We start from the raw sequence: 72089 nt of genomic DNA, 5'->3' as shown, positions 1-72089 counted from the left end.
GAACAAAAAAAGAATCTGTGCAAAATTTCAGCTCAATATCTCTATTTTTGAAGACTGTAGCGTGATTTCAACAGACAGACGGACGGACATGTCTAGATCGTCTTAGATTTTTATGCTGATCAAGAATATATATACTTTATAGGGTCGGAAATGGAAATTTCGATGTGTTGCAAACGGAATGACAAAATGAATATACCCCCATCCTTCGGTGGTGGGTATAATAAAACTCGCAAAATGCATTGTGCAGGCGCAATAAATTTTATTGACCCGAGGGCCATATTAGATTTGAATATATCTCCCATATACACCGATCTCGCTATTTGACTTCTTGCGCAGGCGCAATTGTTTTCCGATTTGGCTGAAAATTTGCATGAAGTGTTCTGTTATGACTTCCAATAACTGCACCTAGTTTAGGTCCCATATAAACCGATCTCCCGATATGACTTCTTGAACCCCTGAAAGCCTCAATTTTCATCCGATTTGGCTGAAATTTTGTGCATAGAGTTCTGTTATGACTTTTAACAACTATGCCAATTATGGTATTGATCGATCTTTAACCTGATATAGCTCCCATATAAACCGATCTCCCGATTTCACTTCTTAAGCCCTTCCAAGCCGCGATTTTCATCCGATTTGGCTGAAATTTTGCACATAGTGTTCTGTTATGACTTTCAACAACTGTGTAAAGTTCGGTCCAAATCTGTCAAGAACATGATACAGCTCCCATATAAACCGATCTCCCGACTTGACTTCTTAAGCCCTTACAAGCCGCGATTTTTATTCGATTTGGATGAAATTTGGCATGTAGTGTTCTGTTGTGACTCTCAACAACTGTGCCAAGTATGGTCCAAATAGGTCTTGGGTTCCCAAGAATCGACCCGGCCGTACTTAGCATGATTTTACTTGTTCCTTCTGACATCCCCTTCATAAACAACCAGTAGTCATTTTCAGCAAACAACAGACATTAAGCCTTTTATACGGAAGCCGTTTACGCAGTAAGCCTTTTACACTGAAACCGCAGTACCACTGCTGTAATCGCAGAAGTACTGCTCCAATAGCAGCAAAATTAACTACTAATATTCAGCAGACAGTGATTGCAATTATCAGCAAACTTTTTTCTATGAGTGTATACTGACTTCCTTCTTACTTCTTTTCGGTAATAAAAAGGATTTTCATCGTCCTACCGACCGTATCGCTGAAAGTGTCGTATAAGGTATCCGATCGGAAACTTGTTGAATTCTTTCTAGGTCTCCTATCGTAGTCTCGATAATACAGCGATGGTGTGACCTCCCTACTTCCTCCTTGCATTGCACTTTTTCTCCAAAGCAGTTCAACAAACTACTGAGCAAAGTGTTGGCCAATGCACGCTTCTGTAGAGCACGTGGACAACACTCGGATTCAGGCCCCATTTTGAGTCAACGGCCCGTCTACAAGTGCCCAACATCTGTAAGGCATCTCAGTAAGCTCCTGAATGTGAAGCTTCCAATTCAGTTTCCTGTCTAAGACCACTTCAAAATATTTGATCTTGTCAGATATCGAATTCTTTTTAGGAAACGTGGTGCATCAAATTGACATTCAGATTTCAGTCTTCTTTAAATTAACATTGAGTGACTTAGGTCGTATGCCATCCCAAGACCCTTTCGAAACTTCTACATAGCCGATTCGGATCCTGATCCCTTGAAACTATTATAACATCGTTTTCGTAGCAGATTGGTTCAAAGTTGCAAAGTTTCAGCATCCACAAAAGTTTATTTATGGTAGTCGCCCATAGCAGTGGCGATAAAATACTCTGCCTGTTCCACTTTCTCTCTTATACGAGGGTTACCTTTTATATTTCGGGATTAGAGAACACAAAAAACCAAAATTAATCCTTGAAAATCGCTTCAATATTTTTCAAAATATTCCCCATTATTTTTGCAGCCAAATTCGCTGCTGAAGCTTCCACCGATGACATCTTATCTTATATATAAAAATCAATTTGTATTTGTTTGTTTGTTTGTATATTTATGTGTTCCTTATAGACTCAGAAACGGCTGAACCGATTTTCTTTAAATTTTCACAGATGGTGCATAATGACCCCGTGGTAAAAATAGGGTACTATTGTACATTTTTTGATATCTGAAGGGGGAACGGACCCTCCCCCTTACACTAATTTCAGAAACGCCAGATTTCGAAGACGGGTGGTGCGATCTAAGCGAAATTTCGTGTGATCTCCAATTGTTATCCAATTGTCGGGCCAAGTGCTAGGGGGGCCATCCCATATTTGCGAGTAGAATATGAATCTGATCTCTAAATGTGGGACCACGTTTCTGGGGGTCCACCCCTTCCCCAAAACACTCCCCGAACAGGACTTATTTACTGACCATGGGAATATGGGGCATAAATAAAAGGTATCTGAGTGTACAATTAGAATCTGATATCAAAATATGAGACCAAGTATTTGGGGGGCCGTCCCTCCCCAAAAACATCCCCCAAATGGGACACATTTACGACTATAGCCACATGGGGCTCAATTGAAAGGTCTTAAGGAGTAAAACTCATATCTGATATCAATATTAGGGAAAAATGTCTAAGGGGCCACCCCACCCAAACAACACCACGCAACCCCCAAAATACCCCTAAATCGGACATATTTTCCGATCATGGCAATATGGGACTCAAATGAAAGGCATTTGCGAGTAGAATACGAATCTGATATCCAAATGTGGGACCACGTTTCTGGCGGCCCACACCTTCCCCAAAACACCCCCAAACAGGACTTATTTACTGGCCATGGGAATATGGAGCTTAAATAAAATGTATTTAAGTGCAGAATTCGAATCTGATATCTAAATACGAGGGTTACCTTTTATATTTCGGGATTAGAGAACACAAAAAACCAAAATTAATCCTTGAAAATCGCTTCAATATTTTTCAAAATATTCCCCATTATTTTTGCAGCCAAATTCGCTGCTGAAGCTTCCACCGATGACATGTTATCTTATATATAAAAATCAATTTGTATTTGTTTGTTTGTTTGTATATTTATGTGTTCCTTATAGACTCAGAAACGGCTAGATATCTAAATATGGGACCAAGTGTTTTGGGGGCCGCCTCTCCATAAAAACACCCTCCAAGGGGACAAATTTACGACCATAGCAATATGGGCTCAAATGAAGTAAAGCACGGATCTGATATCAACATTCGGGAAAAGTGTCTATGGGGCCACCCCCCAAATAGGAAGTAGTTGCTGTCTATTGGAATATGAGGCTCAAATAAGAGGTGTTTTAGAGTAGAACACTGATCCGATATATATTTTAAAGGCCAACTCATTGAGTGGCCGCCCATCCCCCAAGCCGGTCATGTTTGCCGACTATTGTAATATGGGGCTCAAATGGAAGGTATTTGGGAGTAGACCACGTATCTGATATCAACATTAGGGGCCAACTGTAAAGGGGACGTCCCACCACCAAAACAACCCCCCATTGGACGTCTTCGCTCACCAAGACAATTTGGGTCTTAAAGAGAGTGGAACGTAATATTTAAAGTTTTTAGGCCAATATCATAGGCCAATACCATAATATGCTGACATTTGCAATGAGGAGTATAAATGGGATTAGAATTTAATATCTAATTTTGAGGTCAATGGCAATATGGGGTTCAAATAAATGATATATAGTTATATGAAATAGAGCCTATTTTCCGGGCTTAGTGTTTGGGCGACCACTCCAATCCCCAAAACACCCCTAAATCGGGCATATTTACCCACCATGTCAATGTGGAGCTTAAATAAAAGGTTAGGGAGGTAGAGCAAGAATTGATACCCACTTTCGGGACCAATTTTCTGGGGCTATAGCCCTTCCCAAAAACATCCCCCAAAGGGTAAACATTTATCGACCATACCAATATGTGGCACAAATAAAAGGTATTTGAGATTAGAAAACGAATTTGTTAACCTATTTTGGGGTCATGTGTTCGGGGGACCCCTCATCCTGTAAACTCCCCCTAAAAACCAATGGCAATATGGGGTTTAAATAAATGGTATTTGAAAGAAGAGCACGATGCTGATATTTTTCAGAACCAAGCATCTTGGGACAACCTCACCCCCGAAACATCCCTAATTTAGACAACTTGAGAATATCGGGCCGAAATACAGTATTTTAAGAATGGATTACACTTTTCATCCAAACTTAAATTCGTAGACCAATGAAGATCATATGGGATTCAGATAAAGGCACTTATATTGTTAAACTGTTAGTCAAGCGGTATACTATTTTCGTAGCATGGTATTTCACTAAAAACTCTTTAATTGTCGAAAATAAATATTTTAAAATTTTGCTCCATATAAAGTAAAAGAAGGCGCAGCGGAGCGGGCCCGGGTCAGCTAGTTTTATATAAAATCAAAGATTGACATTGATGTCTAATTGAGTTTTTACAAACTTAAGTACCATGAAAGGCGTAGCAAAGCTTCTTTCCGAATCATTGTTCTAGAAGACACATTTGAAGTCGTTATAAAACCTGATTTTTGGCCCGCTAAGGCATGTATCCGAGAGTATATCTTCAAGGATACGGCTCGATCTGATGTTTTTTACCTCCCAACTAATTCTTACTCTGAAATTATGCCAAAAAACTTAATTTATCATTTGCTGCTGATCACATATCTGTAGTATATCACAATTTTAGAGGGTTAAATACAAAACTTTCGTCTCTTCACTCAGATAGCTTTATATTCGATTATCATATCATCGCTTTTACTGAAACTTGGCTTCAGGATAAGTTATACGATTCTGAAATATTACATTCTAAATATCAAATATATAGGCGTGATCGGAACGATAAAATGAAAAAATCTGACGGTGGTGTGCTAATAGCGGTCTCCACGGCATTTCCTTCTGAAGAAATAATAGTGGAATTTTCCTTGGATATTGAATTTGTAGCCGTAAAAATATTTTTGAAAAATGTTTCAATATATATCTCATGTTCTTACGTCCCACCCTCTTCATGTGAGCATATTTATTTAAAACTCGTATCTGCAATCCAATCAGCATTTCAGTTATCTCAACCAAGAGACACATTAATTGCCCTTGGTGATTTTAATCTTCCTCAAATTAACTGGATTCATTCGTCGAGTCAAATGATTTAACACCCGTGATACCAAATGGCATTTCTAATGAATCCATCGGCATATTGTTAAATTTTGGTCTTTTTATACCCTCCACCATAAGATGGGGGGTATACTAATTTCGTCATTCTGTTTGTAACTACTCGAAATATTCGTCTGAGACCCCATAAGGTATACATATTCTTGATCGTCGTGACATTTTATGTCGATCTAGCCATGTCCGTCCGTCTGTCCGTCCGTCTGTCCGTCCGTCCGTCCGTCCGTCTGTCCGTCCGTCCGTCCGTCTGTCCGTCCGTCTGTCTGTCGAAAGCACGCTCACTTCCGAAGGAGAAAAGCTAGCCGCTTGAAATTTTGCACAAATACTTCTTATTAGTGTAGGTCGGTTGGTATTGTAAATGGGCCATATCGGTCCATGTTTTGATATAGCTGTCATATAAACCGATCTTGGGTCTTGACTTCTTGAGCCTTTAGAGGGCACAATTCTTATCCGATTTGAATGAATTTTTGCACGAAGTATTTCGTTATGATATCCAACAACTGTGCCAAGTATGGTTGAAATCGGTTCATAACCTGATATAGCTGTTATATAAACCGATCTTGGGTCTTGACTTCTAGAGCCTCTAGAGTGCGCAATTCTTATCCGATTGGAATGAAATTTCGCACGACGTGTTTTGTCATGATATCCAACAACTATGCCAAGAATGGTTCAAATCAGTCCATAACCTGATATAGGTGTCATATAAACCGATATTGGGTCTTGACTTCTTGAGCCTCTAGAGGGCGCAAATATTATCCGATTTAAATGAATTTTGGCACGACGTGTTTTGTTATAATATCCAACAACTGTACCAAGTATGGTTCAAATCGGTTCATAACCTGATATAGCTGTCATATAAACCGATTTGGGATCTTGACTTCTTGAGCCTCTAGAGGTCGTAATTATTATCCGATATGCCTGATATGGTCTGAATCGGTCTATAGCCCGATACAGCTCCCATATAAATCGATCTCTCTATTTTACTTCTTGAGCCCCCAAAGGGCGCAATTCTTATTCGAATTGGCTGACATTTTACACAGGCTTCCAACATATAATTTAATTGTGGTCCAAACCGGACCATATCTTGATATCGCTCTAATAGCAGAGGAAATCTTTTCTTATATCCTTTTTTCCCAAAGAAGAGATGCCCGGAAAAGAACTCAACAAATGCGATCCATGGTGGAGGGTATATAAGATTCGGCCCGGCCGAACTTAGCACGCTTTTACTTGTTCAATTTAATTACATAAACAATTCATTTTCTAAATTACTCGATCTTGTTTTCGTTAATCAACCATTTGAGTTATTTTTAAGTTCTAATGATCCGGTTGTAAGTCCTGAGGATATATATCATCCGACACTCAAATTATTTATACCCTATCCCACTCTTAAAGTTAACAGAGATTTAGCAATTGAAAAAGTGTTTTGTTTTGCTTAAACTTATTACATCAAACCGAATTCACTACTCTCATCTGTTGACTGGAATGAAAATTTCAGATCTAAATATATCGATGAAATGATTTCAACTTTTTATGCTGTGCTACTTGACTTTTTTTCTCAATCTGTCCCTAAAACTCCTTTTTGCAACGCATCTGGTCCTCCATGGAATACAAGCAATCTTTTTAGGCTGAAGGACAAGAAGAATAAATTATACAAAAGGTTTAAACGCTCAGGGTCAACGTCTGACTTTTCGATGTATTCTTTATCTAAGATGCGAATATAATAAAGAAAACAAATTGGCATATGGTAGTTATTTGAATAAAATTAGAAATCAATTGAAATCAAATCCTAAATCCTGCTAAAAATTTGTGAATTCAGAACGTCGTTGTAATAGTTTACCGAACTTTCTTAGATATAAAGCTAAAGTAGCTGATAACGATTCAGGCATTGCCGACATCTTTGCAGACTTTTTTAGCACTATTTTCTCAGATAATTATTATGATTTATGTGAAACTTATCCATACACAGTCAACAATTCAGCTTTTATAGACGTGTCTGGGATTGGCGAAAACGTTGTACTTGAAAATTTAAGGTTACTGAAGATAACTTTTAATCCCGGTCCAGATGGAATTCCATCGAACATTTTAAAGCATTGCGCTCTCAAACTTTTGTATCCAGTTTCTACACTTTTCAACAATACATTAAAGCATGAATATCTGCTGGAATTGTGGAAGCAATCTTATATAAGACCGTTATTTAAAGCCGGAAATCGGAATGAGGTTTCTAATTACATGGGCATTTCAATTTTGAATGCTATTCCGAAGCTATAAGAGAAAATTCTGACTGACCCTATTTCACATCAAGTCTCTTTTATATTGTCTCCATACCAACATGGGTTCCGGAAATCGAAATCAACGAAAAGAAATATTTTAGAATTTGCTTGTTTGGTCAACGATGGCTTTAGGGAACGTACCAAACAGATACTATTGTGAGGTCTCACAAGTCTTGTTTCTGTATAATGAAAATACTGTAATTGTCACTGTGTCAGGAAATACTGTAATTTTTTGGTAGTTCACATTATTTCAAATATTTTATTCGTTTTTGACTGTTTGTGTAGTTGCTTTTGAAAACATTTCATTCTAAGAAAATTTTCTAGTACGACAGAACGAATTGTCAAAAAATTTTAATTATTAACAAAAGAAAATAGATTGGTAATTGGCTACAACAACCAAAATAGATTTTTTATCGTGAAAAACCATCGATTTCAAAAGGACTTACAAGGACTCATTGACTGTGAGAGAAAATCACACAGTTACAATATCTTACCCTTGTGTTACCACTAATTATTTGACATAATTTGCAGGACTTCCATTCAAATTAAGGCATAATTGCAAGATCCATGTATAAATGAAAACCACCAATTTAACGCATTAGGAAGACCCTATATTTTTGAGATTAAATGACGTTTTAGAATTCTGAGCTGTGCAAAAATCTGAGCTGATTGATGTAAAATTACATTTAAGCCAAAATAATCAACATTGCAGCATCGACCAAAGATCTTTCAGAATATTTTCATCACTCTCAAAGGCTAAATTTTTTTTTTGCATCTTATAAACTGATTTAACCCATTAATGTTATTACATACATTAACTTTACCAACTACATCGTTTTGTTATACATCACATCTATGTATATATTTCAAGAAAAGGTTTTGGACCCCTCATCAATATTTACAAGCGCTTGTCAATGTTTGGAGGTAAAGCCCGAGAGTATACCTATATTTTTGTACAATACTACACTGAGACAAATATTAACATATAATTAATTTCACTTTTACTATCTAAAATTTTTAACATTAATTAACAAACATACATATAACGTATCATATGCTTACGTGTATCACTTATAAGAATTTTGTTAGAAAACATATTCCTCTCCACCATAGGATGGGGGGTATACTAATTTCGTCATTCTTTTTGTAACTACTCGAAATATTCGTCTGAGACCCCTTAAAGTATATATATTCTTGACCGTCGTGACATTTTATGTCGATCTAGCCATATCCGTCCGTCTGTCCGTCCGTCTGTCTGTCGAAAGCACGCTAACTTCCGAAGGAGTAAAGCTAGCCGCTTGAAATTTTGCACAAATACTTCTTATTAGTGTAGGTCGGTTGGTATTGTAAATGGGCCACATCGGTCCATGTTTTGATATAGCTGCCATATAAACCGATCTTGGGTCTTGGCTTCTTGAGCCTCTAGAGTGCGCAATTCTTATTCGATTGGAATGAAATTTTGCACGACGTGTTCTGTTATGATATCCAACAACTGTGCCAAGTATGGTTGAAATCGATTCATAACCTGATATATCTGTCATATAAACCGATTTTGGGTCTTAACTTCTTGAGCCTCTAGAGGGCGCAATTCTTACCCGATTGGAATGAAATTTTGCGTGACGTGTTTTGTTATGATATCCAATAAATCTGTCAAGTATGGTTCAAATTGGTCCATAACCAGATATAGCTGCCATATAAACCAATCTTTGGTCTTGACTTCTTAAGCCTCTAGAGTGCGCAATTCTTATCCGATTGGAATGAAATTTCGAACGACGTGTTTTGCCATGATATTCAACAACTGTGCCAAGTTTGGTTCAAATCGGTCTATAACCTGATATAGCTGTCATATAAACCGATCTTGGGTCTTGACTTCTTGAGCCTCTAGAGGGCGCAATTCTTATTCGATTTGAATGAATTTTGGCACGACGTGTTTTGTTATGATATCCAACAACTGTGCCATGTATGGTTCAAATCGGTCCATAAACTGATGTAGCTGTCATATAAACCGATCTGGGATCTTGACTTCTTGAACCTGTAGAGGTCGCAATTATTATCCGATTTGCCTGAAATTTTGTACGACGTATTCTCTCATGACCATCAACATACGTATTTATTATGGTCTGAATCGGTCTATAGCCCGATACAGCTCCCATATAAATCAATCTCTCTTTTGTACTTCTTGAGTCCCCAAAGGGCGCAATTCTTATTCGAATTGGCTGACATTTTATAGAGGTCTCCAACATATAATTTAATTGTGGTCCAAACCGGACCATATCTTGATATCGCTTTAATAGCAGAGCAAATCTTTTCTTATATCCTGTTTTGCCTAAGAAGAGTTGTCGGGAAAAGAACTCGACAAATGCGATCCATGGTGGAGGGTATATAAGATTCGGCCCGGCCGAACTTAGCACGCTTTTACTTGTTTTTGTTCATTAATCTATGTGATATATTTGTTTAATTAAACTTGAATTACTAGATATGAATTGCTAAGCAGTTTTAAATAATTTCCGCGAAAATTAAATAGTGTGGTCAAAGATTATGTGGGCTGACAGATTTAAATGATAGTCGGCAAGGTAAGCCGGACAAGGTAGGGCGGGACACCTAACTACATTTCGGTTATATAAAATGGTCATCGTTAACTTTTTTTTAACTACCTACATCTTATTTGTTTTTGTAATTGACCGAGGTTTGTCTCTTTTAGCAAGAACACCCCCAGTGCCCTGAGCATGGCCGAGACTATAGGTAGCAAACGCGGGAAAAAGACAGAATCTATTTGATGAGGGTCGTTACACTATCTATACAGATTTTGGTGAAGCATTTAATAAAGTCATTTAATAAAGTCAAGTCAAAAGGAAAATTATATTATTATACCCTCCACCATAAGATGGGGGGTATACTAATTTCGTCATTCTGTTTGTAACTACTCGAAATATTCGTCTGAGACCCCATAAAGTATATATATTCTTGATCGTCGTGACATTTTATGTCGATCTAGCCATGTCCGTCCGTCTGTCCGTCCGTCCGTCCGTCTGTCTGTCGAAAGCACGCTAACTTCCGAAGGAGTAAAGCTAGCCGCTTGAAATTTTGCACAAATACTTCTTATTAGTGTAGGTCGGTTGGTATTGTAAATGGGCCATATCGGTCCATGTTTTGATATAGCTGCCATATAAACCAATCTTGGGTCTTGACTTCTTGAGCCTGTAGAGTGCGCAATTCTTATCCGATTGGAACGAAATTTTGCATGACGTGTTCTGCTATGATATCCAACAACTGTGCCAAGTATGGTTCAAATCGGTCCATAACCTGATATAGCTGCCATATAAACCGATCTTGGGTCTTGACTTCTTGAGCCTCTAGCGTGCGCAATTCTTATCCGATCAGAATGAAATTTTGCACAACGTGTTTTGTTATGATATCCAACAACTATGCCAAGTATGGTTCGAATCGGTTTATAACCTGATATAGCTGCCATATAAACCGATCTTGGGTCTTGACTTCTTGAGCCTCTAGAGTGCGCAATTCTTATCCGATTGAAATGAAATTTTGCACGACGTGTTTTCTTATCATATCCAACAACAGTGCCAAGTATGGTTCAAATCGGTCTATAACCTGATATAGCTACCATATAAACCGATCTTGGGTCTTGACTTCTTGAGCCTCTAGAGTGCGCAATTCTTATCCGATTGGAATGGAATTTCGCACGACGTGTTTTGTTATGATACCCAACAACTGTGCCAAGTATGGTTCTAATCGGTTCATAACCTGATATAGCTGCCATATAAACCGATCTTGGGTCTTGACTTCTTGACCCTCTAGAGGGCACAATTCTTATCCGATTTGAATGAATTTTTGCACGAAGTATTTCGTTATGATATCCAACAACTGTGCCAAGTATGGTTCAAATCGGTTTATAAACTGATATAGCTGTCATATAAACAGATCTGGGGATTTGATTTCTTGAGCTTCTAGAGGGCGCAATTTCTATCCGATTTGGCTGAAATTTTGCATGACGTATTTTATTTTTACTTTCAACAACTGGATCAAATAAGGTTCAAATCGGTTCATAACCTGATATAGCTGCCATATAAACCGATCTGGGATCTTGACTTCTTGACCCCTAGAGGTCGCAATTATTATCCGATTTGCCTGAAATTTTGTACGTTGGATCCTCTCATGACCATCAACAAACGTGTTTATTATGGTCTGAATCGGTCTATAGCCCGATACAGATCCCATATAAATCGTTCTCTCTATTTTACTTCGGGAGCCCCAATGGGCGCAATTCTTAACGTAACATATAATATAATTTTGGTCCGAACCGGACCATATCTTGATATCGTTTTAATAGCAGAGTAACTCTTTTCTTATATCCTTTTTTGCCTAGAAGAGATGCCGGGAAAAGAACTTGACAAATGCGATCCATGGTGGAGGGTATATAAGATTCGGCCCGGCCGAACTTAGCACGCTTTTACTTGTTTTTAAATTCTTAGGTTAACACATTTGTAAATATATTGTTATTAGTCTGTAGGGGTATTTATTATCTATAGACTTAATTAAAAAAAAAGACTGTACGGCGGACGACTCATCAAATCGATGTTTTGAGTGCTCAAAAATGCAGTTGTTTCCTATTTTTGGAGAATTTCTTTCGACCATTCGGTACGATCCTTTTTTGAGCGATTGACAAATTGTGTGGGATCCAACGCGGACAAATTTTTTTGACGATCAAATGGTTCCACTAATGCCAAAGTTTGTCTCAATCTCATGATAGGTCATATGACGATTTGCAAGATCAGTTGGCGAACAGCATCAATGGTTTTTGGAATAACAACTGATTTTGGACGACCATTACGAAATTCGTCTTAGAGTGAACTACGACCTCGGTCGAATTCACCATACCATCGATAAACACTGGTCCTTGATGGAGCTTCATAGCCCAAAATTTAATTAAGTTCATCGATGCACTGCTGTTGAGTTAATCCACGTCGAATGTTGTAAAAAATAATCGCACGAAAATGTTCACCATTTAACTCAATTTTTTGGATGAGATGAATCTTTTAAGTTACTGTAAACAACACAAAAATCGTTAGAAACGTTCTGAGTACATATAGCCTCAAAAATGTCAAGCTTTACGATAGAGCTGTCAGTTAGCAGATTGCAACACAAGGGTTGTCCAATCCTGAAATATAAAAGGCAACCCTCGTATTTATGTCATGGGACCAACAATTTATCCACCTCAACAAATTTTTTAGTCTCTTAGGACTCGGTTCAGCCGATACTGGTCTAGGGATTGGATCAGTGTTAACATATGCATGCTGTTTGAATTTGAGCAGTTCGCTGGATGTCTTACTCTTTATCATCGCGCCCACATTACGTTTCATGTTTGTGTTGAGTAGAAAGGTCGTAAGACTTCTAGGTCTGCAAGCCATTGGTGTAGCATAATTTGCCATGCAGGGCTTGCAAGTGCTAGGCACGCTGTAAGAAAAGGGGTCAGATGGGGAGTCAGATAGTCTACCTCCTTCTGTAGTAATGCCAGAAATATTCCAACAGATCGGGGTGATTGGTTTGAAGCTCCTCAACGATTCCTTCATCATAAATTCTCTTATGATAAGCCTTCGATCAATCCCATTATTCCAAGATTCCGGTGTCTCCGTGACGTGTGTGATACACATGCTTCCGCTTTTTTAGGAAATGCTCTGTTATAAAGTCTGCTGACCTCTTTCCCATAATTGCGAATCTCTCCCGTCATTCAGGGGTCTTCTTGGGCTGATTTCCTTTCTCGAAGAGGACAACTTTTTTCGAAAGACCCCACAGTTGCAGTCGAAATCTTGCGACATTGTCCCTAATGTCTTCTAAGCTTGGTCAATTTAAATTATCTTGTCCAAGTCTTCTTATGAGTAGTCTTCCGAATTTTTTCCAGTTGGTTTTCAACTTAGCATGCAAGCTTACTGGATTCGGCGCAGGCCCAGCTTTTCTAAACATAATATAGAGATTGTCAGAGAAGGAGTGCTCAATGGAGACCATCCAATCCTGAACATCATCGATTACGCCAAACGCCTGGGCTCAAGGTCCGGTGTGAACATAAATAAAAATTTTTCAGCGGTGGTTATTACCTTTCAAATGATGCGACTTTTGTAAGAGATGTAGCCATGTTAAAACTTTTCTCACAAGTGGCGTAGCTAAGCGGTACGTCGTTGTACCCAGCATAAAAGGGGGCTCCCTATATCGTTGAGCTTACACTTGAATAGGACTGCACTTTCTGATAGGAGAGAATTATTCCCTTTTCCACACTGGAATGTTCATGGGAAAATATGTATGTATGAATTTTGCTCTTGCTAATTGTCTCCATCAGAACGTGTGTAGCCGTCTGACTCCGTGGAAGGTTTATCTGGATGACCCCAGTCATTGGTCCTCCAGTAAATGGATTTCTTGGGAGTTGGTGATGGTCTCATCGTCGGTTCCCTGTTTGTTAGGCAGTATAGAGTCGCACGCCATTGCACCTCCTTATGTCTCAATATGAGGATCTTTGCCTATCCCAGTCTTCCCAAAATTGAAAAAGACGGCATTTGTCCATACTACGGCAAGGCATAAGTTGTAGCATATAACTGGTAAATGGATGGTTGATGTTAATTTGGAAGATTATTGATTGCCATGCACGCTTAGCATCCGGCCCTATTGCTCGTCGGAAGGGGGGATTCGAAGTGCCTCAATGTCCCGATACCATCTTGCCACAAAAAAATGTTTGCGTGCATATCGAATACATTTAATAAAAAAGAGAATAAAATTAATAACATTGGGAAGTGATAGGAAGAACCGGTTATAGGGAAGCGGAAAGAATATTGGACAAAGTGTCTGTCATTTAACAGAAAGAAAAGGGATATGATCAAGGTAACGGAGTCGTCTAAATATTTCAAAGCATCCTGATGTTGTGTTGCTTCATGTGCCCTCCCTGTCATGGTTGCCACATAAATGTATTCTAATCTGTACCAGATGTGTTACAACCCCTAAAATTTTCGCAAAAAACCTTGCCTACATGTAAAGGTTAGCATTCTGGTTAGCTTTTCGGCGAAACGTTGGCTAAAAATAGCCGGAAAAGTAGTAATATGCGGGAAAAAAAAATTATAGTGGCAACACTTAAAACTATTGTTGGCATCATTTTTGTTTTTTGTTTTATTGGTTTCAGTGTTTCGTTTTTCTTTGTTTGTGTGAGAAAAAATATATAAAATAGAGAGAACAAGTAACAGCGTGCTAAGTTCGGCCGGGCCGAATCTTATATACCCTCCACCATGGATCGCATTTGTCGAGTTCTTTTCCTGGCATCTCTTCTTAGGCAAAAAAGGATATAAGAAAAGAGTTGCTCTGCTATTAAAACGATATCAAGATATGGTCCGGTTCGGACCACAATTAAATTATATGTTGGAGACCTGTGTAAAATTTCAGCCAATTCGCATAAGAACTGCGCCCATTGGGGCTCACGAAGTAAAATAGAGAGAACGATTTTTATGGGATCTGTATCGGGCTATAAACCGATTCAGACCATAAAAAACACGTTTGTTGATGGTGATGAGAGGATCCGTCGTACAAAATTTCAGGCATATCGGATAATAATTGCGACTTCTAGGGGTCAAGAAGTCAAGATCCCAGATCGGTTTATATAGCAGATATATCAGGTTATGAACCGATTTGAACCTTATTTGACACAGTTGTTGAAAGTAAAAATAAAATACGTCATGCAAAATTTCAGCCAAATCGGATAGGAATTGCGCCCTCTAGAAGCACAAGAAGTCAAATCCCCAGATCTGTTTATATGACAGCTATATCAGGTTATGAACCGATTTGAACCATACTTGGCACAGTTTTTGGATATCGTAACAAAATACTACGTGCCAAAATTCATTCAAATTGGCTAAGAATTGCGCACTCTAGAGGCTCAAGAAGTCAAGACCCAAGATCGGTTTATATGACAGCTATATCAGGTTATCGACCGATTTAAACCATACTAGGCAAAGTTGTTGGGTATCATAACAAAACACGTCGTGCGAAATTCCATTGCATTCGGATAAGAATTGCGCCCTCTAGAGGCTCAAGAAGTCAAGACCCAAGACCGGTTTATATGGCAGCTATATCAGGCTATGGGCCGATTTGAACCATACTTGGCACAGTTGTTGGGTATCATAACAAAACACGTCGTGCAAAATTTCATTCTCATCGGATAAGAATTGCGCACGCTAGCGGCTCAAGAAGTCAAGACCCAAAATCGGTTTATATAGCAGCTATATCAGGTTATAGACCGATTTGAACCATACTTGGCACAGTTGTTGGATATCATAACAAAACACGTCGTGCAAAATTTCATTCTCATCGGATAAGAATTGCGCACGCTAGAGGCTCAAGAATTCAAGAAGTCAAGACCCAAGATCGGTTTATATGGCAGCTATATCAGGTTATGGACCGATATGGCCCATTTACAATACCATCCGACCTATACTAATAAGAAGTATTTGTGCAAAATTTAAAGCGGCTAGCTAAACTCCTTCAGAAGTTAGCGTGCTTTCGACAGACAGACGGACGGACGGACGGACATGGCTAGATCGACATAAAATGTCATGACGATCAAGAATATATATACTTTATGGGGTCTCAGACGAATATTTCGAGTAGTTACAAACAGAATGACGAAATTAGTATACCCCCCATCTTATGGTGGAGGGTATAAAAATAAGTGCAAATAAAGAAACGTGTTTTGTGTTGGAAATAAAAACATTGAACTGCTGTCAAATTTCGCTTGCGAAACAATTGAAAATTTTGTATATGACTTATGTTAGGCTTTTCGACATGCCTAACATAAGTCATAAGTCATGCCTAACATAAGTCAGCGGTGGTTATCCCCTCCTAATGCTGGCGACATTTGTGAGGTACTTTGTCATGTAAAAAACTTCTCCCCAAAGAGGGGTTGCCTAACATAATTCACTGTTCCAAATTCGAGCAAAATTGGATAATAAATGTGAATTTTTTTGGCCAACATGCGTTCCGTCGCGATTTTCTGCCCCAACCCTTGATAAAGACAGTCAGCAATGTGCGTTGGCGGATGTCAATCTATTTCACCAGGTCGAGCTGCGCGCATTCCCAGGGAGTGCAGATACTTTCTGCATGCTTTTGACTGTATCAATGCATAATGCTGACTCAAAGCGCTGCGTCAAGAAGTTCACTATGTACTCAGCTCATAATGAGAATGGGTGGACCCTCTTCAGAGTTCCACACATGCTCGAAAATCCATTCGTTAACCAAATTCTCTTCTTGGACCCATAATGTGGTGGAATCTTACCGAATGCACTGCCTATATTAATAACTATATAAATTAGCTCATCGCGGTTGTGCTTCCTTGCGACTCTGGCGTAAGAGGGCGACCATCTTCCCCTTCCGTGATGGCTGTGGCATCAACTGATATTGCAAATCGTCAAATGACCTATCGTGAGATTGAGACAAATTTAGGCATTAGTGGGACCAGCGTACATTCAACATTGCATGAATATTTGATCGTCAAAAAAATTTGTCCGCGTTGGATCCCACACAATTTGTCAATCGCTCAAAAAAGGATCGTACCGATTGGTCGAAAGAAATTCTCCAAAAATAGGAAACAACTGCATTTTTGAGCACTCAAATCATCGATTTAATGAGTCATCCGCAGTACAGTTTTTTTTTATTTAAATCTATAGATAATAAATACCCCTACAGACTAATAACAATATATTTTCAAATGTATTAACCTAAGAATTTAAAAATAATATAATTTTCCTTTTTAAACATCGATCTCGATTCTCAAATAGATCTATTATATCTTTCAGTTGATTAAATTGATAACATAGGTGCCGAAAAGGATCATTATTGGTATAGTTGGTTTTGTAATCAGAAATTTTTAAAAGATCAAAATATCTGGTAGGTCTGATAGGAACGTTAAAGAAAATTCGACTCAAAAGTAAGCAGGAATCTACTTGACCATGAATTAATTTAGTCAAAAACGTAATGTTTTGCATGGTTATACGACTTTGTAATGTAGGAAGCTTTATAAGATTTAATCGGTACTCATACGAAAGTAATGAACTTCTGTCCCACCCATTTCGACAGAGACAAAATAATAGAAATTGTTTTTGAACCGATTCTATCAAATCAGAATGAATGTTGTAGTACTGAGTTTTTCGTCACAGAGAAATCGTTAAGTTCTTTACTCCAGCGTTTCATAAAGCCAAGAGCACTAAGTGTTTTATTTACAACCATTGGGAAGTGTTGACGGAAGTTTATGCGTTGGTCTAGAAGCAATCCAAGGCCTTTAAGCTATGGACTACTTCAAGTTGATTGAAACCCAAAAAGTAGCTAGTTTTAATAGAGGTCATTCTTGAAAATGATATGTGCTTGCATTTGAAAATATTAAGTTCCACAAAGTACTGGTTGCACCATTCGTAAAGAGTATCAAGGTCATACTGAAGATAACACTGTTCATCAGAGTCTCTCGTTGATCTGAAGATCTTTACATCATCTGGATACATCAAGATATTCGAGTGCTTTAAAGTAATAGGGAGATCGTTTATGAACAAACAAAACAGCCCAAGATAACTACCCTGTGGAACACCTGAAGAGACAGCAATTGATTTGGAAACTGCAGTACCAAATTTAACTCTTTGAGTACGTCCAGTCAGATATGATCTGATCCACTTTAGTAAAGATGGACTGAAACCAATAAGGTCTATTTTGTGGTTGACTTTATTAAATGCTTCACCAAAATCTGTATAGATAGTGTAACGACCCTCATCAAACAGATTCTGTCTTTTTCCCGCGTTTGCTACCTATTGTCTCGGCCATGCTCAGGGCACTGGGGGTGTTCTTCCTAAAAGAGACAAACCTCGGTCAATTACAAAAACAAATAAGATGTAGGTAGGTAAAAAAAAGTTAACGATGACCATTTTATATAACCGAAATGTAGTTAGGTGTCCCGCCCTACCTTGTTCGCCCTACCTTGCCGACTATCATTTAAATCTGTCAGCCCACATAATCTTTGACCAGACTATTTCATTTTCGCGGAAATTATTTAAAACTGCTTAGCAATTCATGTCTACTAATTCAAGTTTAATAAACATATATATCACATAGATTAGTGAACAAAAAATAAATAATAAAATGGTGGGAAAAATATGTTTTCTAACAAAATTCTTATAAGTGATATATGTAAGTTTATGATAAGTTATAAGTGTATGTTATTAATTAATGTTAAAAATTTTAGATAGTAAAAATGAAATTAATTATATGTTAATATTTGTGTCAGTGTAGCATTGTACAAAAATATAGGTATACTCAAGGGTTTTACCTCCAAACATTGACAAGCGCTTGTAAATATTGATGAGGGGTCCAAAACCTTTTCTTGAAATATATAGATGTGATGTTTGACAAAACGATGTAGTTGGTAAAGTTAATGTATGTAATAACATTAATGGGTTAAATCAGTTTATAAGACGCAAAAAAAATTTAGCTTTTGAGAGTGATGAAAATATTCTGAAAGATCTTTGGTCGACATCAATCAGCATAGATTTTTGCACAGCTCAGAATTCTAAAACGTCACAAGATAATTTAAATTGCCCAAGCTTAGAAGATATTAGGTACAATGTCGACCAGATTACGACTGCAACTGTGGGGTCTTTCGAAAAAAGTTGTCCTTTTCGAGAAAGGAAATTAGCCCAAAACAACTAAAAGCGTGCTAAGTTCGGCCGGGCCGAATCTTATATACCCTCCACCATGGATCTGTGTAAAATGTCAGTCAATTCGAATAAGAATTGCGCCCTTTGGGGGCTCAATAAGTAAAATAGAGAGATCGATTTATACGGGAGCTATATCGGGCTATAGACCGATTCAGACCACGTATGTTGATGGTCATGAGAGAATCCGTCGTTCAAAATTTCAAGCAAATCGGATAATAATTGCGACCTCTAGAGGCTATAGAAGTCAAGATCCCAGATCGGTTTATATGACAGCTATATCAGGTTATGAATCGATTTCAACCATACTTGGCGCAGCTGTTGGATATAATAACAAAACACGTCGTGCGAAATTCCATTCCAATCGGATAAGAATTGCGCACTCTAGAGGCTCAAGAAGACAAGACCCAAGATCGGCTTATATGGCAGCTATATCAGGTTATGAACCGATTTGAACCATACTTGGCACAGTTGTTGGGTATCATAACAAAACACGTCGTCCGAAATTCCATTCCAATCGGATAAGAATTGCGCACTCTAGAGGCTCAAGAAGTCAAGACCAAAATGGCAATTATATATTTGATTAAAGTTCATTCTAAGTTTTATTAAAAATGCATTTACTTTCTTTTAAAAAATCCGCAATTACTTTTTAGGCAATCCAATATATCAGGTTATGAACCGATTTGAACCTTCTTTGATATAGTTGTTGAAAGTAAGAATAAAATACTTAATGAAAATTTTCAACCAAATCGGATAGGAATTGCGCCCTCTAGAAGCTCAAGAAGCCAAGTCCCCAGACCTGTTTATATGACAGCTATATCAGGTTATAGACCGATTTGAACCATAATTGGCACAGTTATTTGATATGATAACAAAACACGTCGTGCAAAATTTCATTCCAATCGGATAAGAATTGCGCACTCTAGAGTCTCAAGAAGTCAAGACCCAAGATCGGTTTATATGGCAGCTATATCAGGACCATACATGGCACAGTTGTTGGATATCATAACAAAACACGTCGTGCAAAATTTCATTCTAATCGGATAAGAATTGCGCACTCTAGAGGCCTAAGAAGTCGAGACCCAAGATCGGTTTATATGGCACTATATCAGGTTATGAACCGAAATGAACCATACTTGGCACAGTTGTTGGATATCATAACAAAACACGTCGTGCAAAATTTCATTCCAATCGGATAAGAATTGCGCACTCTAGAGGCTCAAGAAGTCAAGACCCAAGATCGGTTTATATGGCAGCTATATCGAAACATGGACCGATATGGCCCATTTACAATACCAACCGACCTACACTAATAAGAAGTATTTGTGCAAATTTCATGCGGCTAGCTTTACTCCTTCGGAAGTTAGCGTACTTTCGACAGACATACGGACGGACGGACATGGCTAGATCGACATAAAATGTCACGACGATCAAGAATATATATACTTTATGGGGTCTCAGACTAATATTTCGAGTAGTTACAATCAGAATGACGAAATTAGTATACCCCCCATCTTATGGTGGAGGGTATAAAAAGGCGCAGCGGGGTGGCTATTATATATATATTTATAAACTTTGGAACAAGAGACAAGTTTCCTATCCTTTCTATGACAAATATTAATTTGTCATAGAGGTGTTTAGGTGCTTGCTTCTAAATGATTTTATGTAAGAATATTGATTTATATTGATATCCAGTCTCGCAAACTAAATCTTTCATAATTGTGAATAACAATCACTTTCGATTTCTGTGAGTTCAGAAATAAACCGTTTGCTCTAGCCCACTTATAGGCACAGAAAAGGTCCTCGTTGAGTTTTGCAATCACTAAGGAATAAGTGAACGTCATCAGCATACATTTACATACAAGGATTTGGAAAAAAGGAGCGGACCAATTATTGAACCTTGTGGAACTCCCTTGGGCACAAGAATTGGTTTGATATTGAATCCCCTACGTAGGCTGACTGTTGCCTATTACTAAGATATGATTCAACCAATTCGATGGAAGTATCGCAAAAATTGAAAAATCTTCTGAGCTCATATATGAGTTATGATGAACCGAGTTGAGAGCCTCGAATGATCTAGTAGGACGAGAAAACTAACATTGTCATCATCAGTTTCACTTAAAAATTGATTCCGAAACTTCAATTAATGCACTAGTTGCCTATGATGGGAGCGAAACCCGGATTGTCTATCGGAAAACAAAGATGCGGACATTTGTTTATGCAAAATCTTCTCGAAAACATTTGAGAGGTAACATTATATAGAAATCGGACGGAAATCACTATTCGATTTCGGAATTGGGATTATCAGTGCATATCCGACTATTTGCAAAAGACCAAATTCCAAATAGTAGGATATGCACTGAAGATTAGAATTGAATTAAAAAAATGAGTAAAATAAGGTAGAAGGTAAGGAACTAATATTTTAATGAATCTTGGGTCAATGTTATCCAGACCAATAGGTCCCCGTTACGAATAAATTTGATAGTAGTGGAATTAAACCAAGGCTTAGTATCCAATTTCTTCTTAGTCCGAATGGGGACTGTTGCATCATAGATATGTCCAATGTTATCTTGAACATAGCTACATATCTCGTCGATAGATACATATGAGCATATGTCCCATTCAAAAGACTTCTTGAATCTTTTCATCTAAGGCAGAATAGTCAAAATTGTTAAAGTCGCGGTACAAAAACCTCTCCCCTATCTTTGACACAGTGAAATTGTAAGCTAGATAAATCAAATCATCTCTCGAGAAACAAGGGGCAGATATTTGGCCATAGTGCAAAATATTAGAAGTATTATTCACAAAGAACATATCCAAAAACAAAGAACATATCTCATTTCTTTGAGAACCGAGCTGATTTATCGGATGTGAACATTTGTAAGTTGTAAGGCTTTTTTAAAGCGATCTGGATAGTTCAACGGCAGGATGTAGAAGGCATCGTCCTTCTTCTGCTCCTGTGGTATCACTATCAATGAAAACGGCTAAGTGAGTCTGATGGCAGACTGTCATCTAAAGCTAAACTAATCTAACCCTCTCAAATTGGGATAAGTAACATCTTGGAATTGGGTATAGCATCGGGGGTAGCAAAGCGACCGGGGTATGCTAGTCTTATATATAAAATTCAATTTTTGTTTGTTTGTAGATTTGATTGTTTGTTTGTATGTTTGTGTGTTCCTTATAGACTCAGAAACGGCAAAACCGATTTTCTTTAAATTTTCACAGATGGTGCATAATGACCCCGTGGTGAAAATAGGGTACTAAATTTTTTGACATTTGAAGGGGGGGCGGACCCACCACCTTACCCTAATTTTCGGAAACGCCAGATCTCGGAGATGGGTGGTGCGATTTAAGCGAAATTTTGTGTTCTCTCATATAGCACCCTAAAAGTAAAAATTTGGTATCCAAATTTGGGATGGGGTAATTAGGGGCTGACCCCCACCCTAAAACATACCAAACATATATTTAAGCCAATCACGACAATATGGGACTCAAATGAAATGTATTTAGGATAAGAAAACGTATCTGATATCCAAATGTCAGACCAAGTATTAGGAGGATCACCCCAAACACCCCTAAATCGGACATATTTACCGACCATGGCAATATGGGACTCAAATGAAAGGTATTTGCGAGTAGAATACGAATCTGATATCCAAATGTGGTACCACGTTTCTAGGGGTTCACCCCTTCCCCAAAACACCCCCCAAACTGAACTTATTTACTGACCATGGGAATATGGGGCTTAAATTAAAGGTATTTAAATGTAGAATACGAATCTGATATCGAAATATTGAACCAAGTGTTTTGGGGGCCGCCTCTCACCAAAAACATCCCCCAAAGGGGACAAATTTACGACCATAGCAATATACGGCTTAAATGAAAGGTCTTTGGGAGTAAAGCATGACTTTGATATTAATATCCGGGAAAAGTGTCAATGGGGCCACCTACCACAACACCACCCAAATAGTAAGTATTTTCTGACTATTGCAATATGAGGCTCAAATAAGAGGGTTTTTAAAGTGGAACACGAATCCGATGTATATTTTCAACATTAGGGACCAACTGTCTAGGGGACATCCCACCACCATAACAACCCCCAAATAGGACGTATTTTCTCACCAAGACAGTTTGGGTTCTAAAGAGAGTGGAGCTAAATATTTATAGTTTTTAGGGCCAATACCCCAAACCGGCAATATATGCTGACTTTTGCATTAAAGAGTTTAAATGAGATTAGATAACGAATTTGATATCCAATTTTGAGGGTAATGGCAATATGGGGTTCAAATATATGATATATAGATACATGAGAATAGAGCACGTTGCTGATATATTTTCCGGGCTTAGTATTTGGGGGACCACCCCAATCCCCAAAACACCCCTAAATCGTGCATATTTACCGACCATGTCAATGTGGAGTTTAAATGAAAGGTATTGGGGGGTAGAGCAAGAATTGATACCCACTTTCGGGGCCAATTTTCTGGGGGTCTACCCCTTTCTCAAAATACCCCACAAATAGCAATTTTTTACTGACCATCGCAATATGGGACTCAAATAAAGTTATTTGGGAGTAGAATACGAATTTGATATCCAAATGAAGGACCATATATTTGTTTAACTTTTTAGCCAAGCGATATACTATTTTCGTAGCATGGTATTTAACTAAAAGATCTTTAATTATCGAAAATAAATATTTCAAGGAAACTTTTGTTCCATGTAAAGTAAAAGAAGGCGCAGCGGAGCAGGCCCGGGTCAGCTAGTTTAATATATAAGATAAGCACACCACCGGCCGCTTTGCTAGCCCTGATGCTACATCCCATTCCAAGGTATTAGGTTAGGTTTAAATGGCAGCCTGTCATCAGACTCACTTAGACGTTTTTGTCTATTTTGATACCACATGAACAGAAGAAGGAAGATGCCTTCTAGTTCCTACCGTTGAACCATCCAGATCGCTTTAAAAAGTCCAATGAGTTGCGAATGTTCACGTGCAATAAATCCGACAGGTTCTCAAAGAACTGAGAACCTAAAGTGGAACTCCTTCTGACTGCTAGTGCGGAACACACACACAGAAGGTGTTCTATAGTCTCTTTTTTTCGATTAGACTGTGACCTGCCATGACGGACACAATGACTAAGATGTCTGTTCTAGCCAATGACAGCAAAGGGGTAAACCTCTTCAAGTGTAGATAAGGCCACATAGTTTTGGAATTCTCAAAGCCCCCCTTTTGTGACTATATATCAGTGGTGGTCCATCGGGCCTGGTCCTGACAACTTAGATTACATATCGCTAGAGGCATACCCACAGATTCCAGTTTCCCTGGAATATGTAGGTTAGTTCCTAGTCTCGCAAGCTCGTCCGCTTTACAATTCCCTGGGATATATTTGTGGCCCGGCACCCAGAACAGGTGAATTTTGCACTATTCTGCCATCCCGCTGAGAGATCTGCGACAGTCGAGGGTGGTTTTTGTGTTCAGAAATACGTTCTCCAGGAATTTAATGGTTGTCTGAGAAGATATTTATGCCAATCGCAGTAATGACATTATACCTTAGCCATTCCACCACTTCCTTAATTGCAAGTATCTATGCTTGATACACACTGCAGTGGCCGGGCAAACTTTTCGATATGACCAGTTCCAGATCTTAAGAACACACCCCAAAGCCTACCTGGTCGTTTAGTTTGGAACCACCCGTATAGAAGTCTATGTAACTTCCGTTATCAGGGATATCGTAGTTCCAATCGGTTTTATCATTAATAGTGCTACAGTAATATTTATCAAAAAGCGGCTCAGGTAGGGTATTATTCACACTGCCTAGAACGTCGTCATTGTATCAAGGATAACACAGTGTCCGTTGCCGATGGGAAATGGGAACGATGGGAAACACAAACAATCTATCCTTTGGATCCGGTTAAGTAGTAAGCAGTAGGTGGACTTTTGAAGCGCCGTCCGCCAGACCACAACATCATATAGCATTGTAAGTCTGACAACTGCAGTATATACTCAATGCATGACACGCGGTCTAAACCCCCAACTTTTGCCAATGGCTTTCTTGTCGGTGTATAGGACAAGAGTTGCCTTTCTTGCTCTTACCAACATGTTGGATTTTTAGTTAAATTTCCTGTCCAGCAAAACACACAGGTATTTTGTGCTTTTTGTAAATGGAACATTCTCTCCTCCCTAGGAGACAGGTTCCACTGTAGGCAACTTGTTTCTCCTGCTGAATTCCTGTGGTCAAGACCATAGTCAAGACCATAGTCAGCCTCGTCTTCTGATTCCACCAGGAGTTCATCCTCACAAGATTCGTTAGATCTTGTCATGATGAGCTTGTGTACGCATTCAGGGGCAGGTGAGAAAGCTGTGGAACCACTCTTCCTTAGGACAATGGACACTTGCGGAGTTGACGGTTTTACTTTCTGCTGCTGGAAACCTCACCCACATTGAGCTTGTCGGTCTCGTTTTGATCATGGCAGGGAGATTTTCAGTTGATAGTTCCTCAAGCAAGTGTTCAGAAACAACTGCTGAATCTTGAATCCGTAGAATGAAACTCCTTCAGACTTGTTGAGGTCGGAGAGACAGCTGGTGTTTACTAAGAATACTGCATGTCTCCGGTCACCATCGGCCTCATCCAATCTTCCAGTCGGCGGTTGTAAGGGATTGAGATTATATTCCCTTGGTCTTCCAAGTATGGATTCAGGATCTGAGGGAATCCTCGGTATCCAAGCATGCGCCATTAGTCGAGAAGGAATATCATCCATCTTGCCTAAATCTAGTGTTGCACCTGGCCAGATCTTATCAATCTTTTTTAGCACACAACGATACATTTCGATTAAGCGTTGATCCCTGAAGGCAATTAGTCTGTATCGGTCCCGCTATCAGCCTGCTTCGTCACAAACTAGAGGAGACCCAGAAAATTCCGCAAGGACATCGGAGTATACTGATGACAGTCCATTGACTATCCCACTCCAATTATTCCTAGTTATGCAGTCCTGTTCTTCTCCCTTGTCGACAACTGCCATCACCACACTGTCCCTTGCGACATTAGCAAAGGTTCTGGACCCATACTATTGTTCGCCCTAGTTCTTTTAGGAATGGGATGCCCTCCAGGTGACCGCAGTCTTTTAGCTGACTGCAGTGCGAACTTTGGGGTGGCCTATGCTGCGAATGCCCAAGCGCAATTTAGGGAGTCTTTCTCCCTATTAGTGAGAGTCTGAGGATCATTCGCACCAAGCTTCTCATTGAACCTGTGAGCGATGCGCATTCTATTATTCCAACCTCGTAAAGAGCGTATTGGTTTGCCGGGGAAGGCCGATGGCCCAGGCAAATTATAGGCATGTGAAGACAGAATAAGATTCAAAAATCAATGACCCATTACGTTTTAGGACTTAATGTACGAATTTCTCAAAAATCTTCTAGTCGCCCGCTTTATAATGTTAAGTTGTATGTAAATGCATGCTAATTTTGAGAGCTGTAGCTCAATTTGTAAAGAAAGCTGCATTTTGTACGTTTTAGTACCTTAAAGTACGAATTTAAAAAACAATCTTCTAGTCGCCCAGTACATACTTTAAGGAAATACCTCTAGACCAAATTTCAGAGCTGTAGCTAAATCTGTAAGGAAAGTCCCATTTTGTACGTTTTATTACCCAAATACACGATTTTAAAAAAATCTCTTGGTTGCAGAATCTATACTATAAAGCTGTAATTGTATCCCAAATTAAATAAAGAATCATATGGTACGTCAAAGTACCTAAATTTACGGATTTCAAAAATCCGCAAGGTTTACATGCATCCTTATTAGGTACTAAAACGTACAAAATGGTATTTACTTTACGGATTGAGCTAAATCTATTAAAATAGTTTTAGTACCTAAATGTACGAATTTCAAAAATGTATTGCCTAGTTGTACCAGTATCCGAAATTTTAGAGTTGTTGTTCAGTCTGTAAATACAGTACTATTTTAGTACCTATATATACAAATTTCATAAATATGTTCTGACGCCCATCATGTACTGTCAAGGTGTCATGTATCTCAAATTTCAGAGTTCTAGCTCAATCTGTAAAAAAGTACCAAATAGTACAAATTACAGCACTTAAATACGCCATTCTTTTACCACATTATTTAGTTTAATATGTCACCATTCACTGTAAAAGTTAATAAGCTATTTCATACTATACAGTACTATTTGGTATCAAAATGTACGATTTGTAAAACAAAAACATTTACGCCGAAAGGAAAATGCTTCATCGCATCAATGAACGCGTTTCATTAGTGTGATTTCATTAATTCAATGAATATGTTCATAAATATAAAGAAATTTGTTATTTATGCAATGAAAAGTTTCATTACTGTAGATTAAATTAATGAAATGGAATTCATTGATGGAATGCATATATATTTTCTAAAATAAAAGTAAATTATATGAATATTGCAATAATGATATGTACTAATATGCACCCTAAAACAATATAGAATAAATTAAAAAAAAAAAAATTTAAAAAAATTAAAAATTTAATGTTTATAATTGGACAACAAAACAATGAAAATGATTCCATTACCTTAATTACGAATTTCATTACACAATTCGTAAGAAAATAAGTACTTGCACACCAATGTTCGAATCCACCGGCCAGTCAAAAAAATTTAATTTTCTTTTCTTTAATTTATTTTATTTTTAGAAAATTCGGCATAAAAAAATATGTATTTCGTATTAAAGAAAATTTAATTAATTATTATCTCTTTTTTGTAAATTTAATTAATTGAGACACTTATTGCTGGGTAGTCAAATTTATTGAGTTATTTCATCATAAGGAAGATGATGTCAGTAGGCTAGAAACGCGTGCAAGACTACCAAACATGAGATCATGTGTTCAAATCACGGCGTCGGCTAAACTGTGTCTAGGGTATTAGTAGAGAGAGTGACAAAAAAAGAGACAGAGAGAACAAAGAAAATAAATTATTATTGGAAAAGAATATTAGAAGAAAATAAAATATTTTCTATTGATTGAATGAAACTTGTTTCATTTATGCAATGAAGCTCTACGTTGGTTCCAAAACATTGACAAATTTTATTGCATTAATGTAAGAGTTTATTCCGGTTACGAAGCATTTTCTTTCACTGTAGTCACTCTACGTCTATTTCTTATTTGTACCTTCATGTCAAATTTCAGAGCTCTAGCTCAATACGTCAAGATAGTACGAAATGTACCAAATGGGGTACTAAACGCTTTCTCTCGTTTCAGTACTATTTTAAATTTAGGGTCTTAGGCCCATAAAAGCCACATTTATTATCCGATTTTGCTGAAATTCGGGACAGTGAGTTGCGTTAAGCCCTTTGACATCCTTCGTCAATTTGGCTCAGATCGGTCCAGATTTGGATATAGCTGCCATATAGACCGTTCATCCGATTTAGGGTCTAAGGCCCATAAAAGCCACATTTTTTATCCGATTTCGCTGAAAGTGAGTTGTGTTAGGCCCTTCAACATCCTTCGTCAATTTGGCTCATATCGGCCCAGATTTGGATATAGCTGCCATATAGACCGATCCTCCGATTTAGGGTCTTAGGCCCATAAAAGCCATATTTATCATCCGATTTTGCTGAAATTTGGGGCAGTGAGTTGTGTAAGGCTCTTCAACGTCCTTCGTCAATTTGGCCCAGATCGGTTCAGATTTGGATATAGCTGCCATATAGTCCGATCCTCCGATTTAGGGTCTTAGGTCCATAAAAACCACATTTATTATCCGATTTCGCTGAAATTTGAGACAGTGAGTTGTCTAAGGCCCTTCGGCTTCCTTCGTTAATTTGGCCCAGATTGGTCCAGATTTGGATATAGCTGCTATATAGACCGATCCTCCGATTAAGGGTCTTAGGCCAATAAAAACCACATTTATTATCCGATTTTGCTAAAATTTGGTACAGTGAGTTGTCTTAGGCCCTTCGACATTTTCCGTCAATTTGACCCTGATCGGTTCAGATTTGGATATAGCTGCCATATAGACCGAACTCTCGATTTAAAGTCTTGGGCCCATGAAAGGCGCATTTATTGCTCAATGTCTGCGATATTTGGGACAGTGACTTAAGTTATACCCTTTGACATACATCTGCAATATGGTACAGATCAGCCCAGACTTGGATATAGCTGCTATATAGACCGATCTCTCGGTTTTAGGTTTTGGTACCATAAAAGGCGCATTTATTGTCCGATTTCGCTGATATTTGGGACAGTGCGTTGTGCTAGACTCTTCGACATTTTTCTGCAACTCGGCCAAGTTGGTCCAGATTTTGATATAGCTGCTATATAGACCGATATCACGATTTAAAGTCTTGGTCCCATAAAAGGCGCATTTATAATCCGATTTCACTGAAATTTGACACAGGGACTTATGTTAGGCTTTTCGACATCTATGTCGTATATGGTTCAGATCGGTTTATTTTTAGATATAGCTACTAAAAAGACCAATATTTTGTTGTACACAATTGAACAACGACTTGTACTTTTTACTATTTAGTCCAAATCGGAACATATTTCGATATAACTGCTATGGGACATAAGGTATGCAATTTTCACCGGATTTTGATGGAAGGTGGTTTACATATATACCCGAGGTGGTGGGTATCCAATGTTCGGCCCGGCCGAATTTAACGCCTTTTTACTTGTTTTTCTATTTGCCTTCTTTTGTATATAAAGGTACTAGCATACGCCCTGTCGTTTCGCTCCCACCGATGATACGCCCAAAGCAAGGTATAACTGTATCCCAATTTTTAGTGTTCTAACTAAATCCGCAAAGAAAGTCGTACGTTTAATACCTAAATTTTGTACGTTTTAGTACCTAAATGTACGAATTAAAAACAAATCGACTAGTCGTTTGATATGAGTTAAGGGGTCTTTTCGAGGGTGAGGTGGTTCCCCACACACTAGGCCCTGAAAAAATATCGGCATCTTGCTCTTCTTTCAAATAATTTAAACCCCATTTTGCCATTGGTTTAAGGGAGTTTACACAATGAGGCGTCCGCCAAACTCATGACCCCAAAATAGGTTATCAAATACGTTTTCTAATCTCAAATACCTTTCATTTGAGACACATATTGGCATGGTCGAAAATTTTTTACCCTTTTAGGGGTGTTTTGGGGAAGGGGGGATGCCCTAAATACATGATCCTTCATTTGGATATCAAATTCGTATTCTACTCCCAAATACATTTATTTGAGCTCGATATTGCGATGGTCAGTAAAAAATTGGTGATTGTGGGGTATTATGGGAAAGGGGTATACCCCCAGAAAATTGGTGCCGAAAGTGGGTATCACTTCTTGCTCTACCACCCAATACCTTTCGTTTAAGCTCCACATTGACATGGTCGGTAAATATGCCCGATTTAGGAGTGTTTTGGGAATTGGGATGGTCCCCCAAACACTAAGTCCGGAAAATATATCAATAACGTGCTCTATTCTCATATATCATTTATTTGAACCCTATATTGTCATTGCCCTCAAAATTGGATATCAAATTCGTCTTCTAATCTCATTGTCTTGGTGAGCAAATACGTCCTATTTGGGGGTTGTTATGGTGGTGGGATGTCCCCTAGACAGTCGGTCCCTAATGTTGATATCAGATGTGTGGTCTACTCCCAAATACTTTAATTTGATCCCCATATTTTCCTTGTCGGTAAACGTGACCGACTTGGGGGGTGTTTCGAGGGATGGGCAGCCACTCAGTGAGTTTGCCTTGAAAATATATCGGATTCGTGTTCCATTCTAAAAACCCTCTTATTTGAGCCTCATATTGCAATAGTCAGAAAATACTTACTATTTGGGTGGTGTTGTGGGGTGGGGTGGCCCCATAGACACTACCCCCAAATATTGATATCAGATTCGTGCTCTACTACCAAAGACCTTTCATTTGAGCCCCATAAGTCAATTTGACCCAGATCGGTTCAGATTTGGATATAGCTGCCATATAGTCCGATCCTCCGATTTAGGGTCTTAGGTCCATAAAAACCACATTTATTATCCGATTTCGCTGAAATTTGAGACAGTGAGTTGTCTAAGGCCCTTCGGGTTCCTTCGTTAATTTGGCCCAGATTGGTCCAGATTTGGATATAGCTGCTATATAGACCGATCCTCCGATTAAGGGTCTTAGGCCAATAAAAACCACATTTATTATCCGATTTTGCTAAAATTTGGTACAGTGAATTGTCTTAGGCCCTTCGACATTTTCCGTCAATTTGACCCTGATCGGTTCAGATTTGGATATAGCTGCCATATAGACCGAACTCTCGATTTAAAGTCTTGGGCCCATGAAAGGCGCATTTATTGCTCAATGTCTGCGATATTTGGGACAGTGACTTAAGTTATACCCTTTGACATACATCTGCAATATGGTACAGATCAGCCCAGACTTGGATATAGCTGCTATATAGACCGATCTCTCGGTTTTAGGTTTTGGTACCATAAAAGGCGCATTTATTGTCCGATTTCGCTGATATTTGGGACAGTGCGTTGTGCTAGACTCTTCGACATTTTTCTGCAACTCGGCCAAGTTGGTCCTGATTTTGATATAGCTGCTATATAGACCGATATCACGATTAAAAGTCTTGGTCCCATAAAAGGCGCATTTATAATCCGATTTCACTGAAATTTGACACAGGGACTTATGTTAGGCTTTTCGACATCTATGTCGTATATGGTTCAGATCGGTTTATTTTTAGATATAGCTACTAAAAAGACCAATATTTTGTTGTACACAATTGAACAACGACTTGTACTTTTTACTATTTAGTCCAAATCGGAACATATTTCGATATAACTGCTATGGGACATAAGGTATGCAATTTTCACCGGATTTTGATGGAAGGTGGTTTACATATATACCCGAGGTGGTGGGTATCCAATGTTCGGCCCGGCCGAATTTAACGCCTTTTTACTTGTTTTTCTATCTGCCTTCTTTTGTATATAAAGGTACTAGCATACGCCCTGTCGTTTCGCTCCCACCGATGATACGCCCAAAGCAAGGTATAACTGTATCCCAATTTTTAGTGTTCTAACTAAATCCGCAAAGAAAGTCGTACGTTTAATACCTAAATTTTGTACGTTTTAGTACCTAAATGTACGAATTAAAAACAAATCGACTAGTCGTTTGATATGAGTTAAGGGGTCTTTTCGAGGGTGAGGTGGTTCCCCACACACTAGGCCCTGAAAAAATATCGGCATCTTGCTCTTCTTTCAAATAATTTAAACCCCATTTTGCCATTGGTTTAAGGGAGTTTACACAATGAGGCGTCCGCCAAACTCATGACCCCAAAATAGGTTATCAAATACGTTTTCTAATCTCAAATACCTTTCATTTGAGACACATATTGGCATGGTCGAAAATTTTTTACCCTTTTAGGGGTGTTTTGGGGAAGGGGGGATGCCCTAAATACATGATCCTTCATTTGGATATCAAATTCGTATTCTACTCCCAAATACATTTATTTGAGCTCGATATTGCGATGGTCAGTAAAAAATTGGTGATTGTGGGGTATTATGGGAAAGGGGTATACCCCCAGAAAATTGGTGCCGAAAGTGGGTATCACTTCTTGCTCTACCACCCAATACCTTTCGTTTAAGCTCCACATTGACATGGTCGGTAAATATGCCCGATTTAGGAGTGTTTTGGGAATTGGGATGGTCCCCCAAACACTAAGTCCGGAAAATATATCAATAACGTGCTCTATTCTCATATATCATTTATTTGAACCCTATATTGTCATTGCCCTCAAAATTGGATATCAAATTCGTCTTCTAATCTCATTGTCTTGGTGAGCAAATACGTCCTATTTGGGGGTTGTTATGGTGGTGGGATGTCCCCTAGACAGTCGGTCCCTAATGTTGATATCAGATGTGTGGTCTACTCCCAAATACTTTAATTTGATCCCCATATTTTCCTTGTCGGTAAACGTGACCGACTTGGGGGGTGTTTCGAGGGATGGGCAGCCACTCAGTGAGTTTGCCTTGAAAATATATCGGATTCGTGTTCCATTCTAAAAACCCTCTTATTTGAGCCTCATATTGCAATAGTCAGAAAATACTTACTATTTGGGTGGTGTTGTGGGGTGGGGTGGCCCCATAGACACTACCCCCAAATATTGATATCAGATTCGTGCTCTACTACCAAAGACCTTTCATTTGAGCCCCATAAGTCAATTTGACCCAGATCGGTTCAGATTTGGATATAGCTGCCATATAGTCCGATCCTCCGATTTAGGGTCTTAGGTCCATAAAAACCACATTTATTATCCGATTTCGCTGAAATTTGAGACAGTGAGTTGTCTAAGGCCCTTCGGCTTCCTTCGTTAATTTGGCCCAGATTGGTCCAGATTTGGATATAGCTGCTATATAGACCGATCCTCCGATTAAGGGTCTTAGGCCAATAAAAACCACATTTATTATCCGATTTTGCTAAAATTTGGTACAGTGAATTGTCTTAGGCCCTTCGACATTTTCCGTCAATTTGACCCTGATCGGTTCAGATTTGGATATAGCTGCCATATAGACCGAACTCTCGATTTAAAGTCTTGGGCCCATGAAAGGCGCATTTATTGCTCAATGTCTGCGATATTTGGGACAGTGACTTAAGTTATACCCTTTGACATACATCTGCAATATGGTACAGATCAGCCCAGACTTGGATATAGCTGCTATATAGACCGATCTCTCGGTTTTAGGTTTTGGTACCATAAAAGGCGCATTTATTGTCCGATTTCGCTGATATTTGGGACAGTGCGTTGTGCTAGACTCTTCGACATTTTTCTGCAACTCGGCCAAGTTGGTCCTGATTTTGATATAGCTGCTATATAGACCGATATCACGATTAAAAGTCTTGGTCCCATAAAAGGCGCATTTATAATCCGATTTCACTGAAATTTGACACAGGGACTTATGTTAGGCTTTTCGACATCTATGTCGTATATGGTTCAGATCGGTTTATTTTTAGATATAGCTACTAAAAAGACCAATATTTTGTTGTACACAATTGAACAACGACTTGTACTTTTTACTATTTAGTCCAAATCGGAACATATTTCGATATAACTGCTATGGGACATAAGGTATGCAATTTTCACCGGATTTTGATGGAAGGTGGTTTACATATATACCCGAGGTGGTGGGTATCCAATGTTCGGCCCGGCCGAATTTAACGCCTTTTTACTTGTTTTTCTATCTGCCTTCTTTTGTATATAAAGGTACTAGCATACGCCCTGTCGTTTCGCTCCCACCGATGATACGCCCAAAGCAAGGTATAACTGTATCCCAATTTTTAGTGTTCTAACTAAATCCGCAAAGAAAGTCGTACGTTTAATACCTAAATTTTGTACGTTTTAGTACCTAAATGTACGAATTAAAAACAAATCGACTAGTCGTTTGATATGAGTTAAGGGGTCTTTTCGAGGGTGAGGTGGTTCCCCACACACTAGGCCCTGAAAAAATATCGGCATCTTGCTCTTCTTTCAAATAATTTAAACCCCATTTTGCCATTGGTTTAAGGGAGTTTACACAATGAGGCGTCCGCCAAACTCATGACCCCAAAATAGGTTATCAAATACGTTTTCTAATCTCAAATACCTTTCATTTGAGACACATATTGGCATGGTCGAAAATTTTTTACCCTTTTAGGGGTGTTTTGGGGAAGGGGGGATGCCCTAAATACATGATCCTTCATTTGGATATCAAATTCGTATTCTACTCCCAAATACATTTATTTGAGCTCGATATTGCGATGGTCAGTAAAAAATTGGTGATTGTGGGGTATTATGGGAAAGGGGTATACCCCCAGAAAATTGGTGCCGAAAGTGGGTATCACTTCTTGCTCTACCACCCAATACCTTTCGTTTAAGCTCCACATTGACATGGTCGGTAAATATGCCCGATTTAGGAGTGTTTTGGGAATTGGGATGGTCCCCCAAACACTAAGCCCGGGAAATATGCTTTGTTCTCATATAACTATATATCATTTATTTTAGCCTCATATTGCCATTGGCCTCAAAATTGGATATCAAATTCGTTGTCTTATCTCATTTAAACTCCTTATTGCAAAAGTCAGCAAATATGTCCAGTTTGGGGTATTGCCCCTAAAAACTATAAAAATTTACCTATACTCTCTTTAATACCCAAATTGTCTTGGTGAGCAAATATGTCCTATTTGGGGGTTGTTATGGAGGTGGGACGTCCCTTATTTGGATATCAGATTCGTATTCTACTCGCAAATACCTTTCATTTGAGTCCCATTATGCCATGGTCGGTAAATATGTCCGATTTAGGGGTGTTTTTGGGGTTGGAGTGGTCCCCCTAACACTTGGTTCGACAATTGGATATCAGTTACGTTTTCTTATCCTAAATACCTTTCATTTGAGTCTCATATTGTCGTGATTGGTCTAAATATATGTTTGGTAGGTTTTAGGGTGGGGCGGCCCCCTAGGTACCCCATCCGAAATTTGGATACCAAATTTTTATTTTTAGGGTACTATATGAGAGCACAAAAAAATTTCGCTTAAGTCGCACCACCCATCTCTGAGATCTGGCGTTTCTGAAAATAATGGTAAGGGGAGGGTCTGCCCCCCTTCAGATATTAAAAAATGTAGTACCCAATTTTCATCACGGAATCATTATGCACCATTTATGAACATTTCAAGAAAATCGGTTCAGCCGTTTCTGAGTCTAAAAGGAACACACAAACAAACAAACAACCCTGCAAACAAATACAAATTGATGTTTATATATAAGACTAGCTGACCCGGTCCCGCTCCGCTGCGCCTTCTTTTACTTTATATGGAACAAAAGTTTTCTTGGAATATTTATTTTCGACAATTAATGAGCTTTTAGTGAAATACCATGCTACGAATGTAGTATATCGCTTGACTAATTGTTTAACAATATAAGTGTCTTTGTCCGAATCCCATATTATCTTTATTGGTTTACGAATTTTTGTTTGGATGTAAGGTGTACTCCATTCCTAAAATACTTCATTTCATCCCGCTACTCTCATGATATCTGATTAGGGGTGTTTTCGGGCGTGAGGTGGTCCTCCAGGCACTTGGCCGTGAAAAAGTATCAACATCGTGCTCTTCTTTCAAAAACCATTTATTTGAACCCCATTTCGCCATTGGGTTAGGGGAGTTTACACGATAAGACGTCCCCCAAACACATGGCCTAAATAGGTTATCAAATTTTTTTTTCTAATCTTAAATACCACATATTGGCATGGTCGGTAAATATTGCCGATGTAGTGGTGTTTTGGGGATTAGGGTGGTTGTCCAAACACTAAGCCTGGAAAATATATATATATATATCAGAATAGAGCACGTTGCTGATATATTTTCCAGGCTTAGTGTTTGGACAACCACCCTAATCCCCAAAACACCACTACATCGGCAATATTTACCGACCATGTCAATATGTGGTATTTAAGATTAGAAAACAAATTTGATAACCTATTTTGGCCATGTGTTTGGGGGCCGCCTCTCTCCAAACACCTCCCCCAAAGGGGACACATTTACGACAATAGCCTTATGGGGCTCAAATGAAAGGTCTTTGGTAGTAGAGCACGAATCTGATATCAATATTTGGGGGTAGTGTCTATGGGGCCACCCCACCCCACAACACCACCCAAATAGTAAGTATTTTCTGACTATTGCAATATGAGGCTCAAATAAGAGGGTTTTTAGAATGGAACACGAATCCGATATATTTTCAAGGCAAACTCACTGAGTGGCTGCCCATCCCTCGAAACACCCCCCAAGTCGGTCACGTTTACCGACAAGGAAAATATGGGGATCAAATTAAAGTATTTGGGAGTAGACCACACATCTGATATCAACATTAGGGACCGACTGTCTAGGGGACATCCCACCACCATAACAACCCCCAAATAGGACGTATTTGCTCATCAAGACAATGAGATTAGAAGACGAATTTGATATCCAATTTTGAGGGCAATGACAATATAGGGTTCAAATAAATGATATATGAGAATAGAGCACGTTATTGATATATTTTCCGGACTTAGTGTTTGGGTGACCACCCCGATCCCCAAAACACCCCTAAATCGGGCATATTTACCGACCATGTCAATGTGGAGCTTAAATGAAAAGTATTGGGGGTAGAGCAAGAAGTGATACCCACTTTCGGCACCAATTTTCTGGGGGTATACCCCTTTCCCATAATACCCCACAATCACCAATTTTTTACTGACCATCGCAATATCGAGCTCAAATAAATGAATTCGGGAGTAGAATACGAATTTGATATCCAAATGAAGGATCATGTATTTAGGGCATCCCCCCTTCCCCAAAACACCCCTAAAAGGGTAAAAAATTTTCGACCATGCCAATATGTGTCTCAAATGAAAGGTATTTGAGATTAGAAAACGTATTTGATAACCTATTTTGGGGTCATGAGTTTGGGGGACGCCTCATTGTGTAAACTCCCCTAAACCAATGGCAAAATGGGGTTTAAATTATTTGAAAGAAGAGCACGATGCCGATATTTTTTCAGGGCCTAGTGTGTGGGGAACCACCTCACCCTCGAAAAGACCCCTTAACTCATATCAAACGACTAGTCGATTTGTTTTTAATTCGTACATTTAGGTACTAAAACGTACAAAATTTAGGTATTAAACGTACGACTTTCTTTGCGGATTTAGTTAGAACACTAAAAATTGGGATACAGTTATACCTTGCTTTGGGCGTATCATCGGTGGGAGCGAAACGACAGGGCGTATGCTAGTACCTTTATATACAAAAGAAGGCAGATAGAAAAACAAGTAAAAAGGCGTTAAATTCGGCCGGGCCGAACTTTGGATACCCACCACCTCGGGTATATATGTAAACCACCTTCCATCAAAATCCGGTGAAAATTGCATACCTTATGTCCCATAGCAGTTATATCGAAATATGTTCCGATTTGGACTAAATAGTAAAAAGTACAGGTCATTGTTCAATTGTGTACAACAAAATATTGGTCTTTTTAGTAGCTATATCTAAAAATAAACCGATCTGAACCATATACGACATAGATGTCGAAAAGCCTAACATAAGTCCCTGTGTCAAATTTCAGTGAAATCGGATTATAAATGCGCCTTTTATGGGACCAAGACTTTAAATCGTGATATCGGTCTATATAGCAGCTATATCAAAATCTGGACCAACTTGGCCGAGTTGTCGAAGAGTCTAGCACAACGCACTGTCCCAAATATCAGCGAAATCGGACAATAAATGCGCCTTTTATGGTACCAAAACCTAAAACCGAGAGATCGGTCTATATAGCAGCTATATCCAAGTCTGGGCTGATCTGTACCATATTGCAGATGTATGTCAAAGGGTATAACTTAAGTCACTGTCCCAAATATCGCAGACATTGAGCAATAAATGCGCCTTTCATGGGCCTAAGACTTTAAGTCGAGAGTTCGGTCTATATGGCAGCTATATCCAAATCTGAACCGATCAGGGTCAAATTGACGGAAAATGTCGAAGGGCCTTAGACAACTCACTGTCCCAAATTTCAGCGAAATCGGATAATAAATGTGGTTTTTATGGACCTAAGACCCTAAATCGGAGGATCGGACTATATGGCTATATGGTGTTTTGAGGAAGGGGTGATGCCCTAAATACATGGTCCTAAATTTGGATATCAAATTCAAAATTAGAGCCCAATTTTGCGATGGCCAAAAAAAAATTGGTGCTTGTGGGCTATTTTGGGAAAGGGATTGACACCCAGAAAAGTGGTCTTGAAAGTGGGTATCAATCAATGCTTGCTCTACGGGCTATTTGGGGATTGTTATGGTGGTGGGACGACCCCTAGACAGTCGGTCCCTAATGTTGATATCAGATATGTGCTCTACTCCCGGCCACTCAGTGAGTTGGCCTTGAAATATATATCGGATTCGTGTTCCACTCTAAAAACGCTCTTATTTGAGCCTCATATTGCAAAAGTCAGCAAATACTTACTATTTGGGTGGTGTTATGGGAGTGGGGTGGCCCCATAGACACTTTTCCCAAATACTGATATCAGATTCGTCCTTTAGTCCCAAAGACCTTTCATTTGAGCCCCATATGGCTATGGTCGTAAATTTGTCCCCTTTGGGGGATGTTTTTGGTGAAAGGCGGCCCCCAAATACTTGGTCCCACATTTGGATATCAGATTCCAATTCTAAACTCAAATACAATTTATTTAAGACCCATATTCCCATGGTCAGTAAATAAGTCTTGTTTGGGGAAGAGGTGGACCCCAGAAACGTGGTCCCACATTTGGATATCAGATTCGTATTCTACTCGCAAATACCTTTCATTTGAGTCCCATATTGCCATGATCGGCAAATATGTCCGATTTAGGGGGGTTTTGTGGGTTGGATAGTGGGGTGATCTTTAGAAATTTTTTATTTGAACCCCATATTGTCACTGGCCTCAAAATTCGTTTTCAAATCTCATTTAAACTCCTTATTGCAAAAGTCAGCAAATATGTCCGGTTTGGGGTATTGGCCCTAAAAACTACAAATATTTAGTTTCACTCTCTTTACGACCCAAATTGTTTTGGTGAGCAAATACGTCCTTTTTGGGGGTTGTTATGGTGGTGGGACGTCCCCTAGACAGTCGGTCCCTAATGTTGATATCAGATACGTGGTCTACTCCCACATACCTTTAATTTGAGCCCCATATTTCCATAGTCGGCAAAGTGACCGGCTAGGGGGATGTTTTGGGGTATGGGCAACCACTCAGTGAGTTAGCCTTGAAATATATATCGGATTCGTGTTCCACTCTAAAAACCCTCTTATTTGAGCCTCATATTGCAAAAGTCAGAAAATACTTGCTATTTGGGGGGCGTTGTGGGGTGGGGTGGCCCCATAGACACTACCCCCAAATATTGATATCAGATTCGTGCTCTACTACCAAAGACCTTTCATTTGAGCCCCATAAGGCTATTGTCGTAAATGTGTCCCCTTTGGGGGAGGTGTTTGGAGAGAGGCGGCCCCTTAAATACTTGGTCCCACATTTGGATATCAGATTCCAATTCTAAACTCAAATACATTTTATTTAAGACCCATATTCCCATGGTCAGTAAATAAGTCTTGTTTGGGGAAGGGGTCCACCCCCTCAGAAACATGGTCCCACATTTGGATGTCAGATTCGTATTCTACTCGCAAATACCTTTCATTTGAGTCCCATATTGTCGTGATCGGTAAATATGTCCGACTTAGGGGTGTTGTGGGGGTTGGGTGGTGTGTGGGGGTGTGGTGGCCCCATAGACGCTTTTTCCGAATACTGATATCAAATTCGTGCTTTACTCCCAAAGACCTTTCATTTGAGCCCCATATTGCTATGGTCGTAAATTTGTCCCCTTTGGGAGATGTTTTTGGGGAGAGGCGGCCGCCCAAACACTTGGTCCCATATTTGGATATCAGATTCTTATTGTACACTCAAATACCTTTTATTTAAGCCCCATATTCCCATGGTCAGTAAATAAGTCCTCTTTGGGGGTGTTTTGGGTAAGGGGTGGACCCCCAGAATAGTGGTCCCACATTTGGATATCAGATTCGTATTCTACTCTCAAATACCTTTCATTTGAGTCCCATATTGCCATGGTAGGTAAATATGTCCGATTTAGTGGTGTTTTGGAGTTTGGGGTGGTCCCCCTAGCACTTGGTTCGACAAATGGATATCAGATACGTTTTCTGATCCTAAATACCTTTCAATTGGGTCCCATATTGTCGCGATTGGTCTAAATATATGTTTGGTAGGTTTTAAGGTGGGGCATCCCCCCTAAGGACCCCATCCGAAATTTGGATACCAAATTTTTAGTTTTAGGGTACTATATGAGAGCACACAAAATTTCGCTTAAATGGGAGTAGAATACGAATTTGATATCCAAATGTAGGACCATGTATTTAGGGCATCACCCCTTTCCCAAAACACCCCCAATGTGGAAAAAATTTTTCAAACATGCCAATATGTGGCTCAAATGAATGGTATTTGAGATTAGAAAACGAATTTGATAACCTATTTTGGGGCCATGTGTTTGGGGGACGCCTCATCCTGTTAACTCCTCTTAAGCCAATGGCAATATGGGGTTTAAATAAATGGTATTTGAGAAAAGAGAACGATGCTGATATTTTTTCAGGGCCAAGTATCTGGGGGACCACCTCTCCCCCTAAAACACCACTAAATCAGACATCATGAGAATATCGGGCTGAAATGAAGTATTTTAAGAATGGAGTACACCTTACATCCAAACTTAAATTCCCATAAAGATCATATGGGATTCGGACAAAGGCACTCATATTGATAAATTGTTAGTCAAGCGATATACTATTTTCGTAGCATGGTATTTCTCTTAAAGATCTTTAATTGTCAAAAATAAATATTCCAAGGAAACTTTTGTTCCAAATAAAGTAAAGGAAGGCGCAGCGGAGCGGGTCCGGGTCAGCTAGTATAAGATAAAATGATGACGTAGCGCATGTGTCAACGAAGCAGATACACCAAAAATACAAGTATCAAATAGTTTAGTATGTTAGCATTATAGATCAGATGCATATTTAATAAAAAAGTAAAAACGTATTGGGAACAATACGGAATCTTTTTTTAAAAATTAAAATAAACTCTTAATTGTTTAACTGGCACCCGAGCAGGGATCTTTGTCGGAATATCCTTGGAAGAATAAGTCTATGCGGTGGAATTAGCAGTCCAAAGGATAAAAAGGGCCACGTCTAGAGTAAAAAAATGAAATAAATACCGACAAAATAATATCACGAGATTGCGGAACGACGCTCCCAGTAGTAATCAAAAGGGAGTTTAAGTGACTCTAACAATAAGAAACAAGTAAAAGCGTGCTAAGTTCGGCCGGGCCGAATCTTACATACCCTCCACCATGGATCGCATTTGTCGAGTTCTTTTCCCGGCATCTCTTCTCAGGCAAAAAAAAAAGGATATAAGAAAAGATTTGCTCTGCTATTAGAGCGATATCAAGATATGGTCCGGTTTGGACCACAATTAAATTATATGTTGGAGACCTGTGTAAAATGTCAGCCAATTCGAATAAGATTTGCGCCCTTTGGGGGCTCAAGAAGTAAAATAGAGAGATCGATTTATATGGGAGCTGTATCGGCCTATAGACCGATTCAGACCATAATAAACACGTATGATAATGGTCATGAGAGAATCCGTCGTAAAAAATTTCAGCAAATCGGATAATTATTGCGACCTCTAGATGCTCAAGAAGTCAAGATCCCAGATCGGTTTATATGGCAGCTATATCAGGTTATGAACCGACTTGTACTTTATTTGACATAGTTGTTGAAAGTAACAATAAAAAACGTCTTGCGAAATTTCAGCCAAATCGGATAGAAATTGCGCCCTCTAGAAGCTCAAGAAGTCAAGTCCCCAGATCTGTTTATATGACAGCTATATCAGGTTATAAACCGATTTGAACCATACTTGGCACAGTTGTTGGATATCATAACAAAACACGTCTTGAGAAATTTCATCCCAATTGGATAAGAATTGCGCCCTCTAGAGGTTCAAGAAGTCAAGACCCAAGATCGGTTTATATGACAGCTTTATCAGGTTATGGACCGATTTAAACCATACTTGGCACAGTTGTTGAATATCGCAACAAAACACGTCGTGCAAAATTTCATTACAATCGGATAAGAACTGCGCACTCCAGAGGCTCAAGAAATCAAGACCCCAGATCGGTTTATATGGCAGCTATATCAGGTTATGAACCGATTTGGACCATACTTGGCACAGTTGTTGGATATAATAACAAAACTCGTCGTGCAAAATTTCATTCCAATTGGATAAGAATTGCGCACTCTACAGGCTCAAGAAGTCAAGACCCAAGATCGGTTTATATGGCAGCTATATCAGGTTATGGACCGATTTGAACCATACTTGGCACAGTTGTTGGATATCATAACAAAGCACGTCGCGCAAAATTTCATCCCAATTGGATAAGAATTGCGCACTCTAGAAGCTCAAGAAATCAAGACCCAAGATCGGTTTGTATGGCAGCTATATCAAAACATGGACCGATATGGCCCATTTACAATACCAACCGACCTACACTAATAAGAAGTATTTGTGCAAAATTTCAAGCGGCTAGCTTTACTCCTTCGGAAGTTAGCGTGCTTTCGACAGACAGACGGACGGACGGACGGACATGGCTAGATCAACATAAAATTTCACGACGATCAAGAATATATATACTTTATGGGGTCTCAGACGAATATTTCGAGTAGTTACAATCAGAATGACGAAATTAGTATACCCCCCATCTTATGGTGGAGGGTATAAAAAAAGATACTCAAAAAATAATTATTTAAGTGACGCTAGTATAAGAGAAACAAGTGGGTGTCCAAAGTTTTGGGATTATCAGTTTTTAATAGGAATCGAAAGCAGACGCCTGTTTCCAGCTTCTTCAAATTTTTTGTCGATAATCCTAGCCATTATGATTCTACAACAAAAACAATTTTAATGTAAGTGCCATTTTAAATTTGGTAAATAAATTCTGTGATATCGAAGGGCAATTACATTATTTTCGCCACACACAAGTACCTCAAACAAATTAAGCTAAAATTGCAAAAAATATGTAAGTTATCATAATGAAACATTTCACATTTGGAAGTAGAGAACGAATCAGCTGTTTCAAAGTAGGGCTATATATCTTAGGGGCGCCACCTTCGAGCAAACCGCCAAAGGGAAGTATTGACCTACCGGGATAATATTTAAAGTCTTTGGAATTTAAAGTCTTTGGAAGTACAGTGGTCACCAATAAACTCATATTGGTCATCCGGGACAGTGTGGGGCGCATATAAAAGGCATTTGGATGTAAAGTACGAAGGTCTTATCCAAATTTGGGTACACCCAAAGAAACTCCCCAAGACGGAATTACGGGTCGATTGGAAAATACAGGATTTAAATTAAATGACTTTGGAAGAATATCAGGGATTTAATGTATTTGGGAAGAAGGGAGTGGAGCGGCCCAGTTTCGGCCACATTAGACCGCTCCAAATCTCCAATTAAAAGTAAGTAAAAACACGTTAAGAACGGCCAGGCTTAAATTCGATAAAAAGAAACAATATTTATAACGACAGAATTTTATTCGTGAAATCTTTATAAATTTATTATATATATATATATAATATTACTCTCCGATCTAGACTATATCGGTTTGAGGTTTCTAAAACAAATCACAGTTTCGAATTTCGTTGATATCGGGTATTAAGTACAATTTGAGCCCATTCTTTTTTTAACAGCAGATCGGTCTGGCCAATATTTAGAAAGTGTATTGAGGACCCGACCCTAACACAAATCTCTGGTCTAAATTTCGGTGAAATTGGATAACAAATGCGCCCATAATGGGAGATCGGTCTATATGGCAGCTATATTCAAATATGGTCTGATCTGGATTATGTTCGGTCCGGATTTCAATTTTATACAATTTACTGTTCCAAAATTCACGGAAATTGGATAATAAATACGGCTTTATGAGCTTCAGACCTTAAATCGGGAGATCGGTCTATACGAAAACTATATCCAAATATGGTCGAATATGGACGAAAGTTGGAAAGTTCGTAGGTGTCTAATATGACTCTCTATTCCAAATTGCATTAAAATTGGATCTAAATTGAGACTTCCAGATCACTTTCAAACAATGGTATTAATTGCACTTACCTCTAAATTACTTAAAACAAGGTAATTTATGTGACAGCGAAAAATACGTAAGGGCCAAAAATACCGTTTTCTTTATTTAAATGCACAAAACTTCTTTACCACTCTATACATCAGTCAAAGAAGTGATACATATGTAAAAATCATATTTCAATCTAAGATATGCTTTTATTTATTAAATAAAAACCTTATCCTGTAAAGTTTTGATTTTGGCACTTGCATCTTTTTGGCGATTAGGGAACGATATGTTAACCACCTTTCGTCTTAATCCGGATAAAAATGCATGATTTATAAACCCATTTACCAAATTCGGCACGCACGTCGAGTGGTCTGTTAAAAACAATTCACTGTTCAAATTGTTAAAATAGAATATTGGACAATATGACAGCTATAGCAAAATATAGACATATTTGAACCATCGTGCCCTAAGTGTTAAAAAGCCTAACATAGGTCACTATGTCAAATTTCAGCGAAATGGGGTTATAAGTGCGCCATTTATGGGTACAAGACCTTAAAACGGGAGATCGCTCTATATGACAGCTATATCCAAATATAGACCTATGAGAGCCATATTAAATGCGGATGTCGTAGAGTCTAACACAGCTCATTGTGTCATATTTCAGCGAAATCGGGTAATAAACGTTGCTGTTATGGGTCGAAGGACTAAAATCGTAGATGGGTTTATATGGCAGCTACGTGGAACTAAAAACCGAACTGGGCCATATAGGGAATGGATGTCAGAAAGCCTAACAAAGGTTCTTGTGCCAAATGTCAGCCCAATCGGGTAATAAATGCGCCTTTTATGGCCCCAAGTCCTTAAATCGGGAGATCAGTCTATATGGCAGCGACATCCAAATATAGACCGATCTGAACCATATAGCGTACGGATGCCAAATTTCAGAGAAATCGGACTCGAGACTTTAGATAGGGAGATTGGACTATATGGCAGCTATGTCGAAATAACGACGGATGGGGGCCATATTGGACACAGATGTTGAAGGGTCTAACACAGCCTACTGTTCAAAATTTCAGCGTATTCGGGTAATAAATCACTCTATATGGCAGCTATATGCAAATATAGACCGATGGGCGCCATATTGAATGCGGATGTCGTAGAGCCTAAGAAAGCTCACTGTGTCATATTTGAGCGAAATCGGGTAATAAACGCTGCTTTAATGCGTCCAAGGACTAACATCACAGATGGGTATATATGGCAGCCTTATCTCAACAAAGACCGATCTAAACCATGGTAAGGTTAGGGTTAAGTGGCAGTCTGCCATCAGACCCAGTCGTTTTCGTCAATTGTGATACCACAGGCACAGAAGAAGGAAGATGGATTCTAGTTCCTACCGTTGAACCATCTAGATCGCTTTAGAAAGCCCAAAAACTTGCGATTGTTCATTACCGCTAAGTCAGTCTGCAAAAGTCGTTATTGGCAACCTTCAGTCAATCAACGTGTTTTCCTATTAGACAGTGACCTATCATGACTGAGACGTCTGTCCTTGCCCGTGACAACAATGCGGTAGAGCTCTTCAAGTCTAGACTAGGCCACATAGTTTTGGAATGTTCACAGCCCTCTCTTCGTGGCCATCTATCATTTGTTGTCCTTGGGGCCTGGTCCTGAAAACTTAGCTTATATGTCGCTAGAGGCATGACCACAGATGCCAGTTTCCCTGAAAGGTAGTTCCTAGTCTCGCAAGCTCGTCTGCTTTAGAATTCCCTGGAATATCACTGTGTCCCGGCACCCAGAACAGGTGAATTTTGAACTGTTCAGCCATCTCGTTGAGAGATCTGCGACAGTCGAGGGCGGCTTTTGTGTTGGGAAATACGTCTCCAGGATTTGATAGCTGCCTGGCTGTCTGAGAAGATATTTATGCCAATCGTCGTAATGATATTATATCTTAGCCATTCCACCACTTCCTTAACTGCAAGGATCTCAGCTTGATACAAACTGCAGTGGTCGGGTAATATTTTCGATATGACCAGTTCTAGATCTTAAGAGTACACCTCAAAGCTCAACTGGTCGTCTAGTTTGATACCATCCGTATAGAAGTCTATGTAACTTCTATTACCAGGGATATCGTAGTTCCAATCGGTTCTATTAGGAATAGTGGTACAGAACTTTTTATCAAAAAGCGGCTCAGGTAGGGTGTAGTTCACACTGCCTGGAACATCGGATATTGTATCAAGGATAACACAGTCTCCGTAGCCGCCACATAACCAAAGAGAAAGTTCCCTTAGCCTCAGGGCAGTGGTCGTAGCAATTTTTCTAGCCACAATGTCCAGAAGCATTAGATGTGGCATTACATTTAGTGCATGAGACGACCATTCTCAGTTCGAATGTCAAGAAGACTAACGCAAAACATTGTGTAAAATTTCAGCGATATTGGATAATACATGTGGTTTCAATGGGCCTAAAACCTCAATCGGAAGAAATGAGGCTGTATCAAGATATAGTCCGAAATAACCCTTCTTCGAACTTAACCTGCCTATAGACAGAAAAAAGAATCTGTGCAAAGTTTCAGCTAAACATCTCCCTTTTTAAAGCTTGTAGCTTGATTTTAACAGGTAGACAGACTGGCGGATATGCCTAGATCGTCTTCGATTTTAACGACGATCAAGAATATTTCTACTCAATAAAGTATATATTGAGTAGGAAATGGATATTTCGATGTGTTGTAAACGGAATGACAAAATGAATATTCCCCCTATCCTTTAGTGGTGATTTTAAAAGAGAACAAGTAAAAACGAGCAAAGTTCGGCCGGGGCGAATCTGGGGAACCCACCACCATGGATTTTGGTAAAATATGGGAGCTATATCTAGTTATAGACCGAATTGGACCGTACTTGGCGTAGATTTTAAGAGTCATAACAGAAACCCGTAATGTACAATCTATTCCAATTGTGTCAGAATTTATGTTTTGAATTTTAGAATGCAGCCCTTCACGGGACAGAGTTATAAGCCGATCAACGAATTTAGTAGAAGGAATAAAGAACAATAACTACAATAATAAAGGGAACGATGAAAATAGACGAAAAAGAAGAAGAAGAGCTACTCTGAAAGGTTATTCCCTTTTTATACCCACCACCGACGGATGGAGGTATATTCATTTTGTCATTCCGTTTGCAACACATCGAAATATCCATTTCCGACCCTATAAAGTATAAATATTCTTGATCAGCGTAAAAATCTAAGACGATCTAGACATGTCCATCCGTCTGTTTGTTGAAATCACGCTACAGTCTTCAAAAATAGACATATTGAGCTGAAACTTTGCACAGATTCTTTTTTTTTTGTCCATAAGCAGGTTAAGTTCGAATATGGGCTATATCGGACTATATCTTGATATAGCCCCCATATAGACCGATCCGCCGATTTAGGGAGTGAGTTGCGTTAGGCTCTTCGACATCCTCCGTCAATTTGGCCCAGATCGGTTTAGATTTGGATATAGCTGCCATATAGACCGATCCTCCGATTTAGGGTCATAGGTTCATAAAAGACACATTGAAAACCCGATTTTGCTGAAATTTGGGACAGTGAGTTGTGTTAGGCCCTTTGACATCCTTCGTTAATTTGGCTCAGATCGGTTCAGATTTGGATACAGCTGCCATATAGACCGATCCTCCGACTTAGGGTCTTAGTCCCATAAAAGCCACATTTATTATCCGATTTTGCTGAAATTCGGTACAGTTAGTTCTGTTAGGCCCTTCGACATCCTCCGTCAATTTGGCTCAGATCGGTTTAGATTTGGATATAGTTGCCATATAGACCGATCCTCCGATTTAGGGTCATAGGTTCCTTCGTTAATTTGGCTCAGATCGGTTCAGATTTGGATATAGCTGCCATATAGACCGATCCTCCGACTTAGGGTCTTAGGCCCATAAAAGCCACATTTATTATACGATTTTAGTGAAATTTGGGACAGGGAGTTGTGTTAGGCCCTTCAACATCCTCCGTCAATATGGCTCAGATCGGTTTAGATTTGGATATAGCTGCCATATAGACTGATTCTCCAATTTAGGGTCTTAGGCCCATAAAAGCCACATTTACTATCCGATTTTGCGAAAATTTTGGACAGTGAGTTGTATTAATCCGTTAATTTGGCTCAGATCGGTTCAGATTTGGATATAGCTGCTATATAGACCGATCTCTCGGTTATAGGTTTTGGGGCCATAAAAATCGCATTTATTGTCCGATGTTGCTGAAATTTGGGACAAAGAGTTAAGTTAAGCCCCTCCACGTATTTCAGCAATTTGGTCTAGATCGATCAAGATTTGCATATAGCTGCCATAAAAACCGATCTCTCTATTTAAAGTCTTGGCCCATAAAAGGCGCATTTTTAATCCGATTGCACTGAAATTTGACACACTGACTTATGTTATGCTTTTCGACATCCGTGTCGTATATATTTCAGATCCGTTTATTTTTAGATATAACTACTAAAAAGACCAATATTTTGTTATATACAATTGAACAATAACTTTTACTTATTAGTTTCTGGTCCAAATCGGAACACATTTCGATATAACTGCTATGGAACATAAGTTACGCAATTTACAACGGATTTTGATGGAAGGTGGTTTACATATATACCCGAGGTGGTGGGTATCCAAAGTTCGGCCCGGCCGAACTTAACGCCTTTTTACTTGTTTTGTTTGGTTAATTCTGGACAAAACTGTGAATTGTTTGAGAGCAAATAGAATATTAGAAACTTAATTTCCTTTGATTAAAGAGTATACGAACACAACAGAATTAACAATGCACGCTGTTCAAGAATGATAAACAGAACTGAGAAATTAACCAACACAAGAAAAAAATGTCATTAAAAGAATTAATACCTTAAATAAAAACAAAGTTCGGCCGGGCCGAATCTTATGTACCCTCCACCATGGATCGCATTTGTCGAGTTCTTTTCCAGATATCTCTTCTTAGGCAAAACAGGATATAAGAAAAGATTTGCTCTGCTATTAGAGCGATATCAAGATATGGTCCCGTTTGGACCACAATTAAATTATATGTTGGAAACCTGTGTAAAATGTCAGCCAATTCGAATAAGAATTGCGCTCTTTGGGGGCTCAAGAAGTAAAATAGAGAGATCGATTTATATGGAAGCTGTATCGGGCTATACACCGATTTTTTGTTAAGACTGTATTAATTTTTGCCAAACTGCTTTATCCCAGCTGGCCCCTTCCGCTATAGGCAAAGATAACCTATTTTGCACTTTTAGTATTTTTCCTAGTTTTACCTACATGCCCCATTTCAGACCTCCAACTGCATCTGTAATCAATGTACCAAATTAGCACCAATATGTATGCATTTTGAATAGATCATTTATCCACTCATTTTATATTTCCTACTTGTACCTACATCGTACCTCTAGCTATATCTGTGAAAAAAATACCAATTGGTATCAAGATGAATGAATTGTGAATTGATCATTTAGTCACCCACAATATTTTTCCTAGTTGTACCTACATGCCAAATTTCAGACCTCTAACTCCATCTGTAAAGAACGTACCCAATGGTACCAATTGCTGTGCCAAATGTGCGATTTCTCCCGTTATCAATACTAATTTTCCATTATTGCTTTTCATTCTCGTTATTTTGCAAAAGATGTCTTTTAAATAAAATTTCAAAACTCTAGCTTTATCCATCCGCCGTGTACAAAGTTAATCCATTTCGTACTTTTTTTTAGTACCTAACTGTACAAATTTTCTAAACTCATATAGTTATCCAATTTAGATTGCCATTGTGTATCTGAGCTCAGAAGTACAGAGCTCTAGCTTAATCCGCGATAAAACAGTTCCAAATAATACCAATTGCTGCACTAAAAATACTATTTCTCCTCCTCCGGTACGATTTTGGGAACTTTTTTTACTAAATCTTATCCTAATTCTCTAAAAAATTCGTCCGTTCGTTGTGGGTAAATAGTACCCATTTTCGTGCTATTTAGTACCTTAACGTACGAATATCACCGAACAAGGCCTTATCTCGCGCCTCCAACCCAAGACCAACATTCGTGCAAAATTTCATAATTCTAACTTTAGCCGCTTGGGCTGGGCAGTATTCAGTCAGTCAATCACGTGACTCTTTTATGCATGTGGTATACATATAGATTCTATGTACTCCATTTCGCATTATCTTATATATAACAAGTAAAAGCGTGCTAAGTTCGACCGGGCCGAATCTTATATACCCTCCACCATTGATCGCATTTGTCGAGTTTTATGCTAGACAAACATAGAATATTGAATTAGAACTGTTATGCTATTGGAGCTATATCAAGTTATAGTCCGATTCGGACCATAAATGAATGCTGATTGACATTGTAGAAGTCATTGTGTAATATTTCAGTTCATTCGGATAAGAATTGCGCCTTGTAGGGGCTCAAGAAGCAAAATCGGGAGATAGTATTATATGGGAGCTGTATCAAGCTATTGATCGATTCAGACCATACTAGACACGTATGTTGAAGGTCATGAGAGAAGCCCTTGCACAAAATTTCAGCCAAATCGGCTGAGAATTGCGCTCTCTTGAAGTTCAAGAAGTCAAGATCCCCGACCGGTTTATATGGCAGCTATATCAGGTTCTATATCGATTTACGCCATACTTAGCACAGTTATTGGAAGTCAAAACAAAACAGCTCACGTAAAATTTCAGTCCAATCGGATAAGAATTGCGCCCTCTAGAGGTTCAAGAAGTCAAGATACCTGATCGGTTTATATGACAGCTATACGAGATTATGAACCGATTTGAATCATACTTAGCACAGTTATTGAAAGTAATACCAATACCAATAATACACAACGAGCAAAATTTCAGTTAAATCGAATAATAATTGCGACCTCTAGAGGCAGCTATATCAAAACATGGACCGACTTAAACCATACTTAGCGTAGAAGTGATACCAAAACACTACGTGCAAAATTTCAATAAAATCGAATACGAATTGCGCCCTGTAGAGGCTCAAGAAGTCAAGATCCAAGATCGGTTTATATGACAGCTATACCAGATTATGAACCGATTTGACCCATACTTGGCACACTTGTTGGATATCATAGCAAAATTTCATTCCAATCGGATGAGAATTGCGCCTTCTAGAGGTTCAAGAAATCAAGACCCAAGATCGGTTTATATGACAGCTATATCAAAACATGGACCGATATGGTCCATTTACAATACCAATCGACCTACACTAATAAGAAGTATTTGTGCAAAATTTTAAGCGGCTAGCTCTACTCCTTCGGATATAAGCGTGCTTTCGACAGACAGACGGACGGACGGACATGGTTAGATCGACAATTTCGCGACGATCAAGAACATATATACTTTATGGGGTCTCAGACGAATATTTCGAGTAGTTACAAACCGAATGACGAAATTAGTATACCCCCCATCCTATGGTGGAGGGTATAAAAATCAATATGTGTTTGTTTGTAGATTTGTTTGTTTGTTTGTGTGTTCCTTATAGACTCAGAAACGGCTGAACTGATTTTCTTGAAATTTTCACAGATGGTGCATAATGATCCCGTGGTGAAAATAGGCTACTACATTTTTTGATATCTGAAGGGGGGCGGACCCTCCCCCTTACCCTAATTTTCAGAAAAGCCAGATCTCGGAGACGGGTGGTGCGATTTAAGCGAAATTTTATGTGCTCTCATATAAATAAAAATTTGGTATCCAAATTTCGGATGGGGTACCTAGGGGGGCTGCCCCACCATTAAATCTATCAAACATATATTTAGACCAATCACGACAATATGGAACTCAAATGAAAGGTATTTAGGATAAGAAAACCTATCTGATATCCAATTGTCAAACCAAGTGCTAGGGGGACCACCCCAACCCCCAAAACACCCCTAAATCGGACATATTTACGGACCATGGCAATATGGGACTCAAATGAAAGGTATGTACGAGTAGAATACGAATCTGATATCCAAATGTAAGAACACGTTTCTGGGGGTTGACCCCCTCCCCAAACTGGACTTATTTACTGACCATGGGAATATGGGGCTTAAATAAAAGGTATTTGAGTGTAAATTAGAATCTGATATCCAAATATGAGACCAAGTGTTTGGGGGCCGCCTCCCCCCAAAAACCTCCCCCAAAGGGGACACATTTACGACCATAGCCACATGGGGCTCAAATGAAAGATCTTTGGGAGTAAAGCACAAATCTGATATCAATATTCGGCAAAAGTGGCAATGGGGCCACCCCACCCCCACAACACCACCCAACCGCCAAAACACCTCCAAATCGGACATAATTACCGATCATAGCAATATGGGACTAAAATGAAAGGTATTCGCGATTGGAATACGAATTTGATATCCAAATGTGAGACCATGTTTCTGGGGGGTGGACCCCTTTCCCAAAACACTCCCCAAACAGAACTTATTTACTGACCATGGGAATATGTGGCTTAAATAAAAGGTGTTTGAGTGTAGAATTAGAATCGGATATCCAAATATGGGACCAAGTGTTTGGCGGACCGCCTCTCCCCAAAAACATCCTCCAAAGGGTACAAATTTGCGACCATAGCCATATGGGGCTGAAAAGAAAGATCTTTGGGAGTAAAGCACAAATCTGATATCAATATTTGGGAAAAGTGTCTATGGGTCCATCCCATCCCCACAACACCACCAAATAGTAAGTATTTGATGACTTTTGCAATATGAGGCTCAAATAAGAGGGTTTTTAGAATGGAACACGAATCCGATATATTTTCAAGGCAAACTCACTGAGTGGCTGCCCATCCCTCGAAACACCCCCCAAGTCGGTCACGTTTACCGACAAGGAAAATATGGGGATCAAATTAAAGTATTTGGGAGTAGACCACACATCTGATATCAACATTAGGGACCGACTGTCTAGGGGACATCCCACCACCATAACAACCCCCAAATAGGACGTATTTGCTCACCAAGACAATGAGATTAGAAGACGAATTTGATATCCAATTTTGAGGGCAATGGCAATATGGGGTTCAAATATATGATATATGAGAATAGAGCACGTTGCTGATATTTTTTCCGGGCTTAGTGTTTGGGGGACCACTCCAATCTCCAAAACACCCCTAAATCGGCCATATATACCGACCATGTCAATGTGGAGCTTAAATGAAAGGTATTGGGGGGTAGAGCAAGAATTGATACCCACTTTCGGGACCAATTTTCTGGGGTCCCAAAATATGGGGTTCAAATAAATGATATATAGATATATGAGAATAGAGCACGTTGCTGATATATTTTCCGGGCTTAGTGTTTGGGGGACCACCCCAATCCCCAAAACACCCCTAAATCGGCCATATTTACCGACCATGTGAATGTAGATATTAAATGAAAGGCATTGGGGGGTAGAGCAAGAATTGTTACCCACCTTCGGGACCACTTTCCTGGGGGTCAACCCCTTTCCTAAAATACCCCACAAGCAGCAATTTTTTAGTGACCATCGCAAAATGGGGCTCAAATAAAGGTATTTGGAAGTAGAATACGAATTTGATATTTAAATTTAGGACCAGGTATTTAGGGAATCACCCCTTCCTCAAAACACCCCGCAAATCGTAAAAAATTTTCGACCCTGCCAATATGTGGTATTTAAGATTAGAAACGAATTTGATAACCTATTTTGGGCCATGTGTTTGGGGGACGACTCATCGTGTAAACTTCCCTAAACCAATGGCAATATGCGGTTTAAATAGATGGTTTTTTAAAGAAGAGCACGATGCTTATATTTTTTCAGGGCCAAGTATCTGGGAGACCACCTCACCCCCGAAAACACCCCTAAATCAGTTATCATGAGTGTAGCGGGCTAAAATAAAGTATTTTAAGAATGGAGTACACCTTACATCCAGACTTAAATTCGTAGACCAATAAAGATCATATGGGATTTGGACAAAGGCACTCATATTGTTAAATTGTTTGTCAAGCGACATACTATTTTCGTAGCATGGTATTTCACCAAAAGCTCTTTAATTGTCGCAAATAAATATTCCAAGGAAACTTTTGTTCCATATAAAGTAAAAGAAGGCGCAGCGGAGCGGGCCCGGGTCAGCTAGTTTATATATAAAAGGGAATACAATATAATCTTAAATGTCCAATTCATACCAATGAATAGCAATTTAAATCGTACAATTACAAATATGTTCAACGTATGCATTCTTTGCCAATCACATGCCGTCACACAAAATTGAATAATTTGAAATTATTGAAGCAATTAACACCTTTTTGAAAAGTTTTTTTCTGTAGACACTCCGTAGAAGCTGGACACAGAAGGTGTTTCAACGATTGTATACATTTTTTTTATCCCCCTTCCTTTAGATAAAAAAAAACTTTATAAGATTACGTTTCATATTTGTTTTCCCTTCACATTATGCAATATCCTTTCAGCAATTTATTGTTGGCTAAAAATTTTTTCCCGACAACATGTAAATATAAGAGGACGCTTAAATTCGATCGATGAACTTACCATATCAGGCCATATTTAATTTGTTGTGATTTTGTTGGCATTTCTCTTTTAACAATCAAATCCGTTTCTGCTTTTAATCTTCTTAACTTTATTTGTTTGGCTGCTGGCTGACTGGCCCAATTCCCAAAATACAAGTTGTCGGCTTTGCTTTATATTTGTCAGAAAGTCCAAAACACCAACAGCTATAAGAACGAAAACTTAGACCAGTAAATGGCAATAACAACTGGGGTGGAACGGGAAGTAATAATAATAACACACAATATGCGGATGGATAAATGGATGGTTCTGCTCAATACGATTACTTTCTCCTCACTCTTTTAGTCTTCTCTTTAGTAAACATTGCAAATTGTATGAATTTGTGTGCGCACATTATTTAATAATTTTTTCCCTTCGATAATGCCAATAATCGCATTTGTCTATTTGCCCATCTATGAATCTGTATGGGAGCCAAATGTGTCTGATAATGTAGACGGTCATATACATGAGTTTTTCTCACCCGCCCCCCATATGGAATCAGTCTCCCTTTAAGTCACGTATTTATCATAAAAGTATTTACAAATAATACCCCATATGTCAAGACGTGACAATGAATTTTATGACTCGTATTGCTCTCCTCGATTTTAACAAATTGTAAAAATATCACTAAAAGCCAAAGGTCTTTGGAATCCCTGTCGAGTGGCAATAAACAGCTTTTCCATCTGAGCCGACAATGAGCTGCAAATCTTGCCCCCTTCGAAACAACAAATTCACATGATTTCACCCAGTAGGCCACGTCGTCAAGATGTCTTAGAAGAAGGATGCATGACCTTGTTAAATTGATTAAGACATAAACTTGACAGCCCATACGTATCGATGATGACATTTTCATATAGTCGTCGCAAAAATCATGCATGAGATATAATGCGACATTTTGATCAAAGATGTCGCCGATGACTATATAGATGACAAAATCCCAAGTGCAAGTGTGCCTTCAATATCGAAAAATTTGTTATTGATGATGATTATTTTTATTAAAATAACATTTTTACATAAGAAAAAAATTTAATTTTTGTAAGACATTTTTTTAATTTTGGTTCTCCTTTTATATCCGGGAATTTTGTTTATGGCTGGCGTTAGTTTTCTCAATTAATAAATACAGTTTTCGCATATTCACATAGCCGTAATAGACAAGGCGTTGGATGTTGGAGTATCCAACGCCTCGTCTATTACGGCTTCTATTAAAAAATTGACATTTATGAACATTTAAATACGCGTATACTTAGCACACCCGCTTTGTAGAAAAAATCTATGAGAACACAAGGTCTGCAGCTTGGTCAGGCTCCCAAATGTCGGAATATTTTGACACATGTACTGGAGTTAAACAAGGCTGTTTATTGTCGCCAACCCTCTTTGCCATTTACCTTAATGATTTACATGAACACTTGGAGGGAGGACTTCAAGTGGATCAAACTAACATTCGTCTATTAATGTACGCGGATGATATAATAATAATGTCTGATAATCCGAGAACTTTACAACAAATGATCTACAACTTGGAATCTTACTGTGATAAATGGGGAATGGAAGTTAAACAGATAAAATCTGAGATAATGGTATTTAGGAAAGGCGGAAAACTTTCCACAAACGAAAAATGGGCATACAAAGGCGAACTGATCAGAATAGTAAATGAATACAAGTACCTGGGTCTGATACTAACTCCGAAATTATCATTTACTAAACACCTGTCAAAGAAAGAAGAAGCTGCAAAAATTGCTCTTAATTCCACATGGAAACATTTTATTGCTAAACCATCCGTTAACCTAACCTCGAAGTGGAAAATGTTTTTAGCCGTTTGTCGCTCTATACATAGCTACGGTGCGCAGATATGGGGAAATTCCTACTTTAATGAGGTGGAAAAACTCTACCGATACTTTATTAAAAAAATATTGAAACTTCCAGAGGCCACTCCAAACTATGTAATCGCTCTAGAGACAGGATACGAACCTGGTTACATATATACTTATTCTTTGCACTTACAATACTTGTCGAAAGTGTTATTCGATCTCGAGAGCCACAGACTGCCATATATACTAGCCGAAAAACTTGGAAACAAAAATCTAGCCTGGTTTAACGATTATAGTACCCAACTCTCGTTGCATAACATAAATAGTAATAATGTAAAAATAAATAAAAAATCTTGGATGAGTGCAGCACAGCAACTTTTAATGGACATGAAAGCCAATACGTTTAATGATCACTTACAAAAAGCGCAGCAAAGTGAAAACAGAATATATAAATACCTCGATTACAATGTTGGCCCCATGTATTGCACAGAAAAATTCAGCCAAGAACAAATAACTTTGATTCTGAAAGCTAGAGGTGATCTAATGTGGTTGAACTTTAATAAATATAGGACCTCGAATGAACAAAGATGTTCATTGTGTAATTTGGGAGAAGCAGAAAATTTAGTCCACTTCATTGGCCGCTGTCCAGTATTAGCAAATATGAGAGTTAGACATTTTAATAGAACTCTATTGGATCAAACCGAAATTATTAGCATACTAAATGGTGGTGAAGGTTTTTGCTGGGTGAATTTACTAAACTTCTTAAAGGAAGCAAGAAAATATAGACATATGTTAATAGAAGAGTTTAATTACTAATTAAGAATAAAATTAAACAGAAAAATATAATAACTCAATACTCCGGCAGACGGTTTAATTATAAACCATGCTGTAAAATTCTTTATTATCAATAAGATATTTTTTGTAAAATTGTTTTATACATATTATAACGTTATATGAAATAAAGAACCATTGAATTGAATTGAATTGAATTGAATTACTTAGCACAAATTTATGTATGACCATATGTTTCTAAGTTTTTTGTTCTATTATTCGTTTTCACTTTTGTAAATTAATGTGTTAATACTCAAATGACTTATTATTATATTTGGTACAGTTAGCTATCTTTCTCTAAATCAACAAAACAAAGTTCTTGTCAGATGACGGTTTATGGTACTTGGTCTGCTAAGGTGTCCGCTACAAAGTAAATTGTTTAAATTTTGAACGAGAGAAAGAGAGAATAAACAAGTAAGAAGGCGTTAAGTTCGGCCGGGCCGAACTTTGGATACCCACCACCTCGGGTATATATGTGAACCACATTTCGTCAAAATCCAGTGAAAAATGCATACCTTATGCCCCATAGCAGCTCTATAGATATCATCCGATTTAGACCAAATGCTTATAAGTACAAGTCATTGTTCAACCGAGAGATCGGTTTATATGGCAGCTATATCCAAATCTGGGCCGATCTGAGCCAAATTGAAGACAAATATCGAAGGGTCCAACACAAGTCATTGTCCCAAATTTCGGCGACATCGGACAATAAATGCGCTTTTTATGGGCCAAAAACCTTAAATCGAGAGATCGGTCTATATGGCAGCTATATCCAAATCTGAACCGATCAGGGCCAAATAGAAGAAAGATGTCGAAGGGCCTAAGGCAAATCACTGTCCCAAATTTCAGCAAAATCGGATAATAAATGTGGCTTATATGGGCCTAAGACCCTAAATCGGAGGATAGGTCTATATGGCAGCTATATCCAAATTTGGACCGATCTGGGCCAAATTGACGAAGGATGTCGAAGGGCTCAACGCAACTCACTGTCTCAAATTTCAGCAAAATCGGATAATAAATGTGGCTTTTATGGGCCTAAGACCCTAAATCGGAGGATCGGTCTATATGGCAGCTATATCCAAATCTGAACCGATCTAGGCCAAATTGACAAATGATGTCGAAGTGCCTAACACAACTCACTGTTCCGAATTTCAGCGGAATCAGATAATAAATGTGGCTTTTATGGGCCTAAGACCCTAAATCGGCGGATCGGTCTATATGGCAGCTATATCCAAATTTAAATCGATCTGGGCCAAATTGACGAAGGTTGTCGAAGGGTAAAACGCAACTCACTGTGCCAAATTTCAGCAAAATCGGATAATAAATGTGGCTTTTATGGGCCTTAGACCCTAAATTGGCTGATCGGTATATATGGCAGCTATATCCAAATTTGGACCGATCTGGGCCAAATTGACGAAGGATGTCGAAGGGTCCAACGCAACTCACTGTCCCAAATTTCAGCAAAATCGGATAATAAATGTGGCTTTTATGGGCCTAAGACCCTAAATCGGCGGATCGGTCTATATGGGGGCTATATCAAGATATAGTCCGATATAGCCCATCTTCGAACTTAACCTGCTTATGGATAAAAAAAGAATCTGTGCAAAATTTCAGCTCAATATCTCAATTTTTAAAGACTGTAGCGTGATTTCAACAGACAGACGGACAGACGGACAGACGGACGGACATGTCTAGATCGTCTTAGATTTTTACGCTGATCAAGAATATTTATACTTTATAGGGTCGGAAATGGATATTTCGATGTGTTGCAAACGGAATGACAAAATGAATATACCCCCATCCTTCGGTGGTGGGTATAAAAAGCTTTGATGATTTTGTGGACACGCTCAATGAATTGTCGACAAATTTATTTTCATAATCATAAAATTTTATAACAATCATTTAATTTCATAACAGATAATATATAAGAGATGTCTTAAAGAAGTCTTGAAGACAATGTCATGATAGACGTTTGGACTGCTGGGCAGGAGTATACACAATGACAACAAGTAAAAGCGTGCTAAGTTCGGCCGGGCCGAATCTTATATACCCTTCACAATTGATCGCATTTGTCGAGTTCTTTCCTGGTATCTCTTTTAAGACAAACAAAGAATAAAAGAAAAGAATTGCTTTGCTAATGGAATTGAGTTTTCTAGACCACAGTAGAAGTCTTTGTGTAAAATTTCGGCGCAATCGAATAAAAATTGGGCCTTTTAGGGGCTCTAAAAATTAAAAAAAAGAAATCGTTTTATATGGAGCTGTATCAGGCTGAAGACCGATTCAGACTATATTTGACACGTATATTGAAGGTCATGGGAGAAGCCTTTTAGCCAAATCGGATAATAATTACGCCCTCTTGAGGCTCAAGACGTCAAGATCCCATATCGGTTTATATGGCAGCTATATCAGGTTATGGACCGATTTGAACCATTTTTGGGCCAGTTGTTGGAAGTAAAACACGTCATGCAAAATTTCAGCCAAACCGGATAGGATTTGCGCCTTCTAATGGGTTCAAGATCCCGGATCGGTTTATATGGCAGCTATATCAAAACATGGACCGATATACCCCATTTACAATCCCAACCGACCTACACTTATAAGAAGTATTTGTGCAAAATTTCAAGCGGATATCTCCTTCGAAAGTTAGCGTGCTTTCGACAGACAGACGGACGGACATGGCTAGATCAACTTAAAATATCATGACGATCAAGAATATATATACTTTATGGGGTCCCAGACGAATATTTCGAGGAGTTACAAATGACGAAATTAGTATACCTACATCCTATGGTGGGGGGTATAAAAACAGTACAATCAACGACAAGTGCCAACTACATTCGTGTTCATATATATTTGTCGTAAGATCCTAGCAGGTTGCGTCTTAAAGACATCTTAAACGAAGGGTGCATGACCTTGTTAAATCGTTGAAGCCGACAGCCCATACAAATCGTTAATGACATTTTCATATATAGTTATGAAAATCCTGCATGACATTATAAGTTACATTGTAAGCGAACACGTTATCAATGAATATATAGATGACACTTCCTGCATATATTCGCTACTGCGAATATTCCAAAATTTCTGCAAAATCGTTGTTGACGAATTCATTTATTATTAAAATTATATATATATTATTTATTTCTGTTTTTATACCCTCCACCATAAGATGGGGGGTATACTAATTTCGTCATTCTGTTTGTAACTACTCGAAATATTCGTCTGAGACCCCATAAAGTATATATATTCTTGATCGTCATGACATTTTATGTCGATCTAGCCATGTCCGTCCGTCTGTCCGTCCGTCCGTCCGTCCATCCGTCCGTCCGTCCGTCTGTCTGTCGAAAGCACGCTAACTTCCGAAGAAGTTTAGCTAGCCGCTTGAAATTTTGCACAAATACTTCTTATTAGTGTAGGTCGGTTGGTATTGTAAATGGGCCATATCGGTCCATGTTTTGATTTAGCTGCCATATAAACCGATCTTGGGTCTTGACTTCTTGAGCCTCTAGAGTGCGCAATTCTTATCCGATTGGAATGAAATTTTGCGCGACGTGTTTTGTTATGATATCCAACAACTGTGCCAAGTATAGTTCAAATCGGTCCATAACCTGATATAGCTGCCATATAAACCGATCTTGGGTCTTGACTTCTTGAGCCTCTAGCGTGCGCAATTCTTATCCGATCAGAATGGAATTTCGCACGACGTGTTTTGTTATGATACCCAACAACTTTGCCTAGTATGGTTTAAATCGGTCCATAACCTGATATAGCTGCCATATAAACCGATCTTGGGTCTTGACTTCTTGAGCCTCTAGAGGGCGCAATTCTTATCCGAATGCAATGGAATTTCGCACGACGTGTTTTGTTATGATATCCAACAACTTTGCCTAGTATGGTTTAAATCGGTCCATAACCTGATATAGCTGCCATATAAACCGATCTTGGGTCTTGACTTCTTGAGCCTCTAGAGGGCGCAATTCTTATCCGAATGCAATGGAATTTCGCACGACGTGTTTTGTTATGATACCCAACAACTTTGCCAAGTATGGTTCAAATCGGTTCATAACCTGATATAGCTGTCATATAAACAGATCTGGGGATTTGACTTCTTGTGCTTCTAGAGGGCGCAATTCCCATTCGATTTGGCTGAAATTTTGCATGACGTATTTTATTTTTACTTTCAACAACTGTGTCAACTAAGGTTCAAATCGGTTCATTACCTGATATAGCTGCCATATAAACCGATCTGGGATCTTGACTTCTTGACCCCTAGAGGACGCAATTATTTTCCGATATGCCTGAAATTTTGTACGACGGATCCTCTCATCACCATCAACAAACGTGTTTATTATGGTCTGAATCGGTTTATAGCCCGATACAGATCCCATAAAAATCGTTCTCTCTATTTTACTTCGTGAGCCCCAATGGGCGCAGTTCTTATACGAATTGGCTGAAATACACAGGTCTCCAACATATAATTTAATTGTGGTCCGAACCGGACCATATCTTGATATCGTTTTAATAGCAGAGCAACTCTTTTCTTATATCCTTTTTTGCCTAAGAAGAGATGCCAGGAAAAGAACTCGACAAATGCGATCCATGGTGGAGGGTATATAAGATTCGGCCCGGCCGAACTTAGCACGCTTTTACTTGTTCCTTTTGTTTCCGGCAATTTTGTTTATGCCTTGTGTTAGTCTTCCGAATTAAAAATGCAGTCTCGGCACTCCACTTCTCGTCTTTACGGCTTCTAAAAATAATATATAAATATTGACCTATTCAAATATATCCATATGTTTTAAAGGCTTTTATTTTATTATTGTTTTCACTCTTTGAAAATAATATAACAAAAGTTCTGGCTTCGTCAGACGTTGATACCAAATGACAAGTGACCGTATCACAATCTTCTTTATTTTATAATTCGGAACAGTTAGGTTTTTTTAAGGTACAAACAAAGTTTTAAGTCAGATGACTGTTTATGCGACACAGTCTGCAAAGATGTCCACTACAGAGAAAAGTGCTTACATTTTTAATGAGAGAACGCAAATTTTATGACAGATAATATGCAATACATGTCAGAAAAAATGTCATATCGGTGACAAAATTCAAATTGTCTTATAGAAGACTTTGAAGAAAATAGCACGACAGACGTTTGGCTTGCTGGGATGTATTTATTATATGTTTGAGTCTTTGTTTTATTAAGGGACAAATATCCTTAGTTACCTAGCAGTCCGAACGTCTACCATGACATTGTCTCCAGCTACATCTTTAAGGCAATTTGAATTTGGTCACCGATGTGCCTTACAGATTTCACTATTTCACTAACAGTGTCCAGAAAAAAGTCAGCACAATTTTTTTTAATGAGAAATTTAAATTTTATTTATTTTTTTCTTTGTAAAAAATTGTCATGAGACTTGATGAAATGTTCGTTCACAACGTCGCTAACAACGTCATGCATGATTTTCGCGACAACTGTATGAAAATGTCTTAATTGATTTGTATGGGATGTCGGCTATATGTCTTCAACGATTTAAAATGGTCATGCACCTTTCTTTTAAAACGCAACCAGCTTGGTAGTTACATAGCAATCCAAACGGCTATCATAACATTGTCTTCTAAAACGATATGGCATTTTCGCTGACATGTGTTGTATAATATCTGTTATAACATTTAATAGTCGGGAAATTCTCCATTAAGTCATCAAAGATTTTTTCATTCTCTCTCTCTCCTACAAAATTTTAACAATGTACTTTGTAGGGGACGTCTTAGCAGACCGTGTCGCATTAACTGTCATCAGACAAAAATCTTTGATTTGCAGATCATGAAAAGTCTTTTTCATTAAACTAAACCAAATAACAAAACAAAAAATAATGTTTTGAAATGTGACCAAGTCATTTGAGTATAAACGTCCGACGAGACAGAACTTTTATTATACTAGCCGAACCGGGCCCGCTCCGCTGCGCCTTCTTTATCTCTCTAATATCTTTTTAGGGTGGGGACACTGCCGCGGAATGCGGATGTCGAATTCGTGCCATTGTAGCCAATGACGCTGAACGAGTTCGAACATCAGACAAAGCGGTGTTTATCCACACTTAATGTTGGTAATGTTTCTCCTTAGGGTAATGTTCTCATTAGAGGAAGGATGGCAACTCAGACATTTCGACTCAAATATGGATATCAAATTCGTGCTGCACTTCCAAATCTCTTTAATTTGAGCCTCATATTGCCTTGGCCGGTAAATATGAACCGTTTGGAGGGTGTTTTGGGGCTAGGGCGGCCACTGGCACTTTGCAATCAAAATAGATATCAAATTCGTTCTTTATTCCCAACGGAAATGAACTTCAGTTTAGGGGTGCTTTACGGCGTACCCCAAAACACTTGGCTCCAAAATTGGATATGAAAATCGTTTTCTACTCTCAAATACCTTTCATTTGAGTCCCATATTGTCATAATGGGTCAAAAACCCCATTTGACGTATCTTTAGAAGGAAAAGCGCCACCAAGACTTAAATGCAAATTTTAATGTCATATTCGTAATCTACTCTGTAATACCTTTCATTTGAGTTCCATATAGCCAGGTCGAATAATATGCTCATTTGGGGGTATTTGGGGGTGGGCGACCTCCCACTACTTGGACCTAACGTTTAATGCCATATTTGTAATTTACAGCCTAATACTTTTCATTTGAGTACCAAATTGAGTCCTCTGTTTAGAAGAGTTTTGGGGTTGGGGGGACCGCTGGGTATTTGGACCCAAATTTTAATACCATATTCGCGTTCTACTCTCCAATACCTTTCATATGATACCTATATTGTCCCGATGGGGCCACTTTTGACTTTGGGTTGCGTTTTTGGCATAAGAGGGAGGGTCCGTCCCCCTTCCGATACCGAAAAATTATATAGCCTATGTTTTCTTCCAGACCAACCTACATAATATGCAAAAATTTCGAGAAAATCGGTTCTGCTGTTTTTATACACTCCACCATAGGATGGGGGGTATACTAAATAATTTCGTCATTCTGTTTGTACCTACTAGAAATATTCGTCTGAGACACCACAAAGTATTTATATTCTTGATCGTCGCGACATTTTATGTCGATCTAGCCATGTCCGTCCGTCCGTCTGTTTGTCGAAAGCACGCTAACTTCCGAAGGAGTAAAGCTAGCCGCTTGAAATTTAGCACAAATACTTCTTTTTAGTGTAGGTCGGTTGGTATTGTAAATGGGTTATATCGGCCTATGTTTTGATATAGCTGCCATATAAACCGATCTTGGGTCTTGACATCTTTACTTCTTGAGCCTCTAGAGGTCGCAATTTTATTATGGTCTGAATCGGTCTATAGCCCGATACAGCTCTCATATAAAACGATCTCTCTATTTTACTTCTTGAGCCCCCAAAGGGCACAATTCTTATTTGAATTGGCTGACATTTTACACAGTTTACACAGATTAAACTTGAATCGGAAAGGACTCATTGATGTGTGAGAAATTGCCTCTTCTCGGTTCCTGGTGGTAATGTTCTTCCTTAGGGTAATGTTCTCATTAGCGGAGGGATGGCACCTCAGACATTTCGACTCAAATATGGATATCAAATTCGAGCTGCACTTCCAAGTCCCTTTAATTTGAGCCTCATATTGTCATGGCCGCTAAGTCCCGATGGGTAATTAGACTCAAATTTTAATACCATATTCGTATTCTACTCCCGCATACTTTTCATTTGATACCCATATTGTTCTTATCGGTCCACTTTTGATTTTGGGTTGTGTTTTTGGAGAAACGGTGGAGGGACCGCCTCCATCCGTTATCAATAAAACATAAAGCCTATTCCTACTTCCTGACCATATTCGTAGTCTACTCCCGAATTCCTTTCATTTGAGTTCCATATTGTCATGATCGCCAAATAAACCTATTTTAAGGGGTTTTGGGGCTTGAGCGGCCCCAGGTACTTGCTCCCAACTAATACCATTTATTGAATACCTTTCATTGAATACCTTTCATTGAATACCTTTCATTTGAATACCTTTTATTTGAATCCCATATTGTTCCGATCGGTCCACTTTTATGACCAGTTAGCGAAGAAAGCTAGATTTAATGATTTTGGCATAAAACAGCACCTGTTGCCAAAAGAAGTAGGATTATTGACATAAATTTATTTTTTATTTTGAATATAGAAACCATTAAATGCAACAAGACTTTAAAACGGATTCCACTCCTAAGAATTTTGAGAAATTATATCGTTCGATTTTTGGGATATAAAAAATGTTCGACATTCAACAAGCCAATATTCCCCCCAAAACATGACGAGAAGAAATGTTCTAACTGGCTTCAGTCGTCCACTTTACGTCAATCGAAATTTCATTACGATAGCCCTTTCCTAACTCGAGCTAGATTGTTTCTAAGGCAGTTAAATTCTTGGTTATTTTTTGTCATTAATGGGTTAATGCGATTTTTTTAAAGACCGAATCGCAATGCCCGAAAATGCTATGTTGGAAAGGAGTACTCTAAATTTGGAAATTTCAGCCTAATTTCAGTAGAAAATGTATTCCAATTTTCCTGCGGATTTTTGTACTCTCAAATACCACTCATTTAAACCACATACTGCAATAGCCAGCAAAATTTGGAACCCCAGAGACTTCGTCCAAAAAATTAAAATCAATTTCGTACTCTACTCCGAAAGACCTTTCATTTAATATCCGTATAGCCATGGTCGGTAAATATGCTCGATTTGAGGATTGGATATCAGATTCGTTTCTACTCTCAAATACGTTAAATTTGATTCCCATATTGTAGTGATTGGTCTAAAAATCCGTTTGGCGGGTTCGGGGGTTGGGCGGCCCGGCTCTCCTAGGCACTCCACCCCAGATTTTGATAGAAAATTTTTGTTTTTAGGATACTATTAGTGTGCAAACAAAATTTCGCATAGATTGCCCTATCCATATCCGAGATTTGGTATTTTTGAAAATCTTATTTTATTTTAAAAAATACCAAATCTCGGATATGGATAGGGCAGGATCCTGTCCTTCACATATCAAAAAATTAAGTACCCTATTTTCACCACGGGTCCATATGTAAAAATTTCAAGAAAATCGGTTCAGCTGTTTTTGAACCTATATAGAACACACAAATTACTTTTTCTTCCGTACCAAATATGATTTAGTTTATCTGTTGGAAGTTGTATTGATGCCTTCGAACGCTAAGATAACGGCAATGGCTCTTGCCGCTGCTCCGTGGTTCAGGTTCCAATCTTAGCCGGGCTCTGCCAAATTTTTAATCTTTCAAGTTTTTGCCTGTTAGGGCGAGATCATTAAATTTTACTATTTTTACTTGTTTCTCTTTCGAGACGAGCTGAATGATCGAAAATACATATGGAAAAGCAAAGCCAAATATAGCAACACACACCAACCACTATGGGACGTGTTTCGTCTTTCGTTAGAAGACTTTTCAACCATATTAGGTGTGATGGCTTCAAGGGCCGTGCGTTGGTATGCTGTATTTGAATCGTATTAATTGCGAAAACGCATCTATGATACAATTACCACATTAACCAAGCTCGACGACCCTGCTTGTTAGGTGTACTTTTTTATACCCTCCACCATAAGATGGGGGGTATACTAATATCGTCATTCTGTTTGTAACTACTCGAAATATTCGTCTGAGACCCCATAAAGTATATATATTCTTGATCGTCGCGACATTTTATGTCGATCTAGCCATGTCCGTCCGTCTGTCCGTCCGTCCGTCCGTCTGTCGAAAGCACGCTAACTTCCGAAGGAGTAAAGCTAGCCGTTTGAAATTTTGCACAAATACTTCTTATAAGTGTAGGTCGGTTGGTATTGTAAATGGGCCATATCGGTCCATGTTTTGATATAGCTGCCATATAAACCGATCTTGGGTCTTGACTTCTTGAGCCTCTAGAGTGCGCAATTCTTATCCGATTGGAATGAAATTTTGCACGACGTGTTTTATTATGATATCCAACAAGTTTGCCAAGTATGGTTTAAATCGGTCTATAACCTGATATAGCTGCCATATAAACCGATCTTGGGTCTTGACTTCTTGAGCCTCTAGAGTGCGCAATTCTTATCCCATTAGGATGAAATTTTGCACGACGTGTTTTGTTATTATATCCAACAACTGTGCCAAGAATGGTTTAAATCGGCCAATAACCTGATATAGCTGCCATATAAACCGATCTTGGGTCTTGACTTCTTGAGACTCTAGAGGGCGCAATTCTTATCCGATTTGCCTGAAATTATGTACTACGGATCCTCTCATGACCATCAACATAGGTGCTTATTATGATCTAAATTGGTCTATAGCCCGATACAGCTCCCATATAAATCGATCTCTCTATTTTACTTCTTGAGCCCCCAAAGGGTGCAATTCTTATTCGAATTGGCTGTCATTTTACACAGGTCTCCAACATGTAATAATATAATAATAGCAGAGCAAATCTTTTCTTATATCCTTCTTTGCCTAAGAAGAGATGCCGGGAGAAGAACTCGGCAAATGGGATCCATGGTGGAGGGTATATAAGATTCGGCCCGGCCGAACTTAGCACGCTTTTACTTGTTTTCCTTAGTCTTACTCTAAAATTTTGACAACATTTGAACTATTAAAATTTTTTTTATATCCATTTTTTTCTGTGGCAATGATTGGAACTTAAACAACCTTAAACACCGTCTTAGTTTGAAAAGTTAACAAATAATACCGCAAACAACCGCAACGAAATTCCTATATTTTATTTTTCTTCATTTAAGGGACCGATAGGTTGTCATAACGCAGAGAAATGCTGTATGATTAAGTTTGACCACTCTGCGCTCTCTCTGTTCATGTTGGCTTCTCGTAATTAGAGCCACCTACTGATTGTTTTTAATTGGATCAACTAAATTCAATCGGATCCACTGAATCCATTTGAAGAGAGCCAGTAGATGGGCTAATTTAAACTACCTTAAATACCGTCTAGGTTGAAAAAATAAAAAAAATAATTTATTTATTTATTTATTATTTTTCTTCATTTAAAGGTCCAATAGGTTATCATAACAAAGAAAAATGCTGTATGATTAAGTTTGGCCACTCTGAACTCTCTTTGTTCATGATGGCTTCTCCAAATTAGAGCCATCTACTGGCTGTTTTTAATTAAATCAATTAAATCCAATTGGATCAACTGAATCCATTTGAAGTGAGCCAGTAGAAGGGCTAATTTAAATGTTGATGCTACTCGCTTGGAGTGGATCATCATGTGGTGGTTGCTTAATTTGACTATACGACTACCTATGAAATAGTAATTATTTAGTCTTTTTATACCCACCACCGAAGGATGGGGGTATATTCATTTTGTCATTCCGTTTGCAACACATCGAAATATCCATTTCCGACCCTACAAAGTATATATATTCTTGATCAACGATCTAGACATGTCCGCCCGTCTGTCTGTTGAAATCACGCTACAGCATTAAAAATAGAGATATTGAGCTGAAACTTTGCACAGATTCTTTTTTTTTGTCCATAAGCAGGTTAAGTTCGAAGATGGGCCATATCGGACTATATCTTGATACAGCCCCCATATAGACCGATCCGCCGATTTAGGGTATAAGGCCCATAAAAGCCACATTTATTGTCCGATTTTGCTGAACTTTGGGACGGTGAGTTGCGTTAGGCCCTTCAATATCCTTCGTCAATTTAGCTCAGATCGGTCCAGATTTGGATATAGCTGCCATATAGACCGATCCTCCGATTTAGGGTCTTAGGCCCATAAAAGCCACATTTATTATTCGATTTTGCTGAAATTTGGGACAGTGTTTGTGCTAGGCCTTCTGACATCATTCCTCAATTTGGCCCTGATCGGTTCAGATTTGGATATAGCGACCACATATACCGATCCTCCGATTTAGGATTTTAGGCCCATAAAAGCCTCATTTATTATCCGATTTTGGATACTTGAATCCAAGTTTTTGTACCATATTCGCATTCTACTCTCCAATATCGTTCGTTTGATACCCATATTGTCCTTATCGGTCCACTTTTGATTTTGGGTGGCGTTTTTAGTGTAACGGGGGAGGGTCTGTCTCTTTCCCATATCATCAAATTATATATCCCATACATCCTTCCAGACTATATTCGTTATCTACTCCCGAATACCTTTCATCCGATCCCCATATTGTCATTATCGCCCAATAAATCTATTTTGGGGGTTTTGGGGTCGGTGTGACCCCCCTAATTACTCGGACCCAATTTTTATACCCTCCACCATATGATGATGGAGGGTATAAAAATTCTTGATCGTCGCGAAATTTTATGTCGATCTGGCCATGTCCGTCCGTCCGTCTGTCCGTCCGTCTGTCTGTCGAAAGCACGCAAACTTCCGAAGGAGTAGAGCTAGCCGCTTGAAATTTGCACAAATATTTCTCATTAGTGTAGGTCGGTTGGGATTGTAAATGGACCATATCGGTCCATGTTTTGATATACCAGCCATACAAACCGATCTTGGGTCTTAACTTCTTGAGCCTCTAGAGTGCGCAATTCTTATCCGATCGGAATGAATTTTTGCACATAGTGTTTTGGTATCACTTCGAATCGGTTCATAATCTGGTATAGCGGTCACATAAACCGATCTTGGATCTTGACTTTTTGAGCCAATAGAGCTCGCAATTCTCATCCGATTTGACTGATTTTTTGCATAAGGTGTTTTGTTAAGACTTCCAATAACTGTGCTAAGTATGGCGCAAATCAGTACATAACCTGATATAGCTATAGAGCACGGCTTCTCTCATGACCTTCATCATACATGTCTAATATGGTCTGAATCGATCAATAGCTTGATACAGCTCCCATATAAACCGATCACCCGATTTTTCTTCTTGAGCCGCTAGAAGGCTTCTACAATGTTCAACATTCATTTATGGCTCGAATCGGACTTTAACTTGATGTAACTCCAATAGCATAACAGTTCTTATTCAATATTCTCTGTTTGCCTAAAAAGAGATACCGCGCATAGAATTCGACAAATGCGATCCATGGTGGAGGGCATATAAGATTCGGTCTGGCCGAATCTAGCACGCTCTTACATGTTAATTATGTTATATTTACTTCAACGAATTGTTATTATACCCTCCACCACAGGATGGGGGTATACTAATTTCGTCATTCTGTTTGTAATTACTCAAAATATTCGTCTGAGACCCCATAAAGTATATATATTCTTGATCGTCGAGACATTTTATGTCGATCTAGCCATGTTCGTCCGTCCGTCTGTCTGTCGAAAGCACGCTAACTTTCGAAGGAGTAAATCTAGCCGCTTGAAATTTTGCTCAAATATTTCTTATTAGTGTAGGTCGGTTGGGATTGTAAATTGACCATATCGGTCCACGTTTTGATATAGCTGCCATATAAACCGATCTTGGGTCCTGACTTCTTGAGCCTCTAGAAAGCGCAATTCTTATCCGAATGGGTTCATAATCTGGTATAGCTGCCATATAAACCGATCTGGGATCTGGAGTTCTTGAGCCTCTAGATGGCGCAATTCTCATCCAATTTGGCAGATATTTTGTACAACGGCTTCTCTCATGACCTTCAACATACGTGTCTAATATGGTCTGAATCGATCAATAGCTTGATACAGCTCTCATGTAAACCGATCTCCCAATATTGTTTCTTGAGCCCCTACAAGTCGCAATTCTTATCCGAATGAACTGAAATATTTCACAATGACTTCTACAATGTTCAGCATTCATTTATGGTCCGAATCGGACTTCAACTTGATATAACTCCAATAGCATAACAGTTCTTATTCAATATTCTCTGTTTGCCTAAAAAGAGATACCGCGCATAGAATTTGACAAATTCGATCCCAGGTTGAGGGTATATAAGATTTGGCCCGGCCGAACTTAGTACGCTCTTGTTTTATTTCTAATTTTTACTTAGACTGGCTTCGTATTTGCGAAAGCATTTTTGTTCGATATGCATTTTGATACATGATGTTGATTGGTGATAAAATTTAAAATGACTTTGGTGTAGTAACAAAATGTAATGTAATGATATGTTGGAGAGGAGTACTCAAAATTTGGAAATTTCTCCCTTATTTCAGTTGAAAATGTATTCCTATTTTCCTGTGGCTTTTTCTACTCTCAA

The 72089-nt window shown here is 38.7% G+C and overlaps 1 long non-coding RNA gene across 2 annotated transcripts; it reads right to left on the bottom strand.

Moving 5' to 3' along the window:
* Positions 1-27832: 27832 nt before the first annotated feature.
* LOC131994290 (uncharacterized) lies at positions 27833-55757 on the bottom strand. Of its 2 annotated transcripts, none has more exons than XR_009396598.1 (3): positions 55570-55757; positions 55312-55508; positions 27833-28040 (listed from the first exon to the last, which is right to left on the bottom strand). It is a non-coding gene; the product is annotated as an uncharacterized LOC131994290 (long non-coding RNA). The 2 variants fall into 2 exon arrangements; XR_009396599.1 differs by having other exon boundaries at positions 55312-55493.
* Positions 55758-72089: the final 16332 nt, after the last annotated feature.

This window comes from Stomoxys calcitrans, chromosome 1, assembly GCF_963082655.1.
Source record: "Stomoxys calcitrans chromosome 1, idStoCalc2.1, whole genome shotgun sequence".
NCBI lineage: Eukaryota > Metazoa > Arthropoda > Insecta > Diptera > Muscidae > Stomoxys > Stomoxys calcitrans.
The sequence above is the reverse complement of the archived record's forward strand: the minus strand, read 5'-3'. Positions and strand labels throughout refer to the sequence as shown.